General features: G+C 33.8%; 5 protein-coding genes, 1 long non-coding RNA gene and 2 pseudogenes across 7 annotated transcripts; 2 read left to right on the forward strand and 6 right to left on the reverse strand.

The window, feature by feature from the left end:
* Window positions 1-4,693: 4,693 nt before the first annotated feature.
* On the reverse strand, window positions 4,694-5,467 carry LOC120160588. Its single transcript, XR_005519444.1, has 2 exons — window positions 5,396-5,467; window positions 4,694-5,313 (listed from the first exon to the last, which is right to left on the reverse strand). It is a non-coding gene; the product is annotated as an uncharacterized LOC120160588 (long non-coding RNA).
* A 9,325-nt stretch (window positions 5,468-14,792) lies between these two features.
* On the reverse strand, window positions 14,793-20,860 carry LOC120160596 (protein PUTATIVE RECOMBINATION INITIATION DEFECT 1). The gene is given in 9 exon segments (XM_039170977.1): window positions 14,793-15,008; window positions 15,736-16,405; window positions 16,473-16,753; window positions 16,828-17,545; window positions 17,644-18,538; window positions 18,904-19,215; window positions 19,490-19,665; window positions 19,741-19,850; window positions 20,383-20,860. Coding segments are annotated over 9 exon segments (3,840 nt in total). The 5' UTR covers window positions 20,845-20,860.
* Window positions 20,861-23,113: 2,253 nt separating this feature from the next.
* On the reverse strand, window positions 23,114-26,548 carry LOC120160657 (annotated as a pseudogene).
* Window positions 26,549-29,622: 3,074 nt separating this feature from the next.
* On the forward strand, window positions 29,623-32,850 carry LOC120160668 (annotated as a pseudogene).
* A 684-nt stretch (window positions 32,851-33,534) lies between these two features.
* LOC120160607 (cysteine proteinase inhibitor B-like) lies at window positions 33,535-34,108 on the reverse strand. Its single transcript, XM_039170986.1, has one exon. The coding sequence runs from the start codon at window positions 34,043-34,045 to the stop codon at window positions 33,641-33,643; it is 405 nt and encodes a 134-aa protein (XP_039026917.1). The 5' UTR covers window positions 34,046-34,108; the 3' UTR covers window positions 33,535-33,640.
* Window positions 34,109-42,684: 8,576 nt separating this feature from the next.
* Window positions 42,685-44,983, reverse strand: LOC120160792 (transcription factor bHLH62-like). The gene is made up of 7 exons (XM_039171133.1): window positions 44,113-44,983; window positions 43,835-44,038; window positions 43,668-43,733; window positions 43,518-43,586; window positions 43,351-43,422; window positions 42,982-43,261; window positions 42,685-42,867 (listed from the first exon to the last, which is right to left on the reverse strand). Exons 1-7 carry the CDS (start codon window positions 44,713-44,715, stop codon window positions 42,830-42,832), a joined length of 1,332 nt encoding a protein of 443 aa, XP_039027064.1. The 5' UTR covers window positions 44,716-44,983; the 3' UTR covers window positions 42,685-42,829.
* Window positions 44,984-53,100: 8,117 nt separating this feature from the next.
* Window positions 53,101-55,932, forward strand: LOC120160803 (30S ribosomal protein S1-like). Its single transcript, XM_039171140.1, has 10 exons — window positions 53,101-53,493; window positions 53,637-53,796; window positions 54,225-54,286; window positions 54,429-54,588; window positions 54,681-54,801; window positions 55,039-55,120; window positions 55,208-55,311; window positions 55,394-55,472; window positions 55,569-55,619; window positions 55,699-55,932. Exons 1-10 carry the CDS (start codon window positions 53,212-53,214, stop codon window positions 55,780-55,782), a joined length of 1,185 nt encoding a protein of 394 aa, XP_039027071.1. The 5' UTR covers window positions 53,101-53,211; the 3' UTR covers window positions 55,783-55,932.
* Window positions 55,933-59,970: 4,038 nt separating this feature from the next.
* Window positions 59,971-61,182, reverse strand: LOC120160811 (rho GDP-dissociation inhibitor 1-like). Of its 2 annotated transcripts, none has more exons than XM_039171148.1 (5): window positions 60,916-61,182; window positions 60,742-60,808; window positions 60,432-60,650; window positions 60,192-60,316; window positions 59,971-60,076 (listed from the first exon to the last, which is right to left on the reverse strand). In XM_039171148.1, exons 1-5 carry the CDS (start codon window positions 61,135-61,137, stop codon window positions 59,996-59,998), a joined length of 714 nt encoding a protein of 237 aa, XP_039027079.1. In that variant the 5' UTR covers window positions 61,138-61,182; the 3' UTR covers window positions 59,971-59,995. The 2 variants fall into 2 exon arrangements, with proteins under 2 accessions (XP_039027079.1, XP_039027077.1); XM_039171146.1 differs by having other exon boundaries at window positions 60,739-60,808.
* Between the last annotated feature and the right edge of the window lie 10,907 nt (window positions 61,183-72,089).

Genomic DNA, 72,089 nt, shown 5'->3' on the forward strand with positions numbered 1-72,089 from the left:
TTACAATGGCGGGCTCTAAGAGAATCACTAAGAAAAGGAAGCGGTCATCTCGTTCACTTGGTCATTCCTTAAGGGGAATCATAACTCGTAGCAAATCTCAGATCCAGGTTCACTGCAATCGGTCAGGTAAATCTCGAACCCACTCCATCGGCCGCGGAAAACACCAAGATCTGCGATCCCTTTTCAAGAAACCCAGAAAAAAGCTCACCACTTGAAGATTCAGTGGGGTGCGATTTATCTTCCGTTTCCATCAAGGATCTCCGGTTAAGACGGGTCTTTTCCCCTTCTTCCAATGATGGGGTTTTTCGTAACTGTTTGGTTGATGCTCATAATCTGGGAAAAAGTGAGCTTGCTGTGAAAATTTTGGGTGATGTTGAGAATCTGGGAAAAAGTGAGCTTGCTGGGAATTGTTCGGATGATGCTGAGAATCTGGGAAAAAGTCTTCTTGCTGGGGAATGTTTGGACGATGCTGAGAATCTGGGAAAAAGTCTTCTTGCTGGGGATTGTTTGGACGATGCTGAGAATCTGGGAAAAGGTGAGCTTTCTGGGAATTGTTTGGATGGAAGGAAAGAAAAATCTGGAAATGGGGATTTTAGAAAGTCAGAGATGTCGAATGAGGAACTTGTTCAGTCAACTCCACCTGATGCGGAGATCGTTGGAGTTGAGCAAGTGGGTGTGAGAAATGAAGGTGAAAAGATCAAGAAAGAAAAGGGCTCTCCTGAAGAAAGGAATGAAACGAACTACTCAACGAAATCGGTAAGATTTTAATGTCGTTTTGTTTCCAATTTCTCTAACAATGATGCTGAATAAGTTAATTTTCATTCAATGGCGATTGTATATGTGGGTTTGTGTAGATTCGTAGACCATGTTCTCGAGTGAAGCTTTTCAAAGCGCCAGTCTCATTCAGCTTAAAAAGATTGCTTCCTTATTTGACGGATATAAATAAAGAGTGTCCTGGTAATTCCCCTGCTTTGATTTTGTTCCACTTTCAAGCATTGGTTGTACAAGAAACCATGGCATTACAACATTCTTGCATATGATCTTTACAGGCTCCCTGATAATGGTCCGTTGTCCGAAAACTGAAAAGGGTTTAGAAGAGAAGCAATTGTTGGGTTCAAATGTTGAAGAAGCACTGGGAGATAAATCTGTGGCGACTGGCTCCTTCACCTCACTTGTTAATGGAGGGATTAAGAAATTTGAGTTGCAAGTTTCTACTGAAGACCAGAACTCGAATTGCTTGAAAAATTATTCATCTTCGACTATTGAGGATTCTCATTTCACGGGGAAATTCACTGGTGTGTTGCCTAATGATAAAACGTTGGCAGATGATGGTGAGGTTGCAAAAACTAATGTTGAATCTCCTTGCAATGTTCAAGTTTTGAACTGGAAATTTTCTCCGGTTAACGATTATAATGAAGTTACCAAAAATTACAACGAGGAAATGAAGCAGTCTGAGATTGAAGACAATGATACTGAAGTTGTGGAAAAAGTCGAGACTTGAATGTACAATGCATGTCAGTGACACCACCAGACTCCGGCATGATTTCTAAAATGGAGACTGATGATAGCAGAGGCATCGGAGTGGATTGCCTTTCTCAAGGAACGAATCTAGATGGTGAAAAGTTGAAGAATGGAGCCTTTCACAGAAACGTGGTCACTCAAGTCCTAAGAACAAGTTGGTAAGATGCTATCACCTTTCAGACTATTTTCAATATGGTAGATCATTTTCACAGTGCATACTTTGCTGATAAGTTCATATGCAGCTATACTAGTTAATGGCGAAACTTAGACATATTTCATGCTAATGTAATTGGTCTTTGTAATGTTGAATAGGTCTCAAACCAGCAGTTGCGTCCGAAGTTATGTAAAATCCCGGGTTCTTTCAGTTATCGAAGGTTGCTTCCGTTTCTGATAGACTTAACTAATGATAACTCCTGCGAGTCCTTTACTTCCTTGACTATCTCCCACTTACCGAACCCTTGTTGCTTTCGAATGGTTCCATTGTTTATGAATTAGTTTGGAGCCTAAGTATTTGTAATCTGTTACTTGGATGTTTTACTAGGTGCTTCTGGCAGAACTTGCTCTGTAGAGCAGTATACCGGTGATGGTATTCGGGTGCCTGTGACTGAAGCAACTGCTATAGGATGTTCATCTAACGATAAACTGACACGATCTCCACCTAAACAACTTGCTGGTTCCTTGCTGATACCGGATTCACAACAGGAACATGCATCAGTTATTAAACATGCTGCATTGGACGCAAACCAAAAGTTAGAAACTAGCCCCAATCATGTGGTTGAGCCATCAGCCATGTCATCTAGTCCTCTCATCAGTTCTGGACCGTTCCAAAGAGAAGAAGAATCTAAGTCAGTGTCTTGTCGGCTAACCTTTGAAGCCGAAGGGGATACCACAAAGTCTACTGCAAAATGTGCAAATCATGTAAAGCTAATCGAAGCTGATTGCTCAGGAGAAGCATCTCTTCCTATAGGACTTCCTATTGTCAGTCTCGAAAAGGGGATCCTTAAAAGAAATCCTCCTGAATGCAGAGGTATATGTTCTTGTCTGAATTGCACGTCTTTCCGGCTTCACGCGGAGAGAGCATTCGAATTCTCAAGAAACCAGATGCAAGATGCTGAAGAAGTGGCCTTGGATTTGATTAAAGAGTTATTGTTCCTGCGGAATGTCTTGGAGAAATCCGCTTCTGGTTCTAATGATCAGTCCAGTATATCCATCAATGAGGTAAACGACATACTACATACAATCCAATATACTTGCAGAAACTTGTGCCGAATCTCTAATATGCTGTGTTTAGGTTACAGATGCTTGCAAGAAAGCCTCTGAAGCTGAAGAACGTGCCAAAGCTCTTCTCGGCGAAATGAACTACGATCTAAACATTCATTGCAGAATCCCAGTGAGTATAGTTTGTGCTTTTGCCCTCCATACAACACCTCTGAACAGTTTACTCATCTTGTACTTTAAGAATGGCTAGTCTAACAATTCAAAGTTGTTGCTCATGTAGTGTGGGCTGCGACCGAGCGTGAGATTCGCCAATTATGTCGAAGAACAAATCATTCCGATAGCCGATTCATCAAATAAATAGTTTTACATTACTGCAATGGTAGCTGCAGTGCTTTCTTTGTGATTGTTGTTCCGTAATTAGCTAAGTAGCTATGTTACTTGGATTTGGTGTGAGTGTGAGTATTTGTATCGAATAGCAGTTGGTCTTGGACTGATATCGATGTATACATTTTTGTCCACATAGTAGGCGTTATTGGATTTAAGTACGTTTAAACTCATAAATTTGATCTTTATACTTGCAGGTTGTAAACGAATCAAATGTTCAGTGAATTGTTTCGTAAATCGTTCCTGAAAAATTCGTTTATTTATTAAATGAATAAATATAAATAATTTTTTTGGTTGTTTAAAATAAGTGAACGAATACGAACAAAGAATTATTTGTTTATTTACGTTTGATAATTCGTTTGTTTATGTGACCAAACATGTAGTATAACCTACAGTATAAGAAATTAAAAGTACAACCTATATGTAGTATAAGGACTAGTAAGAGAATTTGACCAAAGTTTCAAACATGCAAATATTGGATGAAATTGACACACCACGCTCTCTTCACGTGACGCGATAGCTACTTGTAAGATTATTATTATTATAGAGTTATTGTTTTGGACTGTAGCTGCAGTGTGGGTGAAGGACTTGTAATGTATATTTTATAAAGTTGATGCATGCATCGGCATGGCCATGGCCATCCTCTTCACTTCACTTCCCTTGGGACAGGAAACCCTTATCCTTTCACAGGCTCTGACTCTCTACTTCCATAAATTTGCCCATTATTTGTACCACCTTCTTTTGACACTTGTCATGCCATGCCTCTTCTAAGTATAATATCTCGTAATTGTTTGAGTTGTATTTTATAGATCGATTCTTCATTTATATTATATTTTTTAGTTAATGCTTAAAAGATTATATTATCGATTCAATGCTTGAAAGCAACAATGATATTAATAAATTTTATAAAATTTTATCATATATTGGTATGTGGGTTAAGCCAACTCGAACAATCTTTAATTTTAATAGGAAATAATGAGTTTGAAAGATATAAATAGTCGATGGTCATTTATAACTTCTAATAGTTAGCATACTCAACAAAACATGCTTATAATTAAGAGATCATTTTATAATTTATAATAGTCGAGAAATTTAACAAAATACAAACCTATAATCAATGAACTATATTTACCCTTTATATTATTGTTACAACTAAATCAATTAATTATAATAAAGTTAATAAATTTTAGGATAAGATACATAAATGATCCATCGATTATAGAATATTGTTTTATTGAGTATTTCGACTATTAAAAGTTATAAATGATATCTGATTGTAAGACGCTTTTTTTAATCTTTTAATTATTAAAAGTTACAAAATGATCACCCGACTATTTATTGTATTTTTAACTCGTCCTATTTCGTTAAAAAATTGATGGTAATTTAAGTTGTACGTTAATCTACTGAATGTGTTGTGATATAATAATCGTTTGAGATTATGTTCGATTTTTCTATACAGAGGAAATGTGATCAAAGTGTAGCATGCATTTGTCACGGAAGATTACCTATGTGCCAGGGGAAGAATTGCCTTTTCAACATGCTTCCATATGCCCCCATTAAAGAACAGCTATTTTGATATTCGAAGCATGAAGAATTTATTACCAGAAACAGAGGATTTACAGCTATTTTCAACACCACAAAATCATTAAATTAGAACCAGAAATTGAAAGGAAAAAAAAAGATGGATGAAAACAAAGAATATTAATAACTTATTCGACCCCCAAGCATCAAGTTGAGTTCAACTTGATCACGTAGAAGAAAACATAAAAGAATATGACAAAAGTTCCTTTTAGGCCCTCCGTTTACACTCGGGGGGAACACCCTGAGGGAAACGCTTCAAATCGGTGCAATAGTTGTAAATCATGAAGTATTTTTGAAACCCATCTCAATCTCCGCCTCCCGGGGGCATCGAGCTCGGTCGTTTCCCAAGCACCGTCGGAGACCGAGTTCGTCTTGCCGCAAGACGAACCTGTCCCCGACCAAACACAAGCCTTGTTGGCATTGAAGTTCCGGTAGTATGCGGTGAAGGGTGCCTTCGTCCAATCGGTCTTCACCAACCCGCCCCTCGTGGCCCAATCGTCGGCGTTCCACAAGCTCGAGTAGATCCTCATGGGCTGGCTCTTGGGGAACGGCACTCCGATCGCCTCGGCGTTTTTGAACACTCGGATGGGAGTGTTGTCCACCAAGAATCTGACAAAACAGAACAACAACAAAGATTTGTTTATTAGTTGTGTTTTGTTTAGACAAATTGGAAGACAATTGATGCTCTTACATGATGTGCTGTGGCTTCCAAATGATGGAATAGGTGTGGAAGTTCCTTGACGGGTCAAACCATAGATAAATTGTTTCTCTGTTCCCTTTGCCTTGTGTGTACACATTGTGTGCAATATGTAGGGGTCACCACTAAGATTCCCCAAGAATTCGAAGTCGATCTCATCGTGGGTGGCCCTTGAGAAGACAACTGCAACCCAAAAAAAAAGATTTACATATAGTAATATTCGAATTCATTCTCGAGTTCCAACAGTAATGTCAACTTACGTAAAGCCGTGACCGTGCCAGCGGAGTTGCCGGAGACGAGCTTGAGCTGCATGTCGATCTCCCGAACAAATACTCTTTCTTGGACTGAAAACCAGACCCCGAAACCCTGTCCAAGGACAAGGACAAGAGCTTACCGCCGTTAAAAATCTTGCCCTTCTGTCACCCCATGTCAGGTCGAAATCCTGGTAAAAGTCGCCACCGTAGCGACGGATACCAAGGAGTTCAGACCAAACAAGCCATTAAAGACATCGAAACAACATTAGAACAAGAACCCATTTTTCTTTCAAGTGGAAACCAAGGATGGGTGATAAAAAGAGAAAAGAGAGGATTTTTTTTATGAATGTTGAGTTTTGTTTTTCAAGAGATGGTATTTATATAGGCTAAGAGTAACGCGTGAGGCAATAACTAAGGGGGAGCCGAGTTGAAGAGCTGGTGACAGCTGCTGAGCATGTACTAGAATAGAATCAAAGCTGGAAGTTTGGAAGCTTTTGTTTTGGGGCTATGGGAAGAAGGGTTTGATTGGAATTTTGTGAGAGAAACTATGTACAATGATTTTGTCCCCATGGAAATAAGCTAATGCTAGGGGTCCCCTTCACTATGATTTGCTTGCTTATAGGAGGTGGATCACAACTCGGATTCTCCATGGTGAATCGGTGAACGGGATTAAGGATGGTCTTTGGACTCGAATTCGACGAGTTTGGATTTAATCTGACCTGATTGGATTATATTCTTCCGAAAAAAATTTAAGTTCGGGTCAAATCGGGTTGAAACTTTTTATCCTTGATCCATGGGCGTTGCATTTCAAACTCTTGGGGTAAGTTTTGCCATTATTTTAAACCCTCAAAGCAATCAAAGTACCAACGAAATAAGTTGAGACGCAGAAGGATGAACCTTTAGATTATAATTATCACATCATTAAAGAATGTTGTTGAGAGGCCGAAGCACGGTTGAAACTTTTAATCCATGATTTGAATTTGATTCCTTTAAATGGTTGGGCAAATTATAGATTTAGTATCTAAACTATCAGTTTTGATTCGTTTTAGTATCTAAATTATCAATTTTAGTTCGTTTTAGTACTAACTTTTATTTTTTTAAAACCATACCTAAAGTTTAATTTTTGTTTCATTTTAGTACCCACCGTTAAAAACTTTAGTTTTTTGTTTCGTTTTAGTACACCTGTTCAAAATTTAATATCAAGGTTTGAAAAATTAAAAGTTTAGGTACTAAAACGGATCAAAACTAATAGTTTAGGTACTAAACGCGTTAAGTTTTTAACGACATGTACTGAAATGAAATGAAAACTAAACGTTAGGTAAGCTTTTAGAAAAATTGAAAGTTTAGATACTAAAACAGACCAAAAATAATTTGATTTTTAACGACATGTACTGAAATGAAATGAAAACTAAACGTTAGGTAAGCTTTTAGAAAAATTGAAAGTTTAGATACTAAAACAGACCAAAAATAGTAGTTTAGGTACTAAATGCGTAATTTACCCTAAATAGTTTAGTATGATTACAAGATAATATATATTTGTATTCTTTTTTTAATTATTGACAACACATACACATTCTATAGACGTATTTGCTCAATCCCAAAACTTTTAGAGTAAATAACATTCTTTTAAACCATTAAAATTGTTTGATGATTTCTCTATAATTTGATTTTTAAAATGTTGATGGTAAGTAAATGATTCAAAATCACAGGTAGCATTCTCTTAACAATGTAATGCAATAATCTCTCTGTGTTTTATGGGAAAAAGTAAAAGAAAATCAAATTAAAGGACAAAATATATATATTTTGTTTATACAATGGACCAGAAATTTGGGGAGCTGTTTTGAAAGTAAGAGAAAAGCTGTGTATATCATCACATTGCTTTAATAGCAGAAGAGTGCAGCTTTAATTACTCTCACCAGCGCCAATATTCTGGTGATTACCTATTAAAAATAATTAAAATACTTTGAGGGTTTTAAGTATAAAATAAGTGTTTAAATTATACATGTTTTCACGAATAAGTGTTTAAAGTATTTTTTGATAAATCCAGATAACTAATGTTATAAAAGTTATTACTTTCGGTGCTCGAGACGTCAACGACGTTAATTTCCTCCGTAAAGTGACATGTGTCACAATATGATAATTTTAAAATTTTTATATAAAATTTTAAAAATAAAATTATATATATATTAAAAATAAAACACATAAATTTTGAAATAAACTCAAAACTTTGAAAATATTCATTTCAACCCCTAAACCCACGTCGACCACTCCCTTTCTCATTGACAAAGCTCCACCCGACCTTACCTCACCCGACGATCAAAATCCTTATGAAATCGTGACCAATCGACGACCGATCGGTGATGAATCAATGTTTTATACCCCTCGAACCCTAGGTTGAAAATCACGATCCCACACGATTCGTATGTCGGCAACAAATACGATAGCGTATGATTAGGAGGATGGCAAGGACTACGTCGGCGGCAGTGGTCGTGACCAGAAAAGGTTGCAGTGGCAAATTAAGGTTTGGATTTAGAGATTTTGAGGATTTGGGGGCTATTTTATAATTTAAGAGAAATTAGATTTTTATAAATATAATAATATTTTTAATATTTTTTCAAAAAAATAAATTTCAAAATCACTATATTGTGACACTGTCACTTAACGGGGGAAATTAATGTTGTTGACGATCCGAACACCTAAATGGGTAATGTTTGTAACTTTAGACACCTGGGTGGGTCGAAAAACACTTTAGACACCTATTCGTAAAAATAGATATAATTTGAGCACTTATTTTATAATTAAGCCTACTTTGAGCGTACTTAAATGATATAATGTAACTATATTATAATTCTAAGAATTATATTTACTCTCCGAACAAATAGTATCTTATTCCAAGTGCAATCTAACAATTCTTGTTTTAACTTAACATGTAGTATATGTGATTAAAATTAGGGTAAATTACACAAATGATCCTCCAACTTTAGGGTACTGCTTTATTATGTCTCTCGACTACTAAAAGTTAGAAAATGATCCTCAGTATAGAGTGCTACTTTGTTGAGTCCCCAAATTGTTAAAAGTTACAAATTGAACACCCGACTATTCATTATGTTCCGAATTCGTCATTTTCCTTTAAAAATAGATGATATTACGAGTTGAACGCTAACATGTTGATTGTGATATGATAAAATTTGATATCAAAATTGTTGGAAATAGTAACTACAAAACAGAGTTGTTGGCACTGACTGGAAGTACAAATAAATAAAATAAATTGTAACAATAAAACCGTGTCGTGGTGATCCACTGCCTTAGAAGCTAATTCAACCCGATGAGTGTAATCACAACAATGGTTGAATGCCCCTGATATTAACACGGTTATCCAAAAACACGTATACCCAAGAGATTGGAGTGGACAAAGGTGGTATTACTCTCCATCACTGATAATTTCAAAAGATGGAAAACTTTGAAGAAACGCTTGTAGAAAGAGAAGAAAACTTTGAGAGTAGAGAAGAAATGTTTGTTTGATGTTAAATTTTGAACGGGTACTAAAATAAGTTAACGCATTTAGTACATAAACTATAAGTTTTGGTTTATTTTATTACCTAAACTTTCAATTTTTTTCAAAACTTAATGTTAAATTTTGAACGGGTACTAAAATAAAACAAAAATTAAATTTTTTAACGACATATACTAAAATGAAACAAAAATTAAACTTTAGGTATGGTTTAGTAAAAATTGTAAGTTTGGTATTAAAATAGACTAAAATTGATAGTTGAGATACTAGACGCGTAATTTACTCTTTTTTTTTGACAAAAAATGGAAAAAGGGGAAGAATGTTTAGAGGGCCTAATTTGGATGCATTGCGAGAGTTATTGTTCTCACCTAATTATTGGTGAACAAAAGTAAAGCATGAGATGGATAGCGACCTAATTTGGAATTTGAACATCTTTAAATTCATTTAGATTACTGTTTTGAACCCATTGAGTCACTTCCGTGGTCCGGGTGTTGAAACGATTAATTTGGTCACCGACTGAACTGAATTACAATGTATCAAATTAATTAATTTTTTTCTTTAATTGTTAACCGAATCGAATCAAACTTTCTCTTAAATATTAACCAAACAAATTAATTATTCCGGCCGGTTAAACGAATTAATCAAAAAAATTTATAATTTTTTAATTACATTAATTTGATTATAAAAATAATAATTTGGGTTAAAATTTAATTAGGTATTGATAATTTAATGAATTCAGTGTTGTTAAAAAATAATTAAGTCTTGATTCTTAATGAGTTTGAGCTTAAAATATGGATTTAATATATATATATATATATATATATATATATATAATATTTAATAATTTTAGTTAATTCGGTTAATTAATCGAATTCAATCCGAATTAACCGTTAATCGAATATTGAAAAAAATTAATCGTTCTCCGATCAAACTAATTTGTTGGTCGATCGGATTAACCGAACTTATTCATTTTAGTTGGTTAATTCGGTTAAAATTGAATAGTGAACAACCCTATTAGTGGTTAAAGGAAGTGTTTTTCTCTTTTAAGTCTGAAGTTAGAACAGTTATGTTTACAGGATGTGTACGTTACTATCTTGTATATGACTTTTGACCCATGTACTTTACTTAAATTCTCATCTTGGCTTTGTACTATTTGTTTTCCTCAATTTGAATCTTGTGAAATTGCATTTTGATCTCCCATCTAAAGTTTAGGATAAATTACAAATTTGGTAATTAAACTTTACTCTCTCTCATATTTTACTCACTATACTTTAAATCTTTTCAATTTCCTCACTAAACTTAATATATTGGGGTTTTTAGTCACTCGGTTGTTTCCTCACTGACGACGTTATAAAAGAGCTTTAATATAGATGCAAAATAACGGCGTTTTGGTGAAGAATTTGTTTTTTTAAAACAATATTGTTTTTATTTATTTAACGATAGGATGACCCAAACAAACCCTATGTATTAAGTTCAGTGGGAAAATTGAAAACTTTTAAAGTTCAATGAGCAAAATAAGAGAAAGAGTAAAGTTTAGTAATGAAATTTGTTATTTACCCTAAAGTTTGTCCTCTTCAAATACTATAAAATTAGAATCAAAAGCAATGGTAAAATCATATTTTAACTCCTCAAAAAATTTATGAATCAATATGGCCATCAACAAAGATTTCATAGCTTCACCCTAACCAACAAGTTTTGTCGTACACATATTTATTAAATACTAACAGATAAGTTCATTCAGTTTAAACAAAATGTACTTGACCATAATTTGAACATAATTTTGCGATTTGAACGAGTACGAACCGACATAAATAAATTCAAAAATAAATGAATTAGATATCCCAACCGAATAGGCAAAGCTTGACGGCATGAATGGCATTTGGTTGAAGGTCAGTGTTCAATTTAAATCAAACTAAAAGCAATAGCTTTGAACAGCTCATAGTTTGGCTCCTGCTTGTCTCGTTATTTATCGCTCTTTCAATCTATCCGTTTTGGGACCATCCCATTCATATGATTAAATTTAAGGACCTTAAAAATTATTATTTTTATTCAAAAAGATGCATGCATTGTACCAATGTTGATGTATTTGAATATTTGCACAAAACCACAACTAATGATTATCTCGAAAATAAACAAATATATTTTTGAAATACAAATATCTTGATTTAGTGGGAGTACGTCTTTTAAATTATTTTAATTTATTTATGAAATAATTTTCGAAATTTATAAATGCTTATTACAATAATGTTATTTCTAAAATTTAAGTTTTTGTTCATTTTTTTGAAAGTGTAATGTACCTAACTAGGGATGGGCATGGGAGCTGAACCAGACAGGTTCCGACCCGACCTGACCCCATTGGGTCAGATTTTTTAAAGAAAAATTTCGGGTCCGGGTCAGGTTTTTTAAAGTTATGTTCGGGTCAGATTCGGGATTAAGGTGAAATGTATCAGACCCGACCTAAAAAATTATAATTTTACCTTATATTTAAAGTTTATGTATTAAAACAGATCAAAATTAATAGTTTATGTACTAAACGCAAAATTTACCCTTTAACATAATATGTACTTCCCCATCTAATCACATGACTCCTCCAGCATTATTAACTACTTCGTTTATCCCTCTTAAATACCACACATGATTTGTTGTTACTAAGGCATTTCACCTTAAAATCATAAAATAATTCACTCTAATTTTTTTTGTCATATAACTGTATTTTGTTTGGGTAAATTATATCCAATACTGCTTAATTATGAGGAATTTTAATATGATAATCGATCTTTTAATTTTTTTTAAGTAAATTATTTAATTATTTAAATGATTTTAATCAAATCATCCATCATTATTATTTGATTGAGGAGATGATGTAACAGCTAACAAAATTTATAATTATAAATTTAATCATCATTGCTTATACATTAAAAAATAGGAGATATTTTAATATGACTATCGATCTTTTAAATTTTCCAACCAAATCACTTAACTATTTAAATAATTTCAGTCAAGCCATACACCATTAACATTCGATAAAGGAGTTGACATGACGGTTAATAAAATTAATATAATTACGCATTTAATCCTTATCACTACACATTCTACTAAAAAATTACGAGAGATTTTAATTTGACCATTGGTCTTTTAATTTTTTTAAACCAGACCACTTAACTATTTAAATAATTTCAATCAAGCCATCTAGCATTAACATTTGATGGAGGAGTTGACGTGATAATTAACAAAATTAATATAATTACACATTTAGTCCTCAGTACTTATACATTAGAATGATCCTGATAGTTGGCGTAGGAAAATCTGGGATCTATCTTGTTTTAGGATTATCGTGTCCGTTGGTTCTTGACTTTGCTAGATTTCCTTGCTTCACTGGTGCTACTGTAGAGTGAAGCCGAGTGCAATCTGCTGGGAATTGGTTTTTGCTATATGATGTATCCCTGTCTACTATGGTTGGTACTTCCAGTGCCCTTGATTGCAGGCGAGCAGGCACTTTTTGGGGTCTGTTTTCTTTGGCTCTATAGATGCATGGTTTTTTCGTTTGCGCCTTCTAGTTTGGCATCGCCTACTGCTCTTCTCTTTTCGTCAGTTTGGTTCCTGTTTGATCCGTATTTATGAGATGGTCTTTAGGCCATTGTTGCAGTGAGTTTTGTGTTGCCTGTGGTTAAGCCCCCACTTGATTCCTTTGGCTGTATTTGAATCATACCCCAATGATAGTAAATGTGCATGTATTTGAGTAAAAATAGTAATTTTAATTATTTAAATATTAAAACATGTCATTTATCAGAATCAAATACATAAACACGGTAACCAAAGATCATGCTAGAAGCATTCGGTAATTCAGATATCGTGTGATCAAAATATAAAATTAAAATTTTTAAACAGTTCAGACAGATAATCAAAATAGTACTACAAATGAGTAAAAATAGTAATTTTAATTATTTAAATATTAAAACATGTCATTTATCAGAATCAGATACATAAACACGGTAACCAAAGATCATGCTAGAAGCATTCGGTGATTTAGATATCATATGATCAAAATATAAAATTAGAATTTTTAAACAGTTCAGACAGATAATCAAAATAGTACTATAACATCAATAAGAACACATCTCAACTGATCTGAGTAGTCTGAGACGGTCACCTACTCTCGGGTCTACCTATCACGGTCAACGGTAGTGCTAGATCCTATGAATCGGAATAACTGAAATCAGAATCCTAATAAAATAAGTAATAAACTTTAATCGAATAATTTACGGAAACCTACGAGTAGCTATCGAAGAACTCGAATTGCACAGATCTGCAGGGCGGGTAGTGTCGGACATAAATGACTCTCGGTCAGGGGTGTCTCGTGTACCTTCATAAAAATATAGCCTCAAATTAATTTCATTATTATATATTGAATAAATAAATAGAAAGCTAAATCTACTGAGCATTTATGGATTAACGGGCTTGATTTGGGTTTCTGGTCAGAATTTGACAAAACTGGCCGCAAAATCGGACTCAGGTCGTCGAAAAACATCGAGAGATAGGTTTTCAAAACAAGTCAATGCGTATCAACGGTCAAAGTCAACGACTCGGCGCGATGTGACTCGGCTCAGCTCATCTTGATCTGATTCAGTATGGTTGGATCGGCTCAGTCCGATTCAAAAATGTGCCGGTCTAGTTGGGCCGATTCAATTGGGTTTGGGCCAGACGAGTGTACGGGTCAAGTCAAATACGATTACGGATCGAATCGGGTCAACTGGTCGGGTTGATCCACTTTAAAGCGATCCACAAGGCGGTGGACGATCCCCACTCCCAGTGACGACGTATGGGGACGCGTACGGCTACGATGGTTTGATAAAATTTGATCTCATGACCGTTTGAGTTATATTTTGTAGATCGATTATCTATTTACATTATGTTGTGGAACACATGAATAGTCGGCTGATATTTTATAACTATTAATAGATGTAGGACTCAATAAAATAATGTCTTATATTCAGAGTTCATTTTATTACTTTTAATAATCATCAAATAAACGGTTTCTTATAATTAAAAATTATATATGAATCCATATGTTAAGGATTTTGTTTATATCAAAGGTAAGTTGAGACAAGATTGAAATATATTTTTTTAAAGGATAATAAATATTTGATTAAATATGTCAAGGTTATTGTATTATTTTAAATTTAGTGTTTATGTTTTATAATTTTAAATAAATAGATAATCATGTTGAATAAGCACGTATAATACACAAGCCTTCATGGTGTACCTACCAAAATCATTACAATTTTAAATAAAAAAGAAAAATTAGAGAATCAATTTCATTGAAATCTGAGTTTGACATAATTATTAAAAGATTTAATATTAAATTAGCAACTTTAATTCGTTTCAATTTGTTTATTCATGCATTTTACCCTAAATTTGTCCACTTCTACTAACTTATTATTAAAAGATTATTTTATTCTAATATTTGTTTAAAATTTTTAAATTCGAACAATTATATTTAAGGGATATACATACATTATCAATGATTAAATTTTAATATTTGAATCATTTTAATATATTTCGATTTATTTCGGTTAATATCAATTTCTACAGAACTTTACATGAAAATCATTAATTATGTTAAGGTTCAGCTATTACCTTCTGTTAAACTGCGGGAAAACTTCTCTATTTCATTGGACAACCTTCTGTTCCCTGAATCGGTGTCTGAACACGACCGAGAGACCATCAAATGAACGAGATACTCGCAAATTTCCGCCGGATCATCCGCCCAGGTGACGCTCCTCCGAGCATGCTTATCGCTGATCTGTTCTTTACCATTGTTGTACATTCGTTTTCTGCAAGCCTACAATACCAAAAATAACATAACTATAATGTTTTTATATCTATTTTACAAAGATTTTTCATTTTTCTTAAAATATTTAGGGTAAAGTATACAAATGATCTCCGAATTATAGGATATTGCTTTATTAAGTTATTCAACTATTAAAAGTTATAAAATAGTCATCCGACTATAAAGTAATGCTTTATTGAGTCCCTCGACTACTAAAAATTATAAAATAATCACTCAACTACTAAATATGTTCCAAACTTGTCATTTTCTGTTAAAAATTAGCAATTGTCTAAGCTTGACATTAACATGACGATTGAGATATGATAATCGTTGAGATTTTGGGATTAATTTTTATCATATCATAATCAGTAAGTTAATGTTCAGCTCATAATACCATCAATTTTTTTACGGAAAAAGACAACTTCGGAACATAATGAATAGTCGAGTGACCATTTTGTAACTTTTAGTAGTCAATGGACTTAATAAAATAATACCCTACAGTCAGGGAACCATTTGTGTATTTTACCCAAATATTTATTTATTATGATAACTCAAATTCGAAGATCATCCGATTATATGATAGTATTTAACACAAAAAGATCGAGTATACTCGTATCGAACACATAGTTTGGTTGATGAGCCTGTATAACATAGCTTTCTACATCTATGAGCATACTTTGTGCCATTGTGATAAGCTAAAGAAAAGAGAACAGAGAGCATAAAACAGTTGATGGTTTACCTGGAACACAATATTAAGGCTAGTTATATGCTCTGCCTTCAAGAATCCAGACTCGAGGAGAGCTCGAAACAAAAGCACCATCTCAGAGCTGACGTCGACGACTTTAAGGTTTTCGATTATAGAAGATAAGGAAAGGTCATCGAACACGATCCGCATCCACCCTGGAGTCTTCTCGAGCTTTAGCAATGCAACAGTTAGATGAACGGCAGGTTTGTGATGATTAATGAATGACTTTGATGCTAAGCATGGAACTGCCATGGACATAACCATTTCCTCCACAATTAGCCTATACCAGTTACCTCTCACAACTCCTGATTCCTGCATTTCCAGTTCCTTTTCCCACCCTAAAATTATTGATAAGCAGAGGCAACAGTTCATTGCCACCCGAATGTCGTCGTTAAATACCTGACCTTCTAATACAATCGTTAAGGTCTTTAGGTAACCAATGTAGCACTGTGACACCACATGTTTCCCTTTTTTCTGATATGATATTCCAGAAAGAAACTCCAACAAGCAAGATGAAGCAACAAGCTTGACGATTGGAGACCCGAAATGGATCATCCTGCATAAATCATGGTGATGAATGTTTATTGTAGAAACTGATTGTGTCATATCTGTTGACTCGAGGAACGTTTGCCTGTCTGCGACCTCCGGTAGAATAACACGGAAGCTGAAAAGTAAAGAAGTTGGTTTTCACGGCATGGATTTATAGAGGAGTAATATAAGAAGGTGCTTACCATCTTAAGGTGAAGTAGTATAACAAGAGCAAAAGTATTAGACTTTCCCCCGAGCTTGTTCCCTCATCATATTCTATTAGAGCAGGTCCCTTGGAAGTGACAACCTGGACCGTGCTGTTTATGATAGAGATCAAGGAAGCATTAAAAATTATGCTTTTGGTAGCCTCGATGAGTGCATGGCCAGAAGAATGATGCAAAATCAAGGAGAGAATTCCCACTAAAATTAAACCTTCATGATTCCAACCATACTTTCTAACTTCAGGAATTAAGCAGTCTATCAACTACAAAGAAAGTAAAAGACCCATTAATTTCCCGAAACCGGAAGTACTCGTAAAAATGAAAGCTGATGCGGTACCTTTGTAGACAATGCAAGCCAAGGTTCTCCATCAGAAAGTGTTTCATGGTGCACTGTACTTAAGATATTGAATAGCAGAAGTAAGATGGCCACAAGTAACTCTGAGGAAGAAGAATGACCTGAATTATAATAAACTACCATTAGGATTGAATTGCCTATTCCATGCAAGCATAGTTGGTCTGAGGCAGCTGGAAAGATGTTAATGACTGCTGATATAAGATTTACTACAGTTATAATGTCTTGATTCTGGGCTCCTTCCTCGGCAAGCTCTACCAATAAACACACCAAAAGTTTTGCAGCATGGTTATCTCTCGTTGCAACTAAGTCCGCAATTACACTTACATCTATAATGTGAGACTTATCCCTATGGATGAGTATTTGGTTTCTATCTGAGCAGTCTATTCTACAAAATTTTAGAAGTTGACTCGATAATGGCTTGCTGATTTTCTCCTGTTGAAACAACCATCTCACAGCTACTGGATGAATCGTTGCAGAATGCAAATCCCATTCACTTTGAGAGAGCATATGGAACAGGATCCTCTCAGCTTCCAGGCTGTGAGAAACTTGGTTTCTCAACTTAGAAAGACCTCTACATAGGCCATAAAGATTCAAAACTTGCATCATTGTCAAGGAATCAATGCTACCTGATAAGAAATCTCCACTGTTAACAAGAATATATTGCTCCAGAGAAGCTAAAACCGATCTCTCATCTGCAAGCCTGCGGAAGATATCAAGAGAGTTGGAAATATAGGTGAAGAAATAAATGTTAAAAATGCAACATGAATGAGATGAAGAAGACAGGCAGCTCATTTTTACCAGTCATCATGCAGGCAACTGAAATGCAAAAGCAGTAAAACTGCAGCTTGGCAAGAAGACAAATCTACATCACGGGAGTTTTTCTGCCCAAGCAGAAACAGCAAATCAATAGGATCAGATGGAAGAAAAAATGCAGCGTCCCTAATGTGCTGTCCAGATTGATTTCCCAAAAGAACTTCCACAAGTGAACTGAGCATTAGATAAACTCTCCATTTCATCATTTCAGCAGGAAATAGTCCTAGACATCCAAATGAAAAACTGAACCAAGAGGATGAAAGTAGGACTTTTGCTAGTTCTGTTGCTTGGATATCAGGATTTTGAACCAGTATAAAATGGAATGTCTCGAATACCCCCATGACAGTTTCCTCGTCAAGTTCATTAACAGCCATGGAAAACCAAGGTAATATATGTGAGGTACATATTTCCACAATACTAGTTCGCAGTTCAAAGTTGCTGGACTTGTTTGCAGAGCACTCTTCTTGACCGTATGAATATGCTTCTTTAAGAAGGTATAAAGAATGCAAGAGTCGACCAGGATCATTCTCAGAGACGGTCAGGCAAGCTAAAACAGCATGTTTCAATGCTTCTTGAAGTAATGATGGAAGATTTGAAGCCCCTTGAGAAGATGGGAATTTTAAAAGAACTACAAAGATGGAACAAACCAATACGAATGTCTCTGGAATCATGCCAATTTCCCCATCTCTATGCCTTTCAAACATCCTTGACAAAATAAGAGCCAATTCATCAATGTTAGAAGTTGATGCTATTCCAGGGCAATCAGAAACACAATTTTGTATAAGCAAGCTTCATAAGGAAAGGAGAGGATAATAAGGAAAACTTCCATAAAAGAGATTAAGAACTCTAACACAAGAGTAGACCAGTGGATCCTTGCATTCTGTTTAGCAAAAATAGAACTTCTTCAATGCAAAAGCCTCGCAGCATGGTATAATTATCACACATGGATATAGATATGCAAGCATACATTTTATGTCTGTACAAACATAAGCACCATGTTCACATAATATATTCCATGACGAGCACACATGAATTGTGTCAACCGATAATAATAGAATTTGAAAAAGAAAATGCTTTCATCACTAATTTGATTATTGAATTTTCTTAAAACAGAATGCTTGAAAAATTCAAAACTAAACTACTATGTTATTTTGTTTGAAGTACTTATGAAAGCAGTATTTTGGGTACTTTGACTCACTGAGGTAACTTGAATGTCATTCACCTGTTCCAATTTATATCACTTACCTGATAATCTTAATATCTCAAACACATAATCCACAATATTTTCTTCTACCAAAATTTGAATCTGTCTGGGGGAAGCATCTCCACATGACAAGTAGTGGAATATCAGATCTAATGTGCTGATTTGGACTTGGCTGTCTGATGAAAGCAGTGGGCCTTTGATAGCCTCGGCAAACAATATACTCAATGGGGATTCATCTAGTCCTTCTTCAGTCGTTTGCATGAAGTGGTCTGCTTCATCAGAACTCAAACTGCTTATTTCATTTCCAAGTCCATTTCCAAACAATCCAATCTGTGCCAAGAGCATCAGAAAAGCTGAAAAGGTACAATTAGAAATTGTTAGTTTGAGAGAATATATTATAATTATCATGACGCACTGCAGCTGCATTGGTGGAGGTGGCCTTACAGTGCGAGATGAGTACATTTCCTAATAAAGACCCTAATGAAGACCATGTTATGAACAACAGCGAGTTTAACCAAACAATTCGAATGATATTAACTAGCTACATGATAGACCTGACTACAGTTTATATTGGCACTAAACTTCGAAAATTTTAAACAAATCGCTGCAGAAAATAATTTGACAAACCTATTCCATTTAATCGTACATCATCTCTTTGGGTTTTCAGAAGGGCCTCCATTGACAAACGCAATAAACTGGGACAAAAAGCATGAAGAACATTTGCTCCTACACAATCTTTAGATGCATATCCTTGAGCAGATAGTTTATACAGAACAAAAAGAATCTCTCCTCGGATTTCATCACTGCAGTAGGAAACAACTAATTAACAACCCAAATTAATTACAAACACTTTGTATCCAGTAACTTTTATTCGTTACCTTGGCAATTGAAGACCTGCCACTAAATTGGATACTAGAGCATCTTTGTCTCTGATGTGCATACAAGGATCATTTATTTGACGGTTCAGGAGAACTCCCAGACAATGAAGCTGAAATTTAAGATAACCAGACATAGCAATTGATCAGTTGTCTAACTTTTTGAAAATAGCAATTAAGAGAAAAGTTACACCTCATATGTTATTCCGACTATTAATTTTCGTTAGAGCATTCGGAGCTGGCACATATTTGGATATGGATTGAGGATATGACCCTTCGAAGATCCTCCAAGTATATGAAAAAAAAATGAAGATGCATGTGTCTGACGCATACTCATATCGGACAATTACAGCGGAGTCCGAGTGATGTAGCCTTAAATTTTGCTTTATTGTCTTTCACTTCCTCAGATCATGCACAAGATTAGGCACAAATAACGCTTAATATTCATACACAAAAAGAAGCCTGACACGTCACATTCTAGTTCAATTTTTATTATCCTTACTAATTCAACATAATCAAAAGCTTAAAATTGTTATTTGCGTGGTTTGAGTTTGGCTGCTGAGAAAATGAGTAACAAAAACAAGGATAAAATATTGGAAAAGCAGCAAATAAGATCATGAAATAACAATCAAAACATAAACTCACCATATAAAGCTGCCTTCGACTCCACGCCAACGCGCCAGAAGAGAGTTTACCGGAAACTTGAGCAATGAAATCGGCGGTGACGGAGTCATTAGCAGAAGCGCAAAGAGCGGAGATTATATCAATGAGTTGTTGAGCGATCGGATCATCGTCGAAGGAAGAAAGCGCGTGGAGGAGAGGGGAGATGAGGAAGTGAGGGTGGAAGGAAAGGAGGGAGTTGAGAAAAGGAGCTTCAGAAAGGGCGAGGGAGAGTTGAGAGAGAGCGTAGGAAACATGGAGAGTGGGAGCGCGTGGGTTGGAGATGAGGTTGGAGAAGCAGAGGAGGCAGATAGAGCCGCCTTGTTGGGTGCGGAGGGATAGGGTGGTACGGTGGCCTTGCGAGCATTGAATAACGTCCGGTTCTTGATCGGGGTATTGATCGACGGCGAACGAGACGCCCGGCTCTTGCGAATCTTCAAACATCATTTTTCCCGGAAAGAGAGAGCGGCACTGATGATTTGAATTTTAGCGGGAGTTTTATATTGGTTTAACGGCGTGTGAAGCGGTTAAGCCCTTACCTTTTCTTGGATAAACTATCTATTTGATCCCCACTTATTCTCATATTTCTATTTTGATCACAAAACGTTTTTTAGAATTGTCCATAACATTACGTTTTGCTTCTGCTTTGGTCACTAGCTGTTAGGTTTGATAATTGAGTTAACGAAAGGCTTAAATATAAAATAAGTGTCCAAACTATACCATTTTTCACAAATATATACCTTAAGTATTTTTTACTTATCTTGGTGTCTAACGTTACAAACGTTACCATTTTAGGTGTCTGGACCGTCAACTGCTTTAATTTTTTTGTTAAGTGACACATGTCACAATTTACTGATTTTGAAATTCAATTTTTTAAAATTAAAAATATTATTATATTTATAAAAATAAAATAAAAATTTCTCTTAAATTATAAAAAAAACTCAAAATCCCTAAAATCCCCAAATTCTACCATTAACTTATTGTCCTTTTCGGCCACTACCATTGTTGCTGACGTAGTCTTTACCATCCTCCTTACATATGACGTTGTACTTATCACCGATTGACCGTCAGAATCGCATGGGATAGCGATTTTCATCCTAGGTTTTCTGGGGTATAAAAGATCAATCGGCCATCGATCGGTCACGATTTCATATGGGTTTTGGTCGCCATTGGGAGGTGAGGTCGGGTGGAACTTTGTCGATGGCCAGTGTAGGTTTAGGGGTTGAAATGAAAGTTTTCAAAGTTCTAGGGTTATAGCAAAATTTTTATGTTTTTCTTTTAAAAATATATATTTTAACTTTTTAATTTTAAATACTTTTTTTAAAATTACCAAATTATAACACATGTCACTTAATAGGAAAATTAACCCCGTTAACAGTTGAACACTTAAAGTGATAACGTTTATAACTTTAGGTACTGAAATGAGTTAGAAAATACTTTAGGCAGTGAGATAAGTCAGAAAATACTTTAGACACCTATTCATGAAAACAATATAATTTGGGACCATATTTTGTATTTAAGCCTTAACGAAAATAGTGGTGTGAAATAGTATGATAATATTTTTAGTCTTTAAGCTTACACATTATTTCAAATTGATTCTAATTCAAAATAATTTAGGGTAAAGAACGCAAATGAACCCTCAATTATAAGGCACTATTATATTAAGTCTCTTGACTATTAAAAGTTATAATATGATCTTTTAACTATAGAGTGTTGCTTTGTTGAGTCTCTCGACTATTAAAAGTAACAAAATGATCATATGACTATTCATTATATTTCAAACTCGTCCTTTTCCGTTGAAATAGACAATATTCTGAGTGGAACATTAATTTGTTGACTGTGATATGATAAAATTTGATCCCAAAATCTTAAACGACCATCATATCTCAGTCATCATATTAACGTCCAACTTAAAAAAAATTGCTAATTTAACGAAAAAAGATGAGTTTGGTATATAACGAACAGTCGAGTTATCATTTTGTAACTTTTAATAGTCGATGGACTCAACAAAACAACACTCCATAATTAAAAGACTATTTTATAATTTTTAATAGTCGATAGATTTAATAAAACAATACTCTATAGTCGAATGATCATTTGCGTTCTTTACTCTATAATTTAATAAATCTTCAATATTTAAAAATCTTATCAATTTGGTGCATAAAATCCCGAAACCCCTCTCCCGAATCCTATCAATTTCTTCAATATTTAAGAAATTGGTTCAATTTCTTCGAAAATATAATTGATTTAATTTATCAGTTTAAATTTTTTTTTTCTCTTTTTGTATAAATATAAGTGAAACTTTCTAAATAAATAAATTAAATTAAAAAAAAGAATGGGATAGAACAAGCATATGATCATATATATACTTGGGATTGCTTTGAATTACAACTCTTAACCCTTATGAACTGAAACTCAAATTACAACACAGGCTGCGATCAGGATCCTAGAACTTATATTCCTTCACATATGTTCCTAATTGGTCCCCGATCCGATGGCATTCGTCGTTTCCGTGCCGACGCCTTCACGGAACTCGTCCGATGAATGGTGCTATCCTTACTTTTCAAGTGTTGTTGTGGGGTACCCGGCCTCTCATTCGTAGAACTGATGGGAAGGAAAAGGACCAAATGGAATGGAGGAGGTAAGACAGGATAAGAACTCGCGCTGGCGGGAATTCCGGTACCGAATTGCTACGTCTTTCAACTGTTTTCTACGGTCAAGATTGCACGGCCAACTTCTGGAGGTGCTCGAAGAAGATTTGTAGGCTTACGTCGTCGGTGAAGATTACGTCTGATCCGGTAGCCATGTCGATGGGATTACTGTATGTTGCTGATGGGTTCAACTTTGCTAACAAAAACCTTGCCTGCACAAGGAAACCAAAATGAGCCCTTAAAAGAAGCAATCTAGGACTGATGAATTGGCTATGGTAAGTATCGGAAAACCGGACAGGGAGGGACGGTTTTCGACTTGGTAGACGACGTGCGGAAGGCCATGCATGGACCCCCAAAATGGCAATACCGCCATCATGGCCCCTATGTTTTCGGGGACCCGATTTGAGGGATTCAACAAGGCTCAACTCAGCCGAACCATGAAACTTTAAGTGCTGACAGACTGCAATTGTTACATTATGAACATGGTTCTGATCACGAAATGTACCAACTGGGATCCATGCTGATCACATACAACCAATCTAGGGACGGGGAAGCGTTCCTGAATAATCATTTCGGCGTCTACGTGTGGTGCTTGCAAAAGCTGTTCAAATGCCTGTCAAAAGAAATAAGCTTTACACATCAAAACCATAAACTGAGAACCTAGAAATCAGTTGCAAATTGCAGCTTAAGAACATTCTAAACTACTGATATATGATTGCGACCAGAGCCGAACATATGTTCAGACTTGAGCTAAATGAATCACTGAAGCCAAAATAACAAATACATAACATACTTCCAGGCTTAAAGAAACAACAAAACCGTGCTACTACGGCTTCAGCATACCTGATGTTCCGGCTGATTCTGGTAACACATGTTGCAGTTACCTGTATAAACTGTGAGCGCCTCAAGTTAAACATGAATTGAGGAAACAAAGAGAAAGAAGAGTTTAATGTAAAAGATGATGGATCATCCTTCCTATATTCTCCGAATTTCGAACAAAGTCGAATGAGATTGCGATCTAACCACCGTGTAGCATCAAACCCCTTCTAAATGGAAAAAAAAGTGATAGTTACCTAAAGAAACTATAGATCGAAAGTGGACTCGAGAAAGAAATATAACAACTGGTGCATAACGGAATAGAAGTTTAAATTACCTCCATCTCCATCTTCAGAGAAGTTATTCTCGCCATTACGACATCTACCGTCTCTTGATAAAAACCCTTTACTAATTCCTATATAGGACACATTATTCGCAGTTAGAATAGATTAACCAAGACACAGATTGAGAGAATTTAAACCGACCTCTTTACCGACTGCACTTTCCACCCATCGTCTCGTCACAGTCGTAACACGAAGCATTGTTTTACCTTGGGGGTCTTGATAACTGCAATTAAGATACATGAGATCACAATCATATTTTAAGGGAAATAAAGAGGACCCTTTTGAGTAGTCCATGCTGCAAACCTTGTAAGAAACTGCAAATAGAGCTGTGAATTTGCAGCTCCTGGATCATTCGGTCGCTCAGTTGCCAAAATATCGAACAAGACCGACAAGCACGTACTCCTGTTGAGGCCACACATTTTCCATTTCGTAGTGTTCCCCTCCCCGATGCTCGTGTCAGAGACATTAGTTCCTGTCTGCAACACTCATAGTAATCAGCTTAAATCCCGATAAATACTCGTAAATATAGCCTTCTGTAAAATGATTAAATGGTCCAACCTTCTCCAAAGATGTGAAAGGTCCAATGACCCCTTGAATTTTGATGTCCTTTGAACAGTTGACCTCAAGCATGCCACTGGAAAGGAAGGGGAAAATGAGCTTATCAGGAATCGAATGGTTCGAAAATTTAGACCTCAAACAAATACGAAAAGGACAACAAGAACATACACATGAAAGAGCTAACTTTTATGAAAGAAGTGAAGTTAAAAGGTTGAAGAAGAAGAAGAAGAACTAACTTAAAACATAGGCCAAGAGATTGTTCTCCATCCTTGAACATACACCTGAAAGAGCCCTTAAAAACAGAATGACCGAAACTTTCAGCTAGAACAACAAGCCCACATGTTCTTTCAACTGCAACTTTCATTTCAGCAACCCCAACCTGAGACGTTACGAAGATTACAACATAAAGAACAGATACGAATCATCGGAGGGATCGACCTAGATCGGCATAGCTACTGTTTTATGAACAAAAAGGGATCTAAAAACAAATTAAACAACCAGACAGATGGCACAAAACAAACCTGATCAAGTGCAGATGCAAAAGGTCTAGTACATGACCCTGGTTGACAAGCTGTTTCGCAAGACTGTCGTAAAATCTGACTGCTTTCCGAAAATATGGTGCAGCATCCTTATCGAGATCTTTATGTGAACGTACAGGTTCCGACAAGTCCTTCGAAACAATCTGCAGAAACCGAACAATCGATAACCAGAAAGAATCAGACAGCTAAACAAAGAATTTAATGGCATTACCGTCCCCGGCCCTTCGGTGCATGGACCACCAACTAAAGCAATAATCCTAGCTCCAGTTCCAGGCGTGCAGGCTCCAAGCAATCCCGACGCAACACTTAAGGCGACTCCGGTACACCTCGATACCCGATTACCCAGTTGTACAGGCCACTGATCCGTTTGCAGCTCATCCAACATCTACATTAAAATCAACCAAACACTTGATAAACATAAACAAGGTCAAATATTTCAAAATTAAGTTTCCCACCGGAAATTTATAAAACGCACCGAGTTGAGCGTGAATTCGCAATCAGAAGCAGGCAATACAAACCGGTTAATGCCCGAATTTGAGTACCCATTTTGCATGCCTTTCGGAAATCCGGCAGCTGTCCGCCGCCCGGCAACACCAAGGCCCAACTGTTCCTACACTTGCTCCTTGGAAATCTCCTTATTACCTCTGAAAACATAGACCTTTGATATATCGGAGAATCCCAATTCATGTACATGCGCTTGAGTCCCATACGAAACGAACCCGACAAGCGCGTGTTCTGGCAACAACCCGAGAGCCTGCTTCATCGCCAGTTTAACAAAACCGAACTCCTCCTCGATCATGCACGTGTCCAACACGAACACGAACACGGGCGGCAACTGAGGAGGAGCGGAAGGGTTGTTCGGATCGGGAGTCGGCTGGAGCGAGTATTGTACGGTGGTGAACTGCGGGTAGAGCTCGCAAGGCAGGTTCGTCTCGGAGATCATGGCGTAGTGCGGCGGGAAATGGTTGCGCTGGTAACAGAGCGGGCATATCCAGATCTTAGCGGCGAAATCGACGTGGGCGAACGCGTTGAGCGCCGCCGCACACGACTTGCACCGCAGGGGCGCGTAAGGGAGCGTCGGGATGTCCGGATGCGTGCGTATAGGAGCAATGGCAACGGCAACGGCCAACGGAATCACGCAGGCACTCGCCTCGAGTTTAGTACGCGGCCAGACGTTCCACGTCATTCTAACGGCGTCGACCCCTTCGGGATCGTTGTTCGCCATTTCCGACATTGTTGAAAATTATTTCAAAAAAACTGAACAAAAAAACAAAAAAAAAAACTTTTTTTTATCAGATTCGATTAATAATATAGAGAATGAATAACCGTTTCGAATTTTTTTACGATTTTTTTTACTTTTTATACGATTCCAGGTGACCCCAAAGCTTTATCGGGGTGAAAGGGGTCACCGATAGAGACGAAAGCGAAAACTTTATTGGTTTTATTGAAGGAGAAAGTGATAGTGGAATTCAGCTTCAAGACTGAGTATTTATGGGCGAATGTTTGTAATAACGGAAGGCTCTGCGCTTTCCTTTCTTCTAACGACACGTCTGAATACTTCTGTATTAAATTGCACTACTAATTTTAACTTTATCACTTATATTTAAATAAATTTTTATTTTACTGATGTTTTAAAATTAATAATTTAATTATTAATATTTGATCCCTCACCTTTAGAGATGGCAATTTAAATCAAAATTGATGAATTTTGATCCGGCCCAATACAATAAGGTTAAATTTCAAAAAAAAAAAAATTGAATTTGGGTCGTGTTGTGGTTGGATGGAGGGTGGAAGGTGAAAAAAACCTAATCCGACCCGACCTGACAATAATAATATATTTTAATTTAAAAAATATTACTATTTTAATTAAGTCAGGTCGAAACAGATTTATACTTTAAAAATTCGGGTCAGTTCGAAGTTGGGTGGATGATATATATTTTTCAGGTCAGGTCGGAGTCAGATAGAGGATATATATTTTTTGAATCGGGTTAAATAAAAAAAACACTATTTTACCACTTGAAATAGCTTTTCATAGTTATCGCATATGAACTCCCTTCTTTAAATACTTTTAATCCTCAAAACTTTACCTCCAAATCATCTTTTACAATAAATTTTCAAAAAAAATTATTAACTTTTAGAGCATGTGATTAGAATTTCTCAGTTAACATCTTACGTTTTCTTTAACTCGTGGATTCCATATTTATTAGGATCAAAATTTCTTTTTTCCTCCCTTAGATAAGAATTATTAAAAAAATAAAAATTGATAAAATTATAAAATTTCTCTAACTATTATAATATTTTTTAAAATTTATCAATATTTACAACATCAAAGAGACAATATTATAACAATTCAGAAAATTTAATAATTATTTTGTAATATTTAAAAGTTTATTGACGCAAAAGATTATATTGATGTAGTTGAGTGACCTATTGTGTACTTTACCCCAAATGTGAAGCGCGAAGATCTCAAACTGGAACGACAATGTCAGACGCTAGAAAAGAGGAGGGAACGTTACGGAACTATCTTCAATCCGTTATATTCCCATAGAATCCGATCTCTTCTGCAAAACCAATCTCCGAGCATTTTCCGGTGAAAGAAAACGCCGATCACCCAAAAGCAATCAACATGGAAGAAGCCACAAAGGGTGACCCAGTTAACCCCATCACCAAAGCCGGCGAGGAGAGGTGTATCGGAAAAGATGGCCTGAAGAAGAAGGTGATGGTGAAGGGAAGTTGAAGGTAATGATGGGTTCTTCTTTGTTCAGTGTTCTATTGATTAGTTTGGGGATTTTTGAGTCATTGGTTTGGTTTCATTTCGGTTGCAGTGCATTATACTGGAACTTTGATTGACGCAACCAAGTTTGATTCCAGCCAGGATAGGGAAACTCCTTTCAAATTCAATCTTGGCGTAGGTAAATGAATCTAATTTATCCAATTTACCTTTGATGTGGTAGTTTTAGGGTAAAGTATACGGATGGTCCTCCGACGACTAATATTCTAGAGTGGGATGACTATTTTATAACTTTTAATAGTCGATGGACTCACCAAAGCATCATCCTATAGTCAGAGACCATTTATATACTTTATCCAGATTTTACTGGTGAACTTAACCAAGTGATGAATTTGTGATCATAAAGAAAAATTGGATGATTTGTGGAATATTTTATAAATCTTTGTTTTCAAAGAAATTTGTTTACAAAATAGTCATTTAAATTCTCAAACAGTTACAAAATGGTCATTGAAATTTATCGAGTTTATTGAACTATTACAGAATAGTCCTTAAACTTATCAGAAATTTTTGCTATTTTAACCTTGGAGGAGACCATTTTGTAACTGTTTAGAAAGTTTAATGACTGTTTTGTAACATTCAAAAGGTCATTGATCGAAAAGATCAGTTTTGCATGATTCAGTGACCTTGTAAAATGTAAAGATTTGTACAACGCATTTAGATATGCTCTGATCCAAAGCTTGAAGCTTTGTTCAATTGGAGCCTTGTAAAATCATATTGAAGTTTGGTACCGATGATTTTCTTGATGCATTGAGAAGAGAGATTATATAGCCCTGTGTTATATGGATTCGGACATGAAAGTCGGATGGATATGGATTATGTGCCTGGTACAAGTATGCTTAATATGTTCCAAGTTTTCCGATATTCGGAGGATCATCACGCCTCATACCCGAGTTCGGATATGTGTTGGACACAATTTTATGTTGGAAAATGAAGAATCACAGACTATATAATTAGCTAGTTGAACGAAACGATATGTGGAGTATCTGTAATAGGAATGAACCGGATATGCTAGCTTGTTTATCTTCGTGATTTTCAGGGCAGGTAATCAAGGGCTGGGATGAAGGTATCAAACCATGAAGAAGGGTGAAAATGCCGTTTTCACGATACCACCCGAGTTGTCGTATGGTGATTCTGGATCGCCTCCGACTATTCCTCCTAATTCAACACTTCAATTTGATGTGGAGTTGCTTTCTTGGACTAGTGTCAAGGACATATGCAAAGATGGAGGAATCTTGAAGAAAATACTTGTCGAGGGGGAGAAACGGCAGAACCCGAAAGATTTGGATTAAGTATTCGGTATATCAGGATTCATTTCCTCTTGCTCTGATTGTCATTCAAAACCTTATGCTACCGCATGCTTACAGCGGTTTCGTTGTCCTTATGACAGTTAAGTATGAAGTTTGTTTAGAAGATGGTACACCGGTTTCGAAATCAGAAGGGGTGGAGTTCGCTGTAGGAGATGGTAAGCATGATCACTCTCTACTATATGTGAATGTACTCTGAATGGTTAAATATGATGTTGGACCATGTACCGTGCAGGCTATTTCTGCCCTGCCTTCGCCAAGGCCGTAAAAACGATGAAGAAAGGGGAGAAAGTTCTGTTGACAGTGAGGCCGCGGTGTAAGTTCAAATCCTTTATGTTTTTATAGGTTTGTATATGGAACACCATGAAACCCCAAATGACTCCTTTTTGCATTTAGATGCATTCGGTGAGGACGGTAGGTCGTCATCGGACAGTGAAGGTGCTGTTCCTCCGAATACTACGCTCCATATCACTCTCGAGTTGGTTTCTTGGAAGACCGTTGTCCATATCACAAAGGACAATAAGATCAAGAAGAAGATCATGAAGGAGGGAGAGGGTTATGATCGTCCAACTAATGGAACAGTCGTCCAAGGTAAGCTCGCTATGGAATTCGATATTTCATTACATCTTGTGATCTCTTTTCGGATAGTTGTCTGAACATACTTATCACTCTTATTTGTACTCTTTGTTAGTGAAATTAATCGGGAAGCTGGAGGATGGGAAGATCTTTGTGAAGAAGGGTCATGATGAGGAGCCCTTTGAGTTCAAAGTTGATGAAGGTGACAATTGTGTTGTCATCCTTATTTGGTTCAATTAGATGCCATTCCATAGGCACTTAGCTTTGCATGAAGTTGTTTGATTTTTTCTAACATGGATAAAATTTGTTGCAGGACAAGTAGTTGACGGTCTTGAAAAAACTGTGAGTACCATGAAGAAAGGAGAGCATGCACTCATCGCCATTCGGCCCGAATACGCTTTTGGTTCATCGGAATCACAGGAGTTGGCCGTCGTTCCGGCAAACTCAACTGTGTATTATGAGGTTGAGTTGGTCTCATTTGTGAAGGTCAGTATATACATTCACCTGTTACCTCAGATTGGGGAACGAACCTCTAGAATTTTAGGGGTTAAAACATATTATAAATAGAAAATATAAAGAAAATATCTAAAATATATGATAATATGAAATTTTTACGAGAGCGACTGCTCCCATACTCTCCTCGGATTCAGGTGCTTAATATGTTAACAATGAATGATTGCAGGAGAAAGAATCTTGGGAAATGAATGCACCAGAAAAGATTGAAGCTGCAATGAAGAAGAAAGAAGAAGGTAATGCATTGTTCAAGACTGGTTACTACGAGAGAGCATCAAACAGATATGAGAAGGTAAACTTATGCACCATCAACTTTATCATTTATAAGGGTGTAAATGAACAGAGGGTTCGATGAATTGTTCGTATAATGTTCGTTTATGTAGTTAAATAAATGAGTATGAACAAAACTTTTATGTTCATTTAACAAATGAACGAACACAAGATGTGTTCGGTTTATTTTTGTTCACGAACAAGCTCATTTTTTTTTTATATTTTGAATATTAGTGAAGGTACATACTAAATTGAATATATGATGAAATTTTGAGTTTAAATTATGAACTCTAAGAAGTTTAAGCACTAATTGTGTAGTTCACCATCAACTTTATCAATTATATAGGGGTGTAAATGAACAGAGCGTTCGGTGAACTGTTCGTGAACCGTTTGTATAATGTTCATTTATGTAGCTAAATAAATGAGTATGAATAAAACTTTTGTCACTTAATAAACGAGCGAACATGAACAGAAATATGTTCGGTTCGTTTATGTTCACGAACAAACACGTTTAGAAGCTCGTTTTATTTTTTTTATATTTTGAATATTAGTGAAGATACATACTAAATTGAATATATGATGAAATTTGGAGTTTAAACTATGAATCCTATGAAGTTTAAGAACTAGTTGTGTAGTTTACCATTTTTCCTATTGTAACACAAAGAAAACCTTTTCCATCTCTCTATTTTCCATTTTATTTTAAACGAACATGTTCGCGAACGTTATAAACGAAATGTTCGCTAACATTTAAACGGACATGTTCACTAATATTAAACTGACACGTTTACGAATGTTAAATAAAAGAATACGAACAACTTCAAAATTAAATAAACGAACACGATGCTAAAAAATTAAACAACATGAACGAACATGAACACCTTCAAAAATAAATAAACGAACACGAGCATAACCTATTCGTTCAAGCTCTATTTATTTACACCCCATATTATACAAATTCTTGACTGTTTTTACTTAAAAGATTCGACGGTTTCAAGCTATTAGGTACATAGAGAATGACTATTCTATCAGCCATGAGGAGCAGCAGCAATGCAAGTTGCTGAAAGTGACTTGCAATCTCAACAATGCAGCTTGCCAATTGAAACTCAAAGAGTACAAGCAGACTGAGGAGCTATGTACCAAGGTAATAGCTTTAATGCCACATAGACAGGGACGAACACAGTAATTTACGTCAGGAGATGCAAACTTGAGAAATTATATTAAAATTTTTTATAGGGTGCGGCTGCTCCCTCGGTCCATCCCTGCACGTAAATCTCGTCTTGATGAGAGAATGTAAATCAAGCATGTGCATGTGTGCTTTTATAGGTGTTGGAGCTTGAAAGTAGGAACGTTAAAGCCCTATACAGGAGAGCTGAAGCATATATTCAACTTGTTGATCTGGATCTGGCAGAGGCGGATGTAAAAAAGCCCTGGAAATGGACCCTAATAACAGGTATAATGCATTCATCAGTAAGTTGTTTTAGTACAGTTATTATATGTCATGTTATCAACCACCGTAGACTGCCATGTCAATATCGTGGACCGTCGTATCAGTATAGTGAATTGTTGTGTCAACACCGTAACATTCGTTGACTGTAACGGTGAAACAACGAAAAGCGTTAGTTAAACGGCAGTGTAGGTGTTAAAGGATCCCATTGAAAGAAAAATAATACGAGGACTACGTTGATTTTCTTCTCTAAAGTAAATTTTTTGAAATACAGGACCTCTAATGCCATTTTAACTTGTTAAATTTATGTTTTTTTTGTTGATACCAGGGATCTGAAGATGGAGTACCGAGTCCTGAAGGAGAAGATGAGGGAGTACAACAAGAAGGATGCACAATTCTATGGCAACATATTTGCAAAGATGACCAAGTTAGAGCAATCGAATTCAACAAAACAGGACCGGCCTGCCCCTATGATCAAGGCATGATTAAGCCATGCATGATGATGATATTCTTCTAGTTCATCTAATAAAAAGATGGTGTTTTTGGATTCTCAAGAATGTTTACATTATGTTAAAGTTTTGTCCTTTGACTTCATGCTGTATTTTCTCATAAACCCAGAATTTCTGGTATAAAAAAAAAGTTAATCACCATATTTATTGTTAGGTTATATTTCGTGTTTAATGCCTTAACTATCAGTTTTAGTCCGTTTTATTACCTAAACTTTTAATTTTTTTCAAAACCATACCTAAGTTTAGGTTTCATTTTTAGTACCATATCGCTAAAAACTTTAGTTTTTATTTTATTTTAGTATCATGTTCAAAATTTAACGTTAAGTTTTGAAAAAATTAAAAATTTAGATATTAAAATGGATCAAAATTGATAGTTTAGGTACTAAATGAGTATTGTATCATATTTCTTATTAGGAAAATTACACATTTAATATTTAAACTATCAATTTTAGTTCATTTTAATACCTAAATTTTTAATTTTTTAAAAAATATACCTAAATTATAGCTTTTGTTTCATTTTTAATATCGTACCGTTAAAAACTTTTATTTTTGTTCCATTCGTTTCAATTTTAATATCATACCGTTAAAAACTTTAATTTTTATTCTATTTTAGTATCCGTTTAAAATTTAACGTTACGTTTTGAAAATTTTAAAAGTTTAAATATTAAAACAAACCAAACTAATAATTTAGGTACTAAATGCGTTAAATTTCTAACAGCGTACTATTAAAATAAAATAAAAACTAAACTTATGCATTATTTTGAAGAAAAAAATTAAAAATTAAAATATTAAAATAGACCAAAAACTGATATTACGAAATAGTTTAGATACGAATTGTAGTTTACCTTTCTTATTAATCTCTTTATTGATTAAGATTACGCGCTCTTAGGCCCTCAAAACACAAACAAACATGGGAAATGACTCATTTTTATTGTTTAGAAGGGGAAAAGTTGAGCAAATCCTTGGATTTAGCCCAAGGTTTAACCAAAACCACCGATTCAGAGGTCTTGGTTAGTCCACCCTGCATGGCTTTAATCTTGAGATAATACTTGATCCCGGAAACCACCTGCTTCTCAGCCTCCACCACTTGAGAAAAAACCAATGCCGCTGTTGACGACGACGACGACGAACCACCACCGTTATGACGTAACCGCCCTTGCCTCCGCCTGTTATACTCTTCCACCGAGAACCTCCCGAGCTCTTGGACCTCCTTGTTGTTCTTCACGTCGTTTATCGGTGTTCGACCTCCCAACCCTTCAACCACCGTGAACGTCGACACTGTTATCACCAACAACAACAACGAGAGAAGAATGATCACCCCAGCTTTGGCCATATCTCTAACCTGTGCTCCTAGTCCTAGTGCTACTCTCAATGATATGGTTGTGAAGTAGTAGGGTTGTTTTGGTTTATATTATATATATATATATATATATATATATATAGGCAACAAAAACTGAGAAAGAAAGACAAGTGGAGTGATGGGTCAAGTTCACGAGTGGGCACACTGTTTCGAGCATTCGACACGCAATTTAAGGCGATTAAATGAATCGATGGACGGAACAAGCAAACCGGGGAAGACAAGACACGAGCATCAACGTGACCCTGCATGTTTTTGGTTATTGAGAGGGAGATGACACCGATTACCGTATGTAGATTATGTTGTAATCATCCTATTTAATGGTAATATGTTGTTAATCAGTAGCGGATGCACAAATATTTTTTAGAATGGACACAAATATGTTAATAACATAAATTTTTTAAATGGGACGAGTATAAATAAAATTTCAGGGTAGGCAACATCCGAATAATTAACTAATAAAAAAACTCATGTTTTAAGGTAGACACTATCAATAAAATAAGTAAATAATCGGAAAAAAAAAATAGATTTCAAGGTGAAAAAGTGTCCAACTTAACCAAACCATGACTCCGTCACTGTTGTGAACCGTATGAACCGTATAAACCGGTGGTTGATGGAAAAGAAAGACGTGATGATGGGGGATGTCGATTCTGATGGTGGCAACAAAAATTTATGTTAGAGGTGTAAATTTAAAAATTTATATTAAAGATATAAAAATCAAATAATCAATAAAAAAATTAATAAAAAAAATTAAATATTCCCTCAATCCATCCTTGCTTATCGTTTTGGGTATTGTTGAAATGCTGATAAGGATTTTCATTTTCGTAAGGGAGGACAGCTGCATGGATAAATTGACAAGTGGCTGCATTTATATACAATAATAAATATAATTATACTTGTATTTTCGTTTACATTATATCTATTGCGATTATAAAAAATAATTAGTGCTATTATGAATTATAATCATTATTATTAGGGTAAAATAGATAATAGTCTTTCGATTGTATGACACTTTTTACTGAGTCCCCCGACTATTAAAAGTTATATAATAGTCCTTATACTATAAAATCATCCAATTATTTATTATTTTTCAAACTCGTCTTTTTCGTTAAAAACTTAATGACATTCTAAGTTAGATGTTAATCTATTGTCTGAGATATGATAGTCGTTTGAGATTTTGGGATCAGATTTTATCATATAATTTTATCATATCTCATACAATAGATTATATGATTAATATTCAACTCGGATTGCCGTCATTTTTTAATGGAACATGAAGAATAGTCAAATGACCATTTTGTAATTATTGATAGTCAAATAACTTAACAAAACAACATCATATAGTCCGAGAAACATCTGTATACTTTACCCTTCTTAATATCACGATTATGAAATAATGATTTCAGACGACATTTTTACTACTGCTCTCGTCCCATTTATATTGTCCATTGTTGAATTTCAAATTATTTTAGGAAGAAAAGGTTTGTGTAAGAGATGTGTTGTAAAAAAAATTAAAATGACAATTTATCCTATAAAAGTTAAATTTTATTTTGTCGAGAAACTAAGAAAATGATAGAAAGAAAAATGTGTCTAGTAAAAGTTGTTGATTTTTTTCAAATGGACAACTTGAATAGGACAATTTTAAAACACAAAAGTGACAAATTTAACGGGGGCATAGGGAGTATTATATAATAATCATTATTCTAATAACGGATAATTATTTAAATACCTTAATAATATAAGAATAAATTACATGTTTAACCACCCAATTTTTAACGTGTTTCTCTCAACTTTCAGATATTTAAATTTTATTCGTCTTGGTCACTTAATTAGTAAGTTTTCAAAACCAATTATCAAGACACTGTATTTTAGAGTTCTTTACTTTTAAAATTAATATACTTTTCTTTTTTTTTCTTTATTTACAAGTAATATTTGTCTTTATTTTTATTTAAAGTTAAGGAACTATATAGAATAAATATTTAAAAAAATTATAATATTTTCGGTGTAATATAAAGATAATATTTCTTTATACCCAATGTTACATCCTAATATGCATGTGCGTTATGTTCATACCATAACCAATTCAAATTTAAGTTTAGCACATGCATGTGTTAGCCAAGAATGATCTATGATATTTAGTGGCGGATCCAAAAATTTAAGAATGAGGATTTAAAATTTTAATTTATTTTTTAAAAATAATGGATATACAATTTTTTTTCTACAGAGTTAAATTTAATCATTTTTTTTCAAAATAATACCCTTACAAACTTAGTAGGTATTGAGTTTGAATCTTTATAAATGTAAAAAAAATATTGTTGAAAAATTCACCCGTAAAATTTATGTGTGCGTCGATCTAGATTAATCATGATAAAACCCTAAAACCAAAAGTACATTACCTCCATTACCATAAGACCACATCATTACTTGAACTTGATATTTGTATATATTCGTATATGCATTTTAATAATTTGAGGTAATTATAAGATAGTGCAATATAAGAATCTTTCTTAATTATAATAATTTATATGTATTTTGTAAATATAACTGTTCGAATTTGGATCTTCTATAAAGAACAATATTCTTTTTTTTTACACTGAGGTCGATATTATTTGTTTCTATATCTTATATTACAATTATTAAAGGCCATAAAACAAGAAGCTTGTGGTTTTGTCTTCCCTACGAAATCAATTCAATCTAACCCAAAACTATGGGGACCATTTTTGACACTTTTTGATACCCAAATTCATAAAGCATCGGGGCTGGCATTTGCTGGTGATTAAATAGGACAAATAAGCATCTTAAACCCTGGCCATACATCACCAATATCTCGTTATAGATGCTACAATTTAATCATTTTAGCTTTGGGAAAATGGAAAATTACATTTTGGTCCCTTTTAGACAATTAATGGTTCAATTAAGTCATTTTAACACGACCTTTTTAACATCCCTATTTTTTTTAAATTTATTTCAACCCGAACATTAAATTCCTGACTCGATCTCATTCGAGCACAAAAAATAATAGATATAAAAATTACGTTTACAGAATATATACCAACCAAAGTTAAAGTAATGAACACTTGTTGAAATTAAAGAAAATCACGTAAAAATATGGTCGGATACATAATTTTATGTTAAACACGTAAATTTGAAAGGTTATGTTAATAATTTAGAAAACACAAAATTATAAAGTTTTAGAAAATATTAAATTAAATTATTAAAAAATACATAAATAGTACGTAGATTTAAAAAATTTAAGAATGGTGTAGAATATTAACAAATATAAAGGATGATATAAAAGAATTAAAGTGACATCTAGCATATAGGTACCTTCTAAATCATCATTAATTATAAACTCCACAAATAAACATATTACATCAATCTCTCTTGATCATTCATTATATTATTTAGGTTAAAATAAGGGGATGATGCATTAAGTTTCGGGTTAAATGTATCCCATTATTTTAGAAAAATTATTAAATTTAATTTGATGTATTAAAGAAAAAAGGGAAAAAATAAATTTTTTTGCAACCCGTTATTTTTAACAAAAGAAAATTAAAATTTTGGACCCTCAATTTTTGGATCTGTCACTGCTTAAAATGAATCAGCTTTGAATCAGATGCCTATAAAAAAAACCAATGTGGTTCTCGTATTATTATTTTTTTAATATGTCCCTCTAACTCATAAATAAACCCATGTGATCATTTGACCAACATTTTTCATCGTTGACTGTTACGATGCTAACATGGCAGTTCACGGGGGTTCATAACATGGAGGATGACATGACAGAAGGACTGTCACGTCAACATCGTAGATTGTTATGTCAGAACTGTGAACTGTCACGTCAACACCGTAACTGTCAATTACAGAAAAACGTAGTCAAATGACCATATTCAGTTTGTTTGTTTTTGAGTTGAAAGACTACACTAAAAGAAAAAAATAATATGAGTTTTATTTAATTTCTTTTATATATTCAAATGATCATATATCTAATAATGAAGTCAAATTTATAGAGATTTTAAAAATATATTTAATCACAAAAATAAGAATTAGGATGAAATTTTAATAATTTATTGTATTAAAATATTAATATTGAGGTATTATTTATTGAAGTGGATGACATTAACATAAACCAAAGTAGAAGATTCAAACTGGTTCTGTTAATTAAAGCAATTGCAGTTGTAACTTGCAACTGTGGGACAATAAGAATCCAATGATGCAACTAATTTTACCTAACTATTTAAAGTTATATAGTAATTATTCACATTAATGTTTTTTCACACCTTCACTCTTACATATAATAAGTTTTAATGATTTACATATACATACATACATGCATACATGCATACATGCATACATGCATACATGCATACATGCATACATGCATACATGCATACATGCATACATGCATACATGCATACATGCATACATACATACATACTATAAGAAACTATAATCTTCTAAAATCACATTAAAATTCGATTTTAAAAAGGATGGTTGTTAACTCTGAAGTTCAGGGTTCAAGTACTATGTTTGCATGAATATTTAAGTGTACATTGTTAAATAATTAAGAGTCTTTCGAATAATGGTAAAGTACATAAATAGTCCCCTGACTATAGGATTTGTTTTATTGAGTCTCCGACTATTAAAAGTTACCAAATGGTCCTCCGACTATAGGGAGTTGCTTTGTCGAGTCCCTTGACTATTAAAAGTTACAAAATGGTTACCCGACTATTCATTATGTTCCAAACTCGTCATTTTTCGTTAAAAAATTGACGGTAGTCTGAGCTGTACATTAACCTGCTGACTTAGACATGATAAAATCTAATCTCGTAATCTCAAATAACTATCAGATCTTAGTCAATATGGTAACGCCCAACTTAGACGACCATTAATTTTTTTAACGGAAAAGGACGAGTTTGAAATATAACGGATACTTGAGTGACCATTTTATAACTTTCAATAGTCGAGAGACTTAGCAAATAACTCCCTATAGTCGAATGACCATTTTGTAACTTTTAATAGTCAATGAACTCTATAAACCAATATACTATAGTCGGAGATCATTTGTATATTTTACTCTTTAAATACAAATTACCTTATAATCAACTCGGATCAATAAATTTGTGTACTAAATTTGAATTTAATTGACAATGCTTATATCATAATCACTAGACTGATTTGTCCATATCATGCTGGATTTAGTCACACAATTTGCTCTAGCAATCACTATCAAAATGTGACATTGATGATGTTGAAAGGTATTGACTACTTTTATTGATCCAACCATTTAAATCTCATTGGTTGTCCTAGATTTAAGGATAAATTACGCATTTATTATCTAAACTATCGATTTTAATCTGTTTTAATACTTAAACTATTACAGTGACATAGTACCCGATAAAGAATAGGTCGCACCTTTACTTATGTGGTAGGAAATTGGGCTGCACTCGTAAGGGTCAAATTGAAAAAAAGATACGAATTTTATTCGAAAAGAAAGAACGTGCATGGTAAATGACTATGAGTCCAAGATAATTAATGAGAATTTAATTAAAAAAATTAATATTCCCCTAATCACAGGTGAAAAATCTTGTCTAATTAAAGCAAAATCCCTTTGAATAAGGGCAATTATCTCAAATAAATTGTCCTTGATTAATCATAACCATCAACCACATCCATTAATACCTAAAAGTACAACAAATTAATTAGACAAAAACAGATGCACCAAACTGTCCATTACAAAGAGTTGAGATATTCTTGTTAAAAGTTCATCATGAGCATATGGATTTGAAACTTTTCTTGTGGGAGAATAATCTTACAATTTGCAGTGTTGTGTCAGATTCATTCAATCAAATAATTTCAAAATATAATTTAGGGTAAACTGTGCATTTAATACTTAAACTATTAATTTTCATCAATTTTAGTATCTAAAGTTTCGGGGTTTTTATTCAAAATCATAACTTAAGTTTAGTTTTTATTTCATTTAGTACCATGCCATTAAAAACTTTACTTTTTATTTCATTTTAGTACCCTTGTTCAAAATTTAAAGTTAAATTTTGAAAAGATTGAAAGTTTAGGCACTAAAACGGACTAAAACATATAGTTTAGGTACTAAACGTGTTAAGTTTTTAATGGCGGGTACTAAAATGAATGAAAACTAAACATTAGATATACTTATGAAAAATTGAAAGTTTAGATACTAAAACAGATCAAAATTAATAGTTTAGGTACTAAAGGTGAAATTTACCCTGTAATTTATTACTATCATTTTAAGTAATTGAAGAAAATAAAACTTCTTGTTTAAATAGCAATGAACCAATAACGATTTGGAGGATTATTAGGTAGGTAGAGGGGAAAAAGAGTAAGAATGGTTATTGATCGTATCAGATCGAATTTTTATTTATTCGAATTTAATCTAAATATAATATTCTTTCCGTTCGTATTTGAACTAACTCAAATTTAGAAAAGTTCTATCTAACTTGAAGTTTGATTCGGTTTTAAGGATAAAAATTTACACTCGACCCGATAGATACTGATATATATGATCTTTTTTATTAAGTAAAATATGAATCTAATTGAAAAGGTTTAGAGAAGTGTATTATTATAAGACTTATACCACAAATAAGTACTAAAATATATATTTTTTCATTTAAGCACCTAAAGTATTTTTTTGTCAAAATAAATACCTACGGTTATTTTTTTGGTCAAAATAAGTATTTAAAATATTTTATGTCAAAATAGGTACCTAAACTATTCAAATTTTTTCATCTAAGTTCTAAAAAAGTTGGCATGAGAGATTAATTAAATAATACTTTAGGTACTTAGATGCATATGAGAATAGAGTTTTGTTGCTGTTGTTGTTGTTGTTTAGGTACTTAGATGAAAAAAATATTTTAGGTACTTATTTTGACCAAAAAATATATATTTAGGTACTTATTGTGATCAAAAAATACTTTTGGTATTTAAATGAAAAATATGACACACTTTAGGTACTTATTTGTTATATAAGTCTTATTATAATCATCTCTAAATATATGAGAAAAAAATATATTATTATCTTCGGTTAGGTTAACTATTTCTCCCCTCAAATTCGGCTCGACTTTATCATTAAATAAACTCATTTAAATTTATATTTAAAAAAAGAATAAAAAAAATCGAAACACGTCGAATTCAGATCAAATGTCGAATTAACTTAACAACCGACTCAATTCAAACAAAATTGCTTGAAAATCATCTATTTAAAAAAAATTCAATTAGATCCATCACCAATTGTCAAAAATTCTCTTTTGTAAGACTTTTTGGATTTCAAAGACAACTTTCATGGGGGAAAAGTTGTCTTTTTAAAGGTCATATCTTTATCTATTTTACATATGAATTCCACTAACTTTCTTTTTCCCACAACATCACCTTTTAATAGAAGTTCCACTCTTTTTGTCAGAATTTTCTAAAGCAGATTGGATTATAGAGACTAAAGACGTCTTTTTATTCTTCAGCCAACTCAGAACTTCACCAATTTCTCGTTTATTTTAGGGTAAACTACTCATTTAGTATCTAAATTATCAGTTTTAGTTCGTTTTAGTACCTAAACTTTCAATTTTTTCAAAATCATACTTAACATTTAGTTTTTATTTCATTCTAGTACCCACCGTTAAAAACCTAACGCATTTAGTACCTAAACTATGAGTTTTGGTTCATTTTAATACCTAAACTTTCAGTTTTCTAAAAACTTAACGTTAAATTTTGATCAAGGGTATAAAATGAAAGAAAAACTAAATTTTACGTATGATTTTTAAAAAATGAAAGTTTAAGTACTAAAACGGACCAAAACTGATAGTTTAGGTACTAAACACATAATTTACCCTTTATTTATCGTTAGTGTATTTTTTGTGTTTAGAATTTCATTCAATATGTTTATGTATTCATATCATACTTGCATGTTTATAATTACATTCAGATATATTTATGTATCCATATCATGTTTGCATCGTGAATTGTTTTATACCATAACCTATTAAAAATTATAAAATCATTCTAGTATTATTTGAGTCAAAATTAAAATTTAAAGACTCGTAAAATATACAAATTAAAATTGATTAAATTATAATGCATGGACTAAATTACACAACTTATACATAATAAAGGACTAATGACAAATTTGACCAAAAAATTAAGAATGCAGGTAAACTGGGAGATTATTTTGTTGGAAGAGATGCAATGGATTACAGCTCAAAAACACAAAATATGGCTAATCATCTCAAGAGATGAATTGTCCCCACCTTAACAGCTGTTTACAAGTAAACGAATATCTGATTTTTAATTTATTTTCCAGCTAAATCTGAAAGCAATGAGGGAGAAATGCTGTCTTTTTCGTTTTACCTGTAGCTTTTGTTTGGTTGCCGAGAAAAGAAAAAACAAAAGAAAATGGATAAATTTCATTGGACACAACTGTTTCGTTTTGCTGTTGATGTTATCTGCACTTTTTTTTAACATTAACAAAACCATAATCTGCGGAAGAATATTAGCCGAAGACTTCGATTCGATCCTCGAGATCGTAACACAAAGACATATGGTTGAAACGGAAGTATTACATAAAAATTCATCTCTTCTTTCAACCTCCATACATGGACTTGATTGTGATTAGTACTAAAATATTACAAATCAGGATTTGTTGTAAGAAATCTCTAAAATTTGGGGTCTCAGAAACAATTTCTGGGAAAATAAGGCTTTCCGTTTCTATTTACAATGGTGGTGTTTAGTGGTAGCTCATAGCTCGAGTTTCACTTGCCCTGTTGGTATTGAGCCTGCACCAGACATTGAAAAACCGGATCGGATTCGTTATTCGAACTCGAACCATGCCTGATTCCGAATAGTCGAAGTAACGTAATTGATCGGACATGGTTGAGTTCATGCTTTACCTTGATAGCTTTGTGGCTGATTCTGGGCAAACCCCATTTGAACAATGCTCTGGAGATCATCTTCCCACATTGGTCCGACCTGAGGATGAGCATCGGTGAAACCGTCGACCGAAGGCAGCAGGAAGCCTTGTGTTTTCATCGAGAACGGAGTCTCGGTGGTATTCGGTATGCCATTGGTAAGTGGTAGTAGCCCTTGCTGGGGCTGATAACCGTAAGGGAATGCCGGTGATGAATCGATCGAATAAATTCCGTGCGGCAACTGTCCACGGGATTGGAACATCTGCAGAACACAACGATAGCAAGATCGTCGCTTGAAAAATCGGGATGAGTTGCCGAATAGAGAGACTAATATAAGGGAGATTAACTTACATCCTTTGATAGAAGGGCTTCCATGTTAACATCCATCCTCGGATTCACAGTGGCCAACTTCATAGATAGAAACTGCAGACAGATATCAGTTCATCAGACATACTTTCCGCCCTCGAACCGAAATCGACATTACGATCAATGGCAGAGACGTCGGAAATTCAGCTTACCTCAACCTGGCGCTGTAAGGACTGCACATAGTTAATGATTTCATCAAGCATAACTGCTTTACCAGTCACCTGCAACGAATAGACTTCCCGATTTAATATGCTAATCCGAATGAACGTTCGAGGCATTTATCGAACACGAATTATGCTGACCTTATTGCAACCAGGAACAAGATCCTGAAGGAACTTCATCCTTTCACTTATTTTCTCTCTTCGAACCTGCGAAATTTCGATTCGATACGAACATTAGACGAACATAAACCTCAATTACTATGCAATGAATAGCTACTACAGATCATTGATTTTCGAGGTTTTCATACTCTTTCTGCAAGACTATGGCTATCAGTTGCTTGACCCCTTCTGGCCCTGACATGGATATAATCCTTCGGCGGCTCCAGCAACTTCGAATTCTCTTTCCTTTGCTTCTCATTCCCATCATTTGATCCTTTAGCATTCCCATTCCCAGCCGGAGCTCCATTTCGCCTGCTTCGTTTCGAGTTCGATTCCTCGTTCTCTGATGCAACCTGAAATGGATATCTATCATTAGCTTACCCTACATTTTTCGATAGAATTCGACAATTCGAATAACTTCAAGTACCTTGGCATCATCAGCTGCTGGAGATGGGATTTCTTTTGGTTTTTCCCTCGGAGTTGATTTCCTTTTCCTGGTGCCGGCATCGTTCTGGGATTGGATCTGCTGGAAAACTGAAGATTCATCCTTGGAAACACCGGATTCGGCATTCTCCGGCGAGGAAGACCTTGAAACCCCACTGTTTTTCTTATCGGAACCAGAATTCTTGTTGCTCTGAGATCCATCAACATTAATGGGTTGATTGCCAGAAAGCTTAAAGGAATCCATTAATGGATCATTGAAGCCACCGGAATTCCCGCTGGAACTAAAACAGGAAAATCTAGCAGCCCTCTCAGCGAATCCAGGATCAGCCGAAAACGGCGCCGCCAACGATGAACGATTCGGCAAATTCACCATTGAAAGATCGAACCTCGGAGGTGAATTCAATGGAGTAGTATAACAAGAAGCATCACCAGAACTACATATGTTCCCCAATTTTCCAATCAATTCCCTCATCATTACATTTTCCCCAGAAACAGGGACATTCGAAGCTGCAGGTGAAGACACCATGGAACTCAATGCTGACTCAAAGGGATCGCTCTGATCCATTGAATTATCCCAAGTTCCCATGATTTATAAAACAAAACGCAAAATATGTGAAGATTGTTGAACACCCAGATCAATAATCGCAGTGGAAACCGAGATTCAAGAAACAGAACCCATAAACTTTTTTTCCCCGAGAGAAACAGAGCAAGAGAAAGTGGTGTCTTTTTAAGGAAGAAGCAAAGGTTTACAATAGAATTTGAGTGAAAGGAGTTTTTCTTTAAACAATGATGATTTGATTATGATGATGATGAAGATGGTGCTTTTGTCACTCAATTAAGGAACTTGAAGCAAAGAGCAAAAAGATTGTTGGAATTTAAAAAAAAGCAAAGCTGAAAGGGAAACAAAGGGAAGAAAGTGAGAGAAAGTGAAGAGCAAGCAAGGATAGATAAAGCAAGCAAAGTAAATGCATGTTTGACCTTTTCATTTTAATTTTATGGTAAAATATATATAAAATATTATTTTATTGAATCTTTGAGATTATTAAAACTTATAAAATGTTATCTTTATTATAAGACGTTATATTTTTAGTCTTTTGTCTATTAAAGGTTACAAAATGATCACTCAATTATTCATTGTGTTTCAAACTCGTACTTATCCATTAAAAATTGATGATAGTTTGAGATAAATGTTAACATGCTGACTAAGATATTATATAATATGATATAATCTCAAACGACTATGATATCCTAGTAAGCATGTTAACATCCAACGAAAAAGGACGAGTTTGGAACACAATGAATAGTTGAGTGACCATTTTGTAACTTTTAATAGTTTGAGACTTAAAAAATAACGTCTTATAGTTAAGGGATCATTTTATAACTATTAATAGTCGAAAAACTCAATAAAGTAATACTCTGTATTTGTTTACTTTACCTTTAGTTTTAATTTTTCCAACTACTTTAAATCTCCTTTTTCGAGTGAACTATATCACATGACATTAATTATTAGTATGATTACAAATGTGTCACTAAATTTAAAAAAAAAAATACAAAATTAGTCATTCTATTGATCATGATAACAAACATGTCACTCAGGTCTCTCAGTGACATGTTTACTGTAATCGATAAACATAGTGATAGGATTGTTATACTCAATAAATAGAGTAATTTATTTATTAATTTATAAATAAAAATAAAATAATTATTACAATCAATAAATAGAGTGACTTGTTTGTTACAAACTTATAACATGGTGAACCATTTGTAATATATAAATAATATGTAACTTATGGTGTAATTTACCCCAAGTTTTTTTAATTTATGAATAATATTAAAATAGTAAACGGTTGTATCACGAAAATCCCAGCCTAAATCTCCGCAATTGGCGACCTTCAAATTTCAACGCTCAAACCATCCATTTTTTCCAATGCCATTACTTTTTTATGCTAATTTATAAAATAAAAAACTATATTTAATTTAATAATTCCGGATAACACGAATCAAATAATTTCAATAGTTGAAAGATTGTTGTTATTTTTAAAGGTATCATATAAAAATATGACGTTTGTAGGGGTGTACGAATGTTCACTGTTAAAAGAGTTTTTTTTTTAATAAATAGAGTTAATTGCATCATATGTCCTCAAACTATGAATCATTTTAAATTGTTCTCTAAACTTTTGAATATACCAATTTCATCCTCAAACTATAATTTTCATTATAAATTAGTCCTTAAACTTTTGAACATTCCAAATTCATCCTCAAAATATGACCCTCATTTTGAATCTGTCCCCAAACTTTTAAATCTTTCAATTTATCTCTAAATTCATCCAAATATGTAATTAGTTTTAACCATAGTTTAATCTAAACATTATTTTTTCCCAAACATATAATAATACAACTTGGCCTAACAATTTTATTAAAATAGAGTGTGATTAGTATATACATATAATTTGGGATAAAATTGAAATGTTGAAAAAGTATTAGGACTAATTTAGAATGAATGATATAGTTTGGGGTGAAAATAAAATATTAAAAAGTTTGAGGATAAATTTAGAATGATAATCATAGTTTAAGGATGAAATTGAAATATTTAAAAATTTAGAGATCAATTTAAAAAAAAGAATCATAATTTGAGGATGTATGATGCAATTAACTCAAATGAATACTACCTTAATTGTTATTATGCTGAGAAAGTAACATGAAAGTAATAAAAATATTTCTGTGAGAATAACAAATAATTCAAGGGAATAACAAAGACTAATTTGATAGAATTTGTAATTGTGAAGGATTAAATTTATTAAATTATTTTAAATTGATATCAAATTAGTATAATGAATAAATTTTGTGAAATAAAATTATTATTATATTATATCACATCATTCCATCTAATATATTAGGTATATGTTCATAGTAGGCAAAAAGATAATTTTTGCCCGTAGTAGACCCAATTTATCATTTTTGTCCATATCGTATTTTCACAATTTAGCTCTCCAAATTGCTCAATTGCAACATTATATACCCTACCCCTAACTTAAAACCCTAAAACATAAAAGCTTAAACCCTAGACCATATCTTCATACCTCTAAACCCTAAACCCTAGTCACTAAACCATTTATAATTTGGAGTTTTAAGTTAGAGATAGAATATAGAATAATGCAATTGAGAATTTGAAGAGCTAAATTGATGCGAAAATACGATAAGGGCAAAAATGATAAATTGAGTCTATTACAAGAGCAAATGTGACCCATTTTTATAAAAATATTTAAATTAAGTGATTCAATTATAATTTGTTAAAAATAATTTTTAATTAAAAATACATAATTAATTAATCTTAATATTTTTACCCTATATTTTATAATTATTTTGTTTTTGAGATATAATTCTTAGACTTGTTCATCATCAATATGTCATTTATAAATCAAAATAATTATGCATTACCTTCAAATAATAAGCATCATCCACAAATCCAAATATGTTAGATTCATTCTTAAGTTTGAAGTCTAGAAGACATTCATTAGGAAAATAATTAGACATTGAAAATTATTTAATTAATTATATAGCTATGCTAATCACAAATAATTTGTGTATTTAAATATTTATTTTTTTAATAAATTTAATTTAGGGTAAACAACTGATCTCATGATTATAAGATATTATTTTATTAAACCTATCGACTATTAAAAGTTAGAAAATAGTTTTTCGACTATGGAGTGTTGCTTTGTTGAGTCTCTCGACTATTAAAAGTTACAAAACGATCGCCTAATTGTTCATTATGTTCAAGACTCGTCATTTTTCTATTAACAAGTTGGCAGTTGTTTAAGCTTGATGTTAATCTAATGACGGTGATATGATAGTCGTTTGAGATTTTGTGATTAAATTTTATCATGTCACGGTCAACAAGTTAACCAGCTCAGAATATCGTCCATTTCTTAATGAAAAAGGAAAATTTTGAAACATAATGAATAGTCATGTGACTGTTTTGTAACTTTTAATAATCGATGGACTTAACAAAGCAACACTCCATAGTCGAAGGATATTTTGTAACTTTTAATAATCGAATGATTTAATAAAATAATATATTATAATTTTAAATGTGATTCTCTAAATTAAATAATTTAATAATGGAGGTCGGCAAATTACAAAGCGGTCGGTTAATATTGAGCCAACGTGAGGCTCAATCATTAATGCACACATTCACATGCAACCTTCCAGTATTTGACCAAAAATTAATTTAACTTTGAGACACCTAATTATTTATCTAAATAATTCTGCAGGAACGAATTTCAAGGTAAATTCTTTGTTTATTGCCATTTAAATAATTAAATTTTAATATTATAAATTCATAAAAAATTAAAATAATAGTGTAACTAACATTGCAGATATTTTTATTGTTTATTTATTTTATATTTTAAAGTCTCTTCTAACCAAAGCTTGGAAAGAATCATTTCTATGGCAGGGTTTATGATTAGGCTTTGGCCAAGTTGCCATTTTTTTATTTTAGAAAAAGAGTTACATTGTAATAGTAGTTAAACTCTATTTTTTTTTAATATTATATATATTTGAAATATATTTTGAAGATTATATTTATTATTATATTTTAAATAAATATTTTTTAAATGTTAAATATCAGTTTTTGGATGATTCACTGTTAGGGGTGTTTAATGAGTTAAGCAGTTCGTGAGCAGTTTGAACTCGACTCGGTCAAAATTCGATAAAAATCGATTTGAATTGACTCAATTCAAATTTGACACCTTAACGAGCTGAATCGAGTAAAGCCTAACTTTAGTGGATAAACTCGTGAGCAACTCGTTAATTTTATTATTATTAATTTTTAGTAGTTATCTTAAAAAAATATTTTATTACAAAATAATAAAAATGATGATAAATTATTAATTTATTATTTTTCTAATAAATAATTAAATATATTAAATTATTAATTAATAATGATTATTTTACTACAAAAATTAAACATAATTATTATTTTGATGTATTTATGGATTGTTATTTTGATGTTTAAACTTTGAATATGTTTCATACACTCTTTTGATAATTTTTTGGTTAAATTTATTAATTTATGTTTATAATAAGTTCCATATAGTATTACTAGATTTTACTTATAATTAAAAAAAATATATAAAAATTTTGGTGAGCTTAACGGGCAACTAGCCTAACAAGCAATGATTCAACCAACAAATTTCTTAACGATCACAAGTCGAGAAAAATTTTAACGAGCAACGAATCGAGTCGAGCAACAAAATCTTTTAACAAGCACGAGTCGAATACTGTCCAACTCGCGATTGGCTCGCTCAATAAGACAAGAAAAGAATTGGGTTTGAAAAATCCATAAAACTACTGCAATGGTAAAAAAAAAATATTATTTAAAAAAAAATTAAATTCGAGCTGTCGTGTTTATAGGTTGTGTACGTTATTAATTACTAATAAAGATTTTGTACAAATATTATCTTATAATCACTTTATACTATTAAAAAAAGAATTGAGTTTGGAATCCATTGAGTGACTTCGTAAGTTATCTGTTTATAATTTTTTAATCAATTAACAACGTACACACTCTATAAACGTAATTACTCGAACTGAGAATCTTTAAGAAAAACGACGTTTCTTTCTATCACTAAAACTATTTGATGAGTTCTAAAAGAAAGAAACATTATATCTACTCATTACTATCGTTTAGGTATAACCTTCTTTCTTAAGTATAACTTTTAGATTTATTTTATGAACCGCCAAATTTCAGATAGAAAAACAAATTAACCTTCCACTGGTTATAAAGATGCTTTACAAAGAGTTGCAAACCCTAAACCCTAAACTCTAAAATATTTTAACCAACAATTTTCAAAAAGGTAAATTACATGTTTAGTATCTAAATTATTATTTTTGATCCATTTTAGTATTTAAACTTTTAATTTTTTAAAACCATTCCTAAAGCTTAATTTTTGTTTCATTTTAGTATCCGTTCAAATTTAACGTCAGGTTTTTGAAAAAATTTGAAAGTACAAGGACCTCTGATTTTTTTTGCCAAAATTATACTAAAATTCTGCTGACGATTATATATCTGGAATATTGTTGTATCTTTCTTCTTTACTGAGGGATCATTTTAGAAAAAAAAAATTATTTTACGAGACTATTAATATAATAGAAAATTTAAACCATAACTTATGTGTCAAAAGAGGAATTTTCATCTTTGATATCAGTAAACCACTTATAACACCATGAACAGAAAAAATAAATGCTACAAATCTTTTTCTTATGAAAAAGGAGTCCAATATGAAAGGGACTTATTACGACTAAGTACATAAATAAAATAGTGATATTAACATTTTATTGGAGTTTAGGATGAATTCTCTCATCATGAAATTAAATCCCAACGATATAAATTTAGGCTAAAGTACACAAATAGTTCCCTGATTATAGGTACAGTTTTATTAAGTCCATCGACTATTAAAAGTTACAAAATAATCATTTGACTATAGAGTGTTGCTTTATTGAGTCACTCGACTACTAAGAGTTACAAAATGGTTATATGACTATTCATTATGTTCCGAACTCATCATTTTGCGTTAAAAATTTGACGGTATTATGAGCTGAACATTAACATGATGACTATGATGTGATAAAATCTGATCCTATAATCTCAAAGATTATCATATCTTAGTCTTCATGTTAATGTTCATCTTAGACAACCGCTAATTTTTTTAATGAAAAATGAAGAGTTTAAAATATAATAAATAGCCGGGTGACCATTTTGTAACTTTGAATTGTCAAGAGACATAAAAAAGTAACATTCTATTGTCGGATGATCATTTTGTAACTTTTAATAGTCGAAAGATTTAATAAAGCAGTACCCTATAGTTGAGAGATTTAATAAAGCAGTACCCTATAGTCGAGGGACCATTTATGTATTTTACCAATAAATAAACTTAAAACTAATATATTTTTTTATAAAAAAGAATGAAAGAAACAATAGATAATTGAGTTTCCAAGAAAATGCTTTCATATATATATATATATATATATTCCTAGAACTTAACACTAAAAGCTCCAATCATCAAGCAAACCCCATAAGCTTAATTATACCATACGATAGTTATGCTTTTTCTTTATATGATTCATGCTCATTAAATTATCCAAATTTACATATATAAAATAATTATTGTATGTATTAATAAATATATATATATATATATATATTATTAAATATTATTTAATTTAATAAAATAAAATATCGGATTCTCTATTAGTTTAGTAAAATTAAATGTTAGATTCTTTAAATAAAGTCGAAGTTTGAGTGTTAATATTATAAGTTTTGAAAATGTGTTATGAGAATCACTCACACAATGCACATATATGACAGTAAATATGGCACGAATCAGGTGCCCATATTGGTAAAGGAATTATTGTTATTCCTGAGAATTCATGTTTGAGTACCATAGATGTTAGGGGTGTAAGCGTTCACTGTCAAAATGTTAAGAGTTATCTTTGAACATATATTACTTTGTACTTGCCCAGATTAATAAAAAATGATAGTAAATATGATTCAGTCAATTAATAAATCAATTATTATAGCATGAATTAAATTACCTCATTGATCAAATAATGATTATTTTATATAGAGGTTTCGGGTTTATATTCTAGTAATTGAAGTAGGTAGGGATGGCAACAAGTCGGGTTAGTGTCGAGATTTTGGTCAACTCGACTCGACCCAACCCAAAAATATGTATCCTCCACCCGACTCTGACCCGACCCAATTTTTTAGAGTATAAATCCGACCGATCGATAAAAAAAATAAGGATTTAACTAAAAATAATAATTTTAAGAAAATTACATTATTATCCTTGGATCAGGTCGAATTGAAGTTTTTTCACACTCCACTCAAACCTGACCCAACCCGATAAATACGACCCGAACCCAATTTTCTTTTAAATCCGAATCCATCAGGTCGTGTCAGAACTTATCAGATTCAAGTTAAATTGCCATCCCTAGCCGGAGGGGTTATTCTTAGTCCAAAAGAGTGCAAGGATCGAAGGTACAATTAAGCCTAATATATAAACTACGGGCGATTTTGTTAATTTTAATTAAGAGGGTTTTGACTTTAATCAATTAGCTAAAAAAACTTCTCTTGGTCTTGTCTTAATTTATTTCCAATGCCAAAAGGAAAATTTATTTATATAAATTAAAAAAATAAACATGGATTGAGTAGCTGTGTAATTGCAATAATATGAACCTAAAATATTCAATTGATGACGATTTAAGTGCAAAAGAAGTTGCTTTGCACCTCACAAGAATATTCGATTGGGACCACCGGAGCAGACAAAACATGTAATTAGAAAATTAATCTCAAACTTCAATAAAATAAATCGAGATGTTTGTCTGTGTTTCTGGTGGGCTTGTACCACTAAGAGTTTGGGTCAAACCCACGGGCCCTTTTCCTGCAATTAAACCAATTCATTTGAATAACTTTCTATTCCATGCTGGAACAAGACATTAGGACACCCTTATATAAATCATTTGATATTGTAACGCTCACATCTTTAGTATTATTGATATTCAAATTCGAAATCTCAAAGAATAATAATAATTCTTTTATCACTAAAATAACTCGAATCGAAACATTAACTATAAACATCATGAATTCTTGGTGTTAGAAAGTCTACATATACTAACATAGTTATATTTTCAAATCTATCTCACGCCAGATACTTACCATCTATTAGGTATCCATATGTATTTAATAATATTTTTTTTATTAATTTAGGATAAGTATAAAATAATATCTATTTAAAATTTCTTTTCAACTATTTAACAGTAAACGTTCATATTTCTAACATTCATCTCGTACTATATTAATAGATATTATCGATATAATCACGCTAACTTTTATATATCGGTTCATCCAGTAATAATAGATGGATTATATATGGATTTTAGGAGTGAATGGATGTGTGTGGGCATGGAGATGACACATAGCTCTAAAAAAACTGACCAGAGAGACCCCCTTCCAACTTGAAACAAAATATACAAATCATCATCCCATCTTCTTCTTCAACCATCAATTTCCTTTCTCACAATGCCTACATTCACTGCAACAATTGGCTCAGTTTCTTTCCTTTCTCATCTCTTCAACCCTGATGCCTCCTCTCTCTCTTGTTTCCTAAACCAACCAAAGCTCTCAAATGTGTACTCTAAACCATCTCTTTTCAAGAGATCCCCATCTTCATCATCATCATTGTGTAATCTCAAAGTCTCTGCTTCATCCAATACCAAAACTGATAGCTCTCAACAACCTGAAGCTGCCCTCACCGCAGTTCTTGACAATTCTGTGCCCACTGATGGTATTAAACCAGCACAGGTGTGTTTTTATGCCACTCTTTTCCTTTTTTTTTAAATGTATTTTGAGGACTAATAAAAAGAGCATTTTTTTTAAAGTGTTCCAAGTTCAGTTCTTTAATACTTGTATATACAATCTAATACTTAGTCTCTGCAAAGAAGTAGAGGTCTGCTGATTGGAAGGCTGCCAGGGCATATTTGCAGAGTGGGTTCATCTATGGGGGTAGAGTTGAAGGATTTAATGGTGGAGGCTTGTTGATTCGGTTCTATTCCCTTGTGGGGTTTCTCCCTTTTCCTCAGATGAGCCCTTCACATTCATGTAAAGGTACCATTTTTGTTGCTGCTCTGAATTTGGTCATGAGTTTTAAGCTTTAGGGCCACAAAATTTCCAATCTTTTGACATTTTTGCATTTGGATTAATAACATTGGAAAAGAGTGAATTGTATGCTTGCAATTGTGGATTTTGGAGTTGAGAAATGTTCGATTTCGAATCTCGAACTTGTTAGATGCCACCTTACACGAATCAGTTGAGATAACATATAGGTTCAGTTAGCCTTTATAGTCTTGACATAGATTTGATATCAAATTTCTTCCAAATTCAAGTGATTTCTTCTTTTTCCATTCTTTTTCGTCTCGTAGCCATCGTCCATGAACTTAAATGCAATAGATTTTCATTCCTTTCTCTGAAATACAAGTTTATGGTAGCACTGAAACCTAATCTATTACATTTTTTCATGACAACTTATGCTGTAGAACCCAGCAAAACAATCCATCAGATTGCTAAAGGTCTGGTTGGTTCGATTCTTTCTGTGAAGGTAATGCTTCTTTCGCCGTGTTAATGTTCTTCTTTCATCTCATAAAAGACATTAGTTCATAGTTTTCATAAGCAGAATGTTTAACTTGTTCCATTTTCCCCTTTGATTTTAGTAATTTGAGTATCTCATCTTACTACTTTAGGTAATCCAAGCTGAAGAAGAGAGCAGGAAATTGATATTCTCGGAGAAGGAAGCCGTATGGACAAAGTTCTCTACCAGAATTAATGTAGGGGATATTTTCGAAGGAAAAGTCGGTTCTGTCGAAGATTATGGCGCTTTTGTTCACTTGTGCTTCCCTGATGGTATTTAGGGTCTCTGATTTATATCGCTCTCGAGTTTCATTAGGCCTTTGCATTTCGCGAACCTTTTTACCGTTGCCTTACATCTGATGCAGGAGTGTATTATCTCACTGGCCTAGTTCATGTCTCGGAGGTTTCCTGGGATTTAGTTCAAGATGTTAGAGACATCTTGACTGAAGGAGATGATGTTCGAGTGAAGGTTATTAATATTGATAGGTGAGTTTTCTCAGCTTAGTGTTAACTACATTATTGAACGAATATTCGGACATAGGTATGCGAGAATATGACCTTTTAAGTATCTTCCAAATACATTGAAAAGCTTTCAAAACAATTGAACATACCCGTATTAGGCACATACCCGATTATACGAGGCTTTTCTTGTCCCTGTTTGTTAATCGAATGGCATTTTCTTTAGTGCCACTTGTGCCGACATTTCATTGAGATTTTATGTAGGGCTAAGTCAAGGATTACTCTATCAATCAAACAGTTGGAGGAAGATCCACTGTTGGAAACATTGGACAAAGTGATTCCCCAGGTTTGTGATTTGAAGTTGTGATCAATGATCTTCGATTCGAATATCAATTTCAATTTCATTGGTTAACAATGGATTTACACTTCTCAGGATGGTTCAGCTGATTTTGATTCCTTGACTTCAAGCAATAATAGTACCATCGAACCACTTCCGGGACTTGACGTGATATTTAAAGAGCTTCTGCAGGAAGATGGGTATGGTTTCATTTCTTTATTTGGATTTTTACCTGATAAATCATGCGGTTACTCATTCTGCAACATCTATGTTCTGGTCCAGTATAAATGATGTAAGGATTAGTCGACAAGGGTTCGAAAAACGGGTAGTCTCTCAAGATTTGCAGCTTTGGCTTTCAAATGTAAGTTGCTTGGACACATTTGTGTCCAACATGAGTATCCTCAAAAGCTTCAATGTAAGTTAGGATCATTAATCTGTGTCAACCATCCTGTTGCAGGCACCGCCTAGTGACAATATGTTCACCCTCCTAGCTCGTGCAGGAAGACAGGTAATCCGTCGTACGATCTTTTCTGTCCGTTCGCATCAATTTGTTTTCGCGGTTTCATCAAATCCTGTTCGGCGTTCAGGTTCAGGAGATCCAACTGACAACATCCCTTGATCAAGAAGGTATCAAGAAGGCTTTACAACGAGTACTGGAACGTGTTCCTTGATTCGATTTTTCTCTGCGACACTGGCTTATCGTTTCTGGTTATTTATCCAGTTTTTATAATTTCTTACTGGTTTTAATATTTATCTTGTACAAAAAGTTACAGGACTGGAGGACATACTCTAATCTATAAATGTTCATAGTTTATATTACATATCCATATTATTTATTCTGTTGAAGAAATTAATAAGATTTATGTTACAAATTCATGATGTATAAATATATAAATTGTGGTGGTGATTTAAATAGTGGAAAGTCTATAGTAGTAGGAGTGAAAATTGAAAACTATATTGATTTTGTCGTGAAAGATGATCAATGACCGTTGGCGGCAGAGAAAAAGTATAGTACTAAAAGTAAAATTGCTTAAAAGTTTAGTGGTAAAATTGATACACACCTAATGTTCAGTGCAATGTTTACTGAACTTGTCGCTCATGATGCCTAAAATTTAGTGTCTAAATGACGTCGTTTTGAGTATCAATGGTCGACACCAAAACGAAGTCGCACATTGTCCGGGCCTTTACAGTGACAGAAATAATCGTCCTTTTTTGCTGTAGTGTGGACTTGCTTCTAGAGACAACCTTTGCTGAAAATTCTAGTGATGGAATCAAAGAAGAGAGTTTTCATTACTACTGATTTGGATATTTGTGGTCAAAAGATTAGATTACTTATGTTTCATGACTAAATTGTAATGTTGGATCTTCTTCAATGGAAGGGTGAAGGGTCCAACACGGCAGAAGCATTCTTTGTTGGTGTCAAACAGGTAATAAATTTCTTCGAATCTTCATCTTGCTCTTCCAAAATTCCGGTGGAGCTTATTTATTCACCGACTTAGCAAGATCTTCATAAACAATCCAAGGTGGGAGAATGGGAGTTGGCCTGGTGTTTTGCTTCGTCATGCAGCTGCCATGGCTAATAACAGCAGCTAACTCTGCTTGTTCTGAAACATGTGGGAACGTTCAGATTCATTATCCATTCGGAATAACAAGTGGTTGTTATGCCTATAACAATCCCTGGTTTAGAGCAACTTGCAACGAAACCGCTAATGGCTGAAAGCCTTTCGTCAGCCGCATCAATCTCGAGCTACTCTATTCGATTTCGGCTAACGGGAATGGCGTCGTCTTCGTCAAGAATCCAATAACTTATCTGAATTGTCAGCACCACTTCTCCTTCAAGTGTCAACCTACAAAGTTCTCCATTTTTCTTCTCGAGTAGATTCTATCGATTCGAGTCGGTAGGTTGCGGTAATTTCGTGCTGTTTTTCCGCGACAATCGAACTAATCCGATCTCTAGCTGCCTGCAGAAAAGATGTGGCGACGTGGCTTCTAAGTTACATGGCTGCCATGCCATGATTTCTGAAAATATTACTTCCTATACAGCAAGCGTGATGGAGGTCATTAGTGCTGCAGGGACCAACAGGTGCACATCTGCTTTCATATACGGATCAGATCATGTGTCAAGCCGATACAGATCGGTCGGATTCATCCGACCTTGCATTTCCGGACCATATCAGCATCGATACAACTCTTGTTCGAGCAGAATTGGAGTGGACTCCCTGCGGTTTGGAAGGTCACAATTTACCATCATCACTTTACTATCATCCCTGCGATAAAAATGAGTTCATGCTTTTGTTCTTGCTACGCAGCCGTGCCGTGTCCAGAATTAAAACGAGCTGAAAACCGACGCCAACTGGTTCAATCGCCAACTCTGCCTTCAACTTTCAAGTCCGCTGCCATGTTTGCTTCACGTTTGATCCTAACTCCGTTCTTGTTTGTCGTTATATCACAAGCTTCGTTGACATATTTAATTCTATATTAATTACTAATATTTTTTAAAATTTGACGATTCGATCCCAATATTTTAATCTAGTTTGGTTCTTGGTACCAATCCATGAAGTAAGTCTATCAAATTACACGTGATTGGAACACGTATAGTACAAAGTTATGTTTGAGTTAGGACCACAAAAAAATAGATTGGCATTTACTTTTGAAGGCTTGCAATGTAAGGCATACCAGCATGAAAAGTTAAAAAAATCCACAACTGCTAAAATCATGGCACATGGTGTCCATGTCCCTTGTCGTTTTCATTCCCCACAACCATAATAATTTCACCAATTGTTAGGGGCAATCAAGTTTCTTTTGACAGATTTTTTTCTAGAGCAAACTATACATTTAGTACTCAAAATATCGGGTTTGATATGTTTTAGTACCTAAACTTTCATTTTCTTAAAACTATACCTAACATTTAGTTTTTGTTTCATTTTAGTTCTCCACCATTAAAAACTTAACGGACGGGTTGACGGCGCATAGCTCCAGTGGACGGACGACCAATCTGAACGGTGGACCACAAGAGAATGACGAGTCGACCAACATAGTCCAGTTTCAGGCCCATCGAACGGTTGACGACGGAGATCGAAAGATGAAGAAATCGAAGAGTCCATCGTCATTTGGGAGAGATTGAACCGTTTTCTGATGAAACAGAGACCAAAATCGTGTTTAGGGGGTTGAAAAAGTGCAGTTGAAAAGTTTGGGCTTCATCGGCCAACAGATACGATGACCGACTACTGTAAACAAGGAGGTCGGCGAGCTAGTCCATTAAGTTTTTATGACGATGTACTAAAATGAAATAAAAACTAAACGTTATGTATGATTTTTGAAAAATTAAAAATTTAGGTACTAAAAAGAATCAAAATTGATTGTTTAGGTACTAACTTTGTAGTTTACCCTTTTATCATATTTGATAAAGGGTGAGTACGAGACGGGATACATCAGTTCTTTTATCGACTTGATTTCGACTCTTCTAACATTTGATGAATTTCTATTTATTCTAAATTTTAAGGTAAGAATCCTTCATTATTTGACTTAAATTAATTTTATTTTTAAAATTTTCAACAATATAAAGGGATAAATAAATATATATATATATATATAAACCAATTGATTTCGGTGGTAAATGAATTGTTGTTATTCTTTGAGGTTCCAAGTTCGAGAACCAAGAATGTAGAGGTGTGAGCGTTCAATGTCAAATGATTGAGAGTTATATTTGAACAGATTGTACCTCGTACTTACCCCAAATTCATTCTTAAACTATGATCTTCATTCTAAACAAATCCCCAAACTTTTGAACATTACAAACATTCTCCAAAATCATTCAAAAGTTCGAGGATAGAATCGAAACGTTCAAAAGTTTGAAAAACAATATAGAATGAGGATAATAGTTTGGAGATTAATTTAAAATGTTTGAAATTTAGAGATTAATTTAGAACAAAATTTATAATTTGGACACGTATACATGTAATTAACTCTAATAATTATCTAAGTTAGACATTCTTTATCCTAAACTTAATTTTCTCTTTCATAAAATCGCTATCGAATTAAAACTCATCAAATTAATATATTTTAATCATCTATGGATCCGATATTCATCTAATGGTATTATATTTTATACAAATAAATTTAATATATATTAAACTTTTAAATATAAGGGTAGAGTGTACAAATGGTCCCCTACTATAAAGTATTACTTTATTAAGTCCCTCAACTACTAAAAATTATAAGATGGTCCTCCGACTATAGAATGTACATTTGTTAGGTCAATTTACTATTAAAAGTTTCAAAATGATCACTCAATTATTCTTTTTGTTCCAAACTCGTCCTATTCCTTTAAAAATTGACGGTTGTCTAAGTTGGACTTTAACATGATGACTGAGATATGATAGTCATTTGTGATTTTGAGATCAAATTTTATTATATCAAGGTCAGTATGTTAACGTTCAGCTCAGAATGACAAGTTTGGAACATAATGAATAGTCGAGTGCCCATGTTGCAACTTTTAAGAGGCGAAGAACTCAACAAAGCAACACTCTATAGTCGAATGATCATTTTGTAACTTTTAATAGTCGAATGACTTAATAAAACAATACTCTATAGTCAAGGGATCATTTGTATACTTTACCGTAAATGTAAATATGATATTGTATAAAAATGTGTGCAGTGATCATCACATTATTATTTTTTTATAATAAAGAGAATGTGTAAGTGATATGTAGACAGATAGGCAATCAAACATAAAATAATAGTAATAATAATATAAAACAAAATCTACAGGGGGGAGATGGTAATATTTTTTTTAAAAAATACAAACATCAAGCACAAATAAAATAAAAAAAAGGATTAATTGTATTTTTTTAATTTTTTTATTTTCATATAGATAAAGTGTTTTCAAGAACGTGAAGGCCAGTTCTTCTGGATTTCAAAGTGATAACTCACGTCCAAATACACTTTGCCATCATCATCAACAAACTGCATAAACAAACGAAAAATCTTAATTTCTACAATTAAGAAATAGAGGAACTAAAGTACAAATATTTGAAAAGAACAGGGACTCGAAGTGTATTTTGACCTAAATATAATTTACCTTGGTTCTTGCAGAGTAGGAGCCTCTAGCGAACATGCCAGAAGGAGTGGTTTCTTCTTCCAATTCATATGTGTAAGGCTCCTTTTGTGGGCTAAACGTCCCCAACATTAGCTTTGTGTTGTCCACTGCCAAATTGTTACAAGTACAAATCGTATCAGACCCGAATCCGACTCGATTTTTCTACAAAGATAAAAGAGTTTAAACCCGGATTTGATTTGATTCGTTTTCTTATTTAGGTACCTCGAACGCCGGTTTTCCAGACAGTGTTGGTGTATTTGAGACCGGAGACGATGTTGTTGGAGACGTTGAAGGTGAATTTGAGGCGATATTTGCTTCCTTCTTTTAGCATAAACAGAGAGCTCTTAGGCTTCGAAGCGAACGGAATCGATAACAATATGTCCGGTCGCCCCGGACATAGGATCGATAGGCTTAATATCGTAACCTCGGGCTCTTTACTCTCTGCATTAGAACATTCGGACATCAGAACATAAATATCGAATACGAATTATAAGAAGACTGAAATCGAAGTGGTCGGATTAAGGTATACCTCCGACGACCGAGGACATATCGACACTACCGAGAAGTTGTTCTTTCCATCTTCTCAAACTCTCGTCATCCTAGAGAATAGAAAAACATCTCATGGTTGAGTTTTCCCGGAATCCGGGCTTGATTTTCCTGGAAAATTAGAGAAGAAAATGTTTTTCATGCAAGTAGATATGTCTACCTTGTCCTTTTCAAGCTGTTCTTTGAGAGAAAACTGAGGGCCAAGATCCAATTCCTTGTCGGATTTCACCTTGCTATCATCATCATCATCATCATTGTGTTCATCATCACCATTGTTGTTAGCTTCGACATCATCATCAACTAACTTCTTGTTCTTCTCATCTTTTTCTTTGAACCCGATTTGTTTGGATGCCGAGAAAGTTCCTACAACAGCTGAAGACATTTTCTTTTCTTTTCTTTAGCTCCTGGGAATCTACCCCTAAGAGAAGCAGGTTAGTTATCTTGCAGGGATTTTAAAAAAGAACTTCACATAGAAAGTTTGGTTTTGTGGGCTACTGGGCTTGAAATTGTACCAAATTTGTAATATGATGTTGACTCAAAGATGACGAATGATATTTAATTATTGGGTAAACTACGTATTTAGTATCTAAACTATCATTTTTAGTTTGATTCAATATGTAAACTTTCAATTTTTTCAAAAGCATACCTAAAGTTTAATTTTTGTTTCATTTTAGTACCCGCCTTTAAAATTTTAGTTTTTGTTTCATTTTTAGTACCCTGTTTAAAATTTAACATTAAATTTTGAAAAAATTTTGAATGTTTAGGTATAAAATGGACCAAAACTGATAGTTTAGGTACTAAACACATTAAGATTTTTATGGCGGGATACTAAAATGAAATGGAAAATAAAATTAGGTATGATTTTGAAAAAAGTAAAAATTTAGGTACTAAAATGGATCAAAACTGATAGTTTAAGTATTAAATTCATAATTTACCCTTAATTTTTTAGGTGTAAAACTCTATCAAACTTTTGAAAAAAATCAATTAAGTTCCTAGATTTTTTTTTACATACAATTAAACCGCTATACTTCTAAGCTTCATCAATCACACCTTTGACCAATGTTGATGGTTACATTTAACGATTTTCAGATCAATTAGTATCATATGTCATATAACAGTATGAAGATTCAATTTAGTACACATAAATTAAGGATCTAATTGAATTTTTTAAAAATTAAGACCCTTAAGTTTTAGATTTTATAATGATATTTCAATGTCAATACAACAACTGTTATTATTTCAATATAATGAGACGTGGAACATGGCATTGATAGCATGACATCGGACCTAACAAAGAAGGCAGTTGGGACAAAAAGGATGAGTTTTTGAGACAACTTCTATATTTGGGGTGGTTGAGACAGCACTTAACTCTTTAGAACCCCACCCCTTCTTTCAACTTTATACCATTAATGCTAGTAATGACACGTGTTTAATTACGGATATATAAGTATACAAATATTTCAATTAAAAAAATAATTGTTATTTTTAGAGATTTCATATTCGAACACCAGAGATGATAAAATATTTGAGCGTTTATTGTCAAATGTTTAATTTTTAAAATCAATCAAACTGGTTAAATTAATTGTTGGTTCAATCGGTTAAATCGATATGTATTAGTTAATGTTCACTACAATGTATCAACGATTGTGGTTACATGTAGGGGGTGTTAAAAAATATCCAGTCTTGTTGACCCGTCGACCTGGATTTAAAAAAAAAATTAGGTAATTTTTTTTTTAATATTATCCGAATGGGCCAGGCACCTGGATCGTGATTTTTCTCGGGTAGTTGGGTCGGGTCTAGGCCAAATCTTTTTAATAATCGGGTACCCGCATTTCAATCAACTCCCCTAATTACATGACCTGCATTTGGAGACATTCATGTATAGTTTACTTGGAAACTAACTCCATCCTCTACCAAAATGGGAAATAATCCATTCAAGAAATCAACTCATTACCACATCTCAATCAACCTAAAAAGTTACCAGTTTTAGCGGCATGATTAAATTACTTTTAGGAGTTAAAAATAAAATCATAAATTTTTAAAAGGTTAAACTACACATTTAATACATAAACTATCAGTTTTGATCTGTCTTAGTATTTAAACTTTAAATTTTTTAAAAGCATGCCTAACGTTTAGTTTGTATTTCATTTTAGCACCCACCATTAAAAACTTAATGCGTTTAGTACTTAAACTATCAATTTTTATCCGTTTTAGTACCTAAACTTTCAAATTTTTTTCCTAAACTTAACGTTAAATTTTGAACAGAGGTACTAAAATGAAACAAAAACTAAAGTTTTTAACGACAGTATACTGGAATGAAACAAAAACTAAATTTTAGGTATGCTTTAAAAAATGAAAGTTTAGGTACTAAAACAGACAAAAACTTATAGCTTAGGTACTAAACGCATAATTTACTCATAATTTTATTATGTCTATGACTTTTAATTATATAATTTTAAAGGATTAAATTAAAATTCTATCACTTTAGGTGATTGTAGTACAAACTTTACGTCTTAAAGGACTAAATTTAAAATCTTATCATTTAGAGGGAGTCAAGATTAAGGATGAACATGTGTCGGGTTAAATTTTTTATTACCCGACTTTGATGAAAAAATAGAAGGTTTTCACATGACTCCGACCCAACTCGAGGTTTGGTGACATTCCACCCTATTCAAACTCAAATCGATTTTTTGGGTGAATGGGTTAAAAACTTGTTCCGCCCAATTCGACCAAGACTCAACTTAACATAAATATATTATTTTCTCTCTTTTAAATTTAATAAAATAAAAAATTAATTGAAAAAAATATAAAAAAGATATTTTAGTAATTATCTCTAAATATATACAGAGAAATTGTAGTATTATCCTATGATGGACCATAAATTTTCATCTTAAATCCGAATACGATCTAATTCGAACTCAAATTTTAAAAAAAATAACCTTATTAATTCAGTTCGAATCTAAACATCTTAGATTCAAATAATTTAACCATCCAAATTATTTTTTTTAAAAATTGTGAATTTGGAATCGATTCAATTTAATCCAATTGGATTAAAATTGGACTAGTTACTTTAGTTTTGATATATTTAGTGGCCCAAATACGAGGCATGACAGCTTTAGGCCCAAAAGGACTAAGGATTACATTTGATAGTTGTTAGTAGGATGGATGACAAATTATAGTTTTATTATTTATCTTTTAATATTCATTTTATTTTTCTTGTATTATACATATAATTAATTAAATTTCTATACATTCGTATATTTAAATTATAAATCACATGATGATTCTGCCATGTTCGACAAGCATCAATGAACATCATTAACGATGAACATTATTAATTTAATTTATAAACTTTAAAATTATAAAATACTCAACATGTAATTATAAATTAGTTAAAAATTAAATTATTTAAAATAAATATTAAGTACATTATTTTGTATAATCTTATTTTAAATAATAATTAGATCAAATATTAACCCCTAAATTAAAAAAATCCTAAATTCTTTTTTTATGCTTTGGACCCGCTGTCGCAGTCGCCACTGCTACTGTCGCTATTGTCATTGTCGTGCCACCACTATTACTATTGTCATTGCCACTGCCGTCATTGTCGCTGCTACCGCTATCATCGTCACTATTATCGTCACCGTCACTGTTGTTGTCATCGTTATCGCTGTCACCGTTGCCACGTCAAAGAAGAAAAAAAGAATTTAGGAATTTTTAAATTTAAGGGTTAATATTTGATCTAATTATTATTTAAAATAAGATTATAAAAATAATATAATTAATATTTTATTTTAAATAATTTACATTTAAATTTTTAACTAATTTATAATTACTAGTTGACTACTTTATAATTTTAAAGTTTTATAAATTAAACTAATAATGTTCATCGATAGTGATACTCATCGATACTCGTCATATTACTTTTTGATGTCATACCATATTTTAATGAGAAAATCGCCTCAGTGACCAAAAAAAAGTTATAATATACGATTTTAACCAACTTTTTTTGGATTTGCCAAAATGACCAACAAAATCGCAACGCGAAATAAAAATCGCAACGCGATCCCCAGAATCGCAAATCAGTTTCCAAAATCGCAACGCGATTCTTGAAAATCGCGATGCGATAGTACAAATTCGCATTGCGATTTTCAATAATCGCAACGCGAATATGAAAATCGCAACGCGAACACATAAATCGCAACGCGTATCCGTAAAACGCAACGTGTATCCGTAAATCGCAACGCGTATGGGTAAATCGCAATGCGTATCCGTATATCGCAACGCGTATCCGTAAATCGCAACGATAATACATAAAATCGCAACGCGTATCCGTAAATCGCAACGTGTATCCGTAAATCGCAACGCGTATCCGTAAATCGCAATGCGTATCCGTAAATCGCAACGCGTATCCGTAAATCGCAACGATAATCCGTAAATCGCAACGCGTATCCGTAAATCGCAACGATAATCCGTAAATCGCAACGAGAATCTGTAAATCGCAACGATAATCCGTAAATCGCAACGAGAATCTGTAAATCACAACACTGAAATTTTGGGTATATAACACTGAAATCATAAACTAAATCCCTAAATCGCAACTCATTCCATCTCCATCTATCACTCTCTCCGGCGACATCCGTTCCTATATCCAACGACATCCTTCCCAATCCGGCAACAGGTTTTAGTTTCGCAGCTCGTCTGTTTAGTAAATTAATTTACAACCATGAAATCATCTGATCATGTTTGGATAGATTTGTGTTTTGGAGGGTCATGGGATAATGTTCATGGTGTTTTACAATATATGCCTTTACCCATGAATCTTCAACTAAAATTGTCTTTACAAAAGTTAACTTATGAAACTCTAATGCTACGTGTTTCAAATAAATTGAATTTAGAGCCCCTAAGTGGATTTAGGCTATCTTATCAGAGAAATGGTAAAGTTTATTTGTTAACCGACAATGAAGATGTTGAACGATTCATTGCTTACATTAGTGTTTCACAAGATGATGTTACATTGTATGTTGTTGAACCTAGTAGTATTGTTGGGTCAGTAGCGGGTAGTAATCAACTAAGTTTTTCTCAAAACCCACAACCTTTCTCTAATCCAAATCCCAATCAACTTTCAGCACCAAATTCCGGTTTTCGTATTGACCAGTTAGACGATGATGAGCCAACAGAAAAAATTGTGAGTACTAGTCAGTATTCGAAATTTGGTCTTGGTCAATATCCGGACTTTGATATTGGTCAATACACGGATTTTGATGATGTTTCAGAAGAAGAAACAGACCATGTGTGTAATGATTTTAATATTGGTCAATACCCGAATTTTGATGATGAAACACCCGTTGCCGAGGAAGATGTTGTTGATGATAATGAGGAGGAAGTTACGACTGTGAATGAACATGTTGAACATCCATTCTGTAATTCATATAATCCTGAAGAAGAAAAAGAAGAAGAAAAAGTCCCCGAAGAAAAGAAAATGCCACGGGAGTATAACTGGAATATGCCAGAATTACTTCAGTTACCGGAAGAAGAGTTGGCAAAGAAAGCAGTTGATTGTTACACAAAAGTTATTCGTGTCAAGAAAGATGATTGTTTTGATACAAAGGAAGACTTGAAGATAGCTTTGTATACAAAATGTGTGGAAGATGGCTATCAACTAAAAGTTAACAAATCAAGCAAAGATCGTTTCGAAACAAGGTGTATGATTGACAAAAACTGTACGTGGCGTATGATTGCAAAGAGAATAAAAGATTGCAAAATGTTTCAAGTTAGGACTTTTATTGATAAACATACATGTTCAAGAACCCTCGTTTTTCCTCACCATAGACAGGCAAACAAAAAGGTGTTGGGTGGTTTTCTGGCTGAGTTAATGTTTTTGAATGGCAGGGTATATCGGGACATGAATTATGACTGACATGAATGCTCGGTTCAAGATTAGTATATCATTCTCAAGCTTGGAGAGCCAAATGTTATGCCTTGGAATTGTTGAGGGGGTCGCCAGAAGCATCGTTTGCCCAACTGCCGGCTTATTGTCACAATTTAAAGCTGAAAAATCCTGGGTCGGTAACTCATATCAAAACAGATAGAGATGGACGCTTTGAGTTGCTGTTTATCGCCATTGGTGCTACGGTTAGTAAATCAATATAATTTTGTTGACTCATTTTTGTTAGTTACATGCATTTCACATTTAAATGATTATATTTCTTGTGTATATTATTTTGTAGATTCGTTCGTTTATTACTTGCATGCGCCCAGTTATTATAGTTGACGGAGCACATTTGAAAGGTCGATACCTTGGAGTAAACTTATTAGCAGTAGCCATGGATGCTAACAATGGGATATTGCCAATAGCTTACGGGGTTGGCAAATCTGAAACCTCTGATTCATGGACATGGTTTATGGGGCATCTTAGGGATTGCATAGGTCCTATTAGCAATCTGACAATCATATCCGATAGGGCAAACTCAATTGACAACGCTGTTAGAAGGTGTTTCCCAGATGCTTTTCATGGACTTTGTGGTGTTCATTTGTATAGAAATCTAAAATCAAGGTCTGCTGGTATAAAAAAGCACAAATGGACATACTGGAAGGCTGTAAAAGCTTATCGGGAAGTGGATTTCAATAAGCATATAAATTGTTTAAGACGTGTTTTGCCTCAGTGTGCTCAAACACTAGAAGATGTCGGGTTTGAAAGATGGTCAAGAGTACATCAACTTGGAGCAAGATATGGTTTCATGACGTCTAATAGTGCAGAATCAATCAACGCTCTAAGTCGTCATTCCCGGAAATTACCCATTACTATGTTAATGGAGTTTTTTCGAGCCTCTATTCAACAGTGGTACTACAAGAAAAGAAACCATGCAGGTATTATTTCTTTGAATTCGTAACTTATCATATTTATATATTTTACTAAGTATTGTTTATTTAAATTTACAGGAACATTGGAACATCGTGTTACACCATGGACTGAAAAAAAGATAACGAAACGTGTTGTGAAGTCAACGTCATGGAGAGTTGAACCATGTTCAAACACTTTGTTTCAAGTACTGGATAATAACTTAAATGGGCTAGTCGATCTAAATGCAAAGACGTGTAGTTGTATGAAATGGCAAACATCTGGTTATCCGTGTGGCCATGTTATAAAAGTTGCTCTTCATTTAAACCAAGACGATTCAAGCGCATACGCTATGGATTGCTACACTACAGAAGTTTATCGACAGACTTATGCCGAGATTGTCTACCCTATTCCACATCCTTCTGAGTGGGACATACCAGATGACTTACAAACAGTTTTGCCACCAGCCATGGACAGAAGGCTACCTGGCCGACCAAAAAGTCACGATCGTATACCGTCTAAGGGTGAAGAGAAGAAGAGATCGACATGTAGTCGGTGCAAGGAAAGTGGTCATACAAGGTTGACATGTGGATCACCAGTGCCATCAAAATCATCTTTTCCTCTACCAAAATATGGATCCTCATCAAAATCCAAAGCTCATATGGTGTCAAGCAAAAGGCAATCATCTTTAAAATCCCAATCACGATTGGCTTCACCTTTTGAGACTGTTAACTTAGGTGATTTTTAAATGCAAACGTTGTATTATGTGGATTTTATGTGTGAACTTTTAACATTTTCAGTTGAATTAATGACTCAGGCCAACCATTTTGACTTAACCAACTCTTGTTATTCAGTTGTTATCACTATTAGGCATGCATTTGACTATCGCAACACGGAAAATACAATCGCAACGCGAAATGAAAATCCCAACATGAAAATCGCAATGCGGAAATGAAAATCGCAACGAGAGAATCGCAATGCGAAATGAAAATCGCAATGCGAAATGAAAATCGCAACGAGAGAATCGCAATGCGAAATGAAAATCGCAATGCGAAATGAAAATCGCAATGCGAAATGGAAATCGCAATGCGAAATGAAAATCGCAACGAAAGAATCGCAATGCGAAATGAAAATCGCAATGCGAAATGAAAATCGCAACGAGATAATCGCAATGCGAAATTATAAACGCATTGCGATTTTCATTTCCGCATTGCGATTTTCATTTCGCATTGCGATTCTCTCGTTGCGATTTTCATTTCGCATTGCGATAGTCATTTTTGCCTTCAACATAATGCAGATTGAAATCAACAAAATCAACCATTACATTTCAATCAATTAAACAAGCACAAATAAGAATTATGTTCGCATCAATTACACAAATCAACTTTTACAAATCATCTTTTACAAATCAATTAAACAATCAAAAAATAAGCAATAATTCTTATTTCCGATCATCTACTATTGAATCAACTTTTACAAATCAATTAAACAATCAAAAAACAATCAATTAAACTATTGAATCAACTTTTGCAGCTCGACATCATTTTCACGCAGTTCACTTCTGAGATTAACCTGCAGAAACCAAACATTTGTTCAGACAACACTTTCTACAAATTATTGAATTCTAGTTACTTAACCAAACATTTTCAAACCAAAAGTATATAAACTTACCAATTGTTTATGGACATTTTTATAACGCGGATGCAGGTAGGCAGCGTCTCGTATATATCGATTTAGCCATATAATGCCGAAACCACAAGCCTACTGCAGCTTTATCTCTATCGGTGGGAGGTAGATACTTGATGCTTCCCGTCGTCAAACGCTCCAACGCCAAGCATACGAGAGGACCACAATCTCCTCTGGCTCCGCTCGTTTGTTGTGGCGCGGTCTCGTCTCTAATAACTGTAATATTGAGCTTCTTTGGCTTCTTGTTTCCAGAACGAGTCCAATAATTGATCGCATCCAAGAATTTAGCCAAATGAGAGCTCCATCCCTTAATAACATCTCTTAAATCAGCCAATGATATGTAATTTATCATGCTGTCATACACTATTGTCTTAAGGGATGGGAGCTGAAGCTCGACGAGAATCCAATGTTTACGTTCCAAAACAGGGATAAACACCTGCAATCATAAGTAATAATTCATTCATTTGCGCACTTATTTCATAAAACCTTTAAACTCAATCTAAAATAAATACTAACCTTATCGACCTCCCACCATGCAGGATAAAGTTTAGCTTGTCCATTGCCCAAATCAAATGATTCATCTCGTGCATTCTTCAAGTGAACGGCGTGAAAAGACGTCGGCATTATTGTATATCGTATATTTTTATTTTTCTTAAGTTTTCTTATTATTAGAAGACGTGTCACCCACGCATCGATATGCTGTTTTACAAAAAAAGACATATATTAGTGACTTACATAAATTTAAAAAAAAAATTAATCAAATTGAAATATAAGAAAAATATAAGACTTACCCCCCCATCGAAATAGCCATTGTCTTCGACCCCTAATAATACGCCCCACCAAGGCCGTTCAAGCAACAAAAAGATATCATCGGTGAGCTTGCATATGTCAGTGAAACACCCCTTGCTCCGCTCATGTAGATAAAAATCAACTGCGGTCTTAGCCCAAAGGGTGTTATCCAAAATTGTGTCCGGTAGTTGTTCCCTCTCCTCTTCAGATACCGGTATGGTACTGGCATGTAACTCATACGAGAGCCAACTTGAATCCATCATGTCCGGCACGACAGAGGGTTTCTCAAGAAGCCTACATATGACGCCATGTGAATCGGGCTCTTGAATGGTGGGAGGGACCTCTTCAATGATGACAGTGGCCTCTTGAACGGTGGGAGGGGACTCTCGAGGAATGATATGGGGGGCCTCTTCAACGATAGGAGTGGACTCTTGAGGGATGACAGGCGAGTCGGGCTTCTTCTTGCGGTGTCTTCGCACTATTGGGGTGTACGGAGACTTAATAGCACGTGCACGCTGTCTGATGCGTGAACTCCGTCGTGCAAGCATAACCCGACGTAAAGCATCCACTCTATCGGGCCGCTAAATAATTAAATACAAAAATCAGTAAATAAACAGACATGATATTTAAACAGTGAAAACAAAGACAAATATGTTTCAAACTTGCATTGTATTCACCCAAGTCATTATTCTATCATAGTTCACAAAATGCATCAGATAACAAAGAAAAATATGTTTCAAACTAATACCCTGAAGTTAGTATTTGTTTTGTCTATTGGTTGAAGTAAATTTATCCATTCAAGTTTCAATTTGCAGAAGAAGAAATAGTTTACTTTCGCAACACGAAACTTAAAATCGCAACGCGAAACCAAAATCGCAACGCGAAATGAAAATCGCAACGACAGAATCGCAATGCGAAATGAAAATCGAAACGAAAGAATCGCAACGCGAAATGAAAATCGCAATGCGATTTTGGTTTCGCGTTGCGATTCTGTCGTTGCGATTTTCATTTCGCGTTGCGATTTTGGTTTCGCGTTGCGATTTTAAGTTTCGTGTTGCGAAAGTAAACTATTTATTCTTCTGCAAATTGAAACTTGAATGGATAAATTTACTTTCAACCAAAAGACAAAACAAAGACAAATACTATTTCACAGTGTTAAAGAATACACAGTTTAGCAGAATTGGCAGCAACCGAACAAATTTACTTTCAACCAAAAGACAAAACAAAGACAAATATATTTCACAGTGTTAAAGAATACACAGTTTAGCAGAATTGGCAGCAACCGAACAAATTTACTTTCAACCAAAAGACAAAACAAAGACAAATATATTTCACAGTGTTAAAGAATACACAGTTTAGCAGAATTGGCAGCAACCGAACAAATTTACTTTCAACCAAAAGACAAAACAAAGACAAATATATTTCACAGTGTTAAAGAATACACAGTTTAGCAGAATTGGCAGCAACCGAACAAATTTACTTTCAACCAAAAGACAAAACAAAGACAAATACTATTTCACAGTGTTAAAGAATACACAGTTTAGCAGAATTGGCAGCAACCGAATAAATTTACTAAGCAATCTAAGTGAAATGGCTAATCTAAGTGAAATTACGAGTAAATTTATCATTAAGTTAAATATGGAAAATCTTAAACTTACCTCGTTGCGTAGAGTATGAACCTCATTCTGCAACGATACTATCATCTCACGTAGAGCGGCAACCTCACCACGTAAAGTTGACACCTCACACGCCATGCACCATCGTTATCGCGTAGAGTACCGATCTCCTCACGCAAGGCATTGACCTCATCACGTAACTCCCTTGACTCATCCCGTTGAGGTGGAGGTGGAGAACAGGGAGATAGGAGTCGTGGCATCTTTGCCGGTCGCCTATCATGAGGTGATGGTGGAGAAGAGGCTCGATGATGTGACGGGATAGGTGATGGCTCTCGTTCTAGAGGTGTATAGTCGTCACGATCGGGTGATGGCTCTAGGTGAGGTGATGGCTCTCGAATTGGA

Source organism: Hibiscus syriacus, unplaced genomic scaffold (assembly GCF_006381635.1).
Source record: "Hibiscus syriacus cultivar Baekdansim isolate YM2019G1 unplaced genomic scaffold, ASM638163v2 tig00002866_pilon, whole genome shotgun sequence".
NCBI lineage: Eukaryota > Viridiplantae > Streptophyta > Magnoliopsida > Malvales > Malvaceae > Hibiscus > Hibiscus syriacus.

What these genes read in the sequence shown, in the direction of transcription:
- LOC120160607 (XM_039170986.1), bottom strand. Translation starts at nt 34,045, where the DNA reads ATGGCCAAAGCTGGGGTGATCATTCTTCTCTCGTTGTTGTTGTTGGTG.
- LOC120160792 (XM_039171133.1), bottom strand. Translation starts at nt 44,715, where the DNA reads ATGGGAACTTGGGATAATTCAATGGATCAGAGCGATCCCTTTGAGTCA. An exon ending in TTGTTCCTGGTTGCAATAAG is followed by an intron (nt 43,587 to 43,667) that starts GTCAGCATAATT and finishes TATTCGTTGCAG; the next exon opens with GTGACTGGTAAAGCAGTTAT. An exon ending in CCTTACAGCGCCAGGTTGAG is followed by an intron (nt 43,423 to 43,517) that starts GTAAGCTGAATT and finishes ATCTGTCTGCAG; the next exon opens with TTTCTATCTATGAAGTTGGC.
- LOC120160803 (XM_039171140.1), top strand. Translation starts at nt 53,212, where the DNA reads ATGCCTACATTCACTGCAACAATTGGCTCAGTTTCTTTCCTTTCTCAT. An exon ending in ATGGTATTAAACCAGCACAG is followed by an intron (nt 53,494 to 53,636) that starts GTGTGTTTTTAT and finishes GCAAAGAAGTAG; the next exon opens with AGGTCTGCTGATTGGAAGGC. An exon ending in GTTCGATTCTTTCTGTGAAG is followed by an intron (nt 54,287 to 54,428) that starts GTAATGCTTCTT and finishes TTACTACTTTAG; the next exon opens with GTAATCCAAGCTGAAGAAGA.
- LOC120160811 (XM_039171146.1), bottom strand. Translation starts at nt 61,137, where the DNA reads ATGTCTTCAGCTGTTGTAGGAACTTTCTCGGCATCCAAACAAATCGGG. An exon ending in AACAGCTTGAAAAGGACAAG is followed by an intron (nt 60,809 to 60,915) that starts GTAGACATATCT and finishes TCTATTCTCTAG; the next exon opens with GATGACGAGAGTTTGAGAAG. An exon ending in CCTACTCTGCAAGAACCAAG is followed by an intron (nt 60,077 to 60,191) that starts GTAAATTATATT and finishes TTGTTTATGCAG; the next exon opens with TTTGTTGATGATGATGGCAA.